Genomic DNA, 72089 nt, shown 5'->3' with positions numbered 1-72089 from the left:
GTGTTTATACTTGCGTACTATTGTTTGTACAGATGAATGTGGTACCTTCAGGCATTAGACAATTGCGGCCAAGGATGAACCAGACTTGTGGAGGTCCACAATCTTTTTTCTGAGGTCTTGGCTGATTTCTTTTGATTTTCCCATGATATCAAGCAAAGAGGCACTGAGTTTGAAGGTAGGCCTTGCAATACATCCAAATGTACATCTCCAATTGACTCAAATTATGTCAATTAGCCTATCAGAAGCTTTTAAAGCCTTGATATAATTTTCTTGGAATTTTCCAAGCTGTTTAAAGGCACAGTCAACTTAGTGTATGTAAACTTCTGACCCACTGGAATTGTGATACAGTGAATTATAAGTGAAATAATCTGTCTGTAAACAATTGTTGGAAAAATGACTTGTGTCATGCACAAAGTAGATGTCCTAACCGACTTGCCAAAACTATAGTTTGTTAACAAGAAATTTGTGGAGTGGTTGAAAAATTATTTTTAATGACTCCAACTTAAGTGTATGTAAACTTCTGACTTCAACAGTATATACTACACTGATTCTACTCGCTGTTTATTATCTATGCATAGTCACTTTACAAATGAACTTCACTAACCTGTATCCCCGCACATTGACTCGGAACCGGTACCCCCTGTATATAGCCTCCACATTGACTCGGTACCGGTACCCCCTGTATATAGCCTCGTTATTGTGTACATTTCTTGTGTTACTATTTTTTTACTTTAGTTTATTTAGCAAATATTTTATGAACTCCACTGTTGATTAAGGGCTTGTAAGTAAGCATTTCACGGTAAGGTCTACACCTGTTGTATTCGGCGCATGTAACACATAACATTTGATTTAGTCAGAGGCGCTGTGTAGGATAGCAGGAAATCAGCAAAGCGGCTTTACATGTGTCAAGCTGTCTGGTAGGAAGTGAGGAGGGAGGCGAAAAGCCAACGTCATTCTCTTGCAGGCTGCATACAAGGTATGGCAGATCCACAACAGATATGTGGTTATGTTATGCTGGTGAATGAGGACCCAAAAGCGACGTAATAGTAACAGAGTCTTTATTCCAGTAATAAACAAATAATGATTCTCCTGGATATTATCAATGGTCAATCCAAAACAGGAACTGAAATCCTCTCGTCAATAGAGAGGAACGACTGGAGACGCGACCACAGACTGCAGGTCGCTTCAGGAAGGCACTGGCCGTAGCTGACATAGACACCTGCTCACACGCAGCATCTGAAGAAGGCAAAGAACACGACAGGGCGGAACAAGGACACAGGAACAGCAAACATCAAACAAGAATCCGACAAGGACAGAAGCGGAAAACAGAGGGAGAAATAGGGACTCTAATCAGAGGGCAAAATAGGGGACAGGTGTGAAAGAGTAAATGAGGTCGTTAGGAGAATGAGAAACAGCTGGGAGCAGGAACGGAACGATAGAGAGAGAGAAAGAGGGAAAGAACCTAATAAGACCAGCAGAGGGAAGCACAGGGACAAGACATGATGAGACAAAACATGACAGTACCCCCCCACTCACCGAGCGCCTCCTGGCGCACTCGAGGAGGAACCCTGGCGGCAACGAAGGAAATCATCAATCAACGAACGGTCCAGCACGTCCCGAGATGGAACCCAACTCCTCTCCTCAGGACCGTAACCCTCCCAATCCACTAAGTACTGGTGACCACGTCCCCGAGAACGCATGTCCATGATCTTTCGTACCTTGTAAATAGGAGCGCCCTCGACAAGGACGGGGGGGGGGGGGGAAAGACGAACGGGGGCGCGAAGAAAAGGCTTGACACAAGAGACATGGAAGACAGGGTGGACGCGACGAAGATGTCGCGGAAGAAGCAGTCGCACAGCGACAGGATTGACGACCTGAGAGACACGGAACGGACCAATGAACCGCGGAGTCAACTTGCGAGAAGCTGTCGTAAGGGGAAGGTTACGAGTGGAAAGCCACACTCTCTGACCGCGACAATACCTAGGACTCCTAATCCTACGTCTATTGGCGGCTCTCACAGTCTGCGCCCTGTAACGGCAAAGTGCAGACCTGACCCTCCTCCAGGTGCGCTCACAACGTTGGACAAAAGCCTGAGCGGAGGGAACGCTGGACTCGGCGAGCTGGGACGAGAACAGAGGAGGCTGGTACCCAAGACTACTCTGAAACGGAGATAGCCCGGTAGCAGACGAAGGAAGCGAGTTGTGAGCGTACTCAGCCCAGGGGAGCTGTTCTGCCCAAGACGCAGGGTTTCGAAACGAAAGGCTGCGTAATATGCGACCAATCGACTGATTGGCCCTTTCTGCTTGACCGTTAGACTGGGGATGAAACCCGGAAGAGAGACTGACAGAAGCACCAATCAAACGACAGAACTCCCTCCAAAACTGTGACGTGAATTGCGGACCTCTGTCTGAAACGGCGTCTAACGGGAGGCCATGAATTCTGAACACATTCTCAATGATGATTTGTGCCGTCTCCTTAGCGGAAGGAAGCTTAGCGAGGGGAATGAAATGTGCCGCCTTAGAGAACCTATCGATAACCGTAAGAATCACAGTCTTCCCCGCAGACGAAGGCAGACCGGTAATAAAGTCTAAGGCGATGTGAGACCATGGTCGAGAAGGAATGGGAAGCGGTCTGAGACGACCGGCAGGAGGAGAGTTACCTGACTTAGTCTGCGCGCAGTCCGAACAAGCAGCCACGAAACGGCGCGTGTCCCGCTCCTGAGTAGGCCACCAAAACCGCTGGCGAATAGAAGCAAGCGTACCCCGAACGCCGGGATGGCCAGCTAACTTGGCAGAGTGAGCCCACTGAAGAACAGCCAGACGAGTAGAGACAGGAACGAACAGAAGGTTACTAGGACAAGCGCGCGGCGACGCAGTGTGAGTGAGTGCTTGCTTTACCTGTCTCTCAATTCCCCAGACAGTCAACCCGACAACACGCCCTTCAGGGAGAATCCCCTCGGGGTCGGTAGAAGCCACAGAAGAACTAAAGAGACGGGATAAGGCATCAGGCTTGGTGTTCTTATTTCCCGGACGATAGGAAATCACGAACTCGAAACGAGCGAAAAACAACGCCCAACGAGCCTGACGTGCATTAAGTCGTTTGGCAGAACGGATGTACTCAAGGTTCTTATGGTCAGTCCAAACGACAAAAGGAACGGTCGCCCCCTCCAACCACTGTCGCCATTCGCCTATGGCTAAGCGGATGGCGAGCAGTTCGCGGTTACCCACATCATAGTTGCGTTCCGATGGCGACAGGCGATGAGAAAAGTAAGCGCAAGGATGGACCTTATCGTCAGACTGGAAGCGCTGAGACAGAATGGCTCCCACGCCCACCTCTGAAGCGTCAACCTCGACAATGAATTGTTTAGTGACGTCAGGAGTAACAAGGATAGGGGCGGATGTAAAACGCTTCTTGAGGAGATCAAAAGCTCCCTGGGCGGAACCGGACCACTTAAAGCAAGTCTTGACAGAAGTCAGAGCTGTGAGAGGGGCAGCCACTTGACCGAAATTACGAATGAAACGCCGATAGAAATTAGCGAAACCGAGAAAGCGCTGCAACTCGACACGTGACTTAGGAACGGGCCAATCGCTGACAGCCTGGACCTTAGCGGGATCCATCTGAATGCCTTCAGCGGAAATAACAGAACCGAGAAATGTGACAGAGGAGACATGAAAGGCGCACTTCTCAGCCTTCACGTAGAGACAATTCTCTAAAAGGCGCTGGAGTACACGTCGAACGTGCTGAACATGAATCTCGAGTGACGGTGAAAAAATCAGGATATCGTCAAGGTAAACGAAAACAAAAATGTTCAGCATGTCTCTCAGTACATCATTAACTAATGCCTGAAAGACAGCTGGAGCATTAGCGAGACCGAACGGCAGAACCCGGTATTCAAAATGCCCTAACGGAGTATTAAACGCCGTTTTCCACTCGTCCCCCTCTCTGATGCGTACGAGATGGTAAGCGTTACGAAGGTCCAACTTAGTAAAGAACCTGGCTCCCTGCAAAATCTCGAAGGCCGACGACATAAGGGGAAGCGGATAACGATTCTTAACCGTTATGTCATTCAGCCCTCGATAATCCACGCAGGGGCGCAGAGTACCGTCCTTCTTCTTAACAAAGAAAAATCCCGCTCCGGCGGGAGAGGAAGAAGGCACCACGGTACCGGCGTTGAGAGAAACAGACAGATAATCCTCGAGAGCCTTACGTTCGGGAGCCGACAGAGAGTATAGTCTACCCCGAGGGGGAGTGGTCCCCGGAAGGAGATCAATACAACAATCATACGACCGGTGAGGAGGAAGGGAGCTGGCTCTGGACCGACTGAAGACCGTGCGCAGATCATGATATTCCTCCGGCACTCCTGTCAAATCACCAGGTTCCTCCTGAGTAGAGGGGACAGAAGACACAGGAGGGATAGCAGACATTAAACACTTCACATGACAAGAAACGTTCCAGGATAGGATAGAATTACTAGACCAATCAATAGAAGGATTATGACATACTAGCCAGGGATGACCCAAAACAACAGGTGTAAAAGGTGAACGAAAAATCAAAAAGGAAATGGTCTCACTGTGGTTACCATATACTGTGAGGGTTAAAGGTAGTGTCTCACATCTGATACTGGGGAGAAGACTACCATCTAAGGCGAACATGGGCGTGGGCTTCCCTAACTGTCTGAGAGGAATCTCATGTTTCCGAGCCCATGCTTCGTCCATAAAACAACCCTCAGCCCCAGAGTCTATCAAGGCACTGCAGGAAGCAGCTGAACCGGTCCAGCGTAGATGGACCGACAAGGTAGTACAGGATCTTGATGGAGAGACAGGAGTAGTAGCGCTCACCAGTAGCCCTCCGCTTACTGATGAGCTCTGGCTTTTACTGGACATGACATGACAAAATGTCCCGCAGAACCGCAATAGAGGCAAAGGCGGTTGGTGATTCTCCGTTCCCTCTCCTTAGTCGAGATGCGAATACCTCCCAGCTGCATGGGCTCAGTCTCTGAGCCGGTGGGAGGAGATGGTTGAGATGCGGAGAGGGGAAACACCGTTAACGCGAGCTCTCTTCCACGAGCTCGGTGACGAAGATCTACCCGTCGTTCTATGCGGATGGCGAGTGCAATCAAAGAGTCCACGCTGGAAGGAACCTCCCGGGAGAGAATCTCATCCTTAACCTCAGCGTGAAGTCCCTCCAGAAAACGAGCGAGCAACGCCGGCTCGTTCCAGTCACTGGAGGCAGCAAGAGTGCGAAACTCTATAGAGTAATCCGTTATGGATCGATCACCTTGACATAGGGAAGCCAGGGCCCTGGAAGCCTCCTTCCCAAAAACTGAACGATCAAAAACCCGTATCATCTCCTCTTTAAAGTTCTGATAATCGTTAGAACACTCAGCCCTTGCCTCCCAGATAGCTGTGCCCCACTCCCGAGCCCGACCAGTAAGGAGTGATATGACGTAAGCGATCCGAGCTCTCTCTCTTGAGTACGTGTTGGGCTGGAGAGAGAACACAATATCACACTGGGTGAGAAAGGAGCGACACTCAGTGGGCTGCCCAGAGTAACATGGTGGGTTATTAACCCTAGGTTCCGGAGACTCGGAAGACCAGGAAGTAGCTGGTGGCACGAGATGAAGACTCTGAAACTGTCCAGAGAGATCGGAAACCTGAGCGGCCAGGGTCTCAACGGCATGACGAGCAGCAAACAATTCCTGCTCGTGTCTGCCGAGCATTGCTCCCTGGAACTCGACGGCAGTGTTGAGAGAATCCATAGTCGCTGGGTCCATCTTGGTCGGATTCTTCTGTTATGCTGGTGAATGAGGACCCAAAAGCGACGTAATAGTAACAGAGTCTTTATTCCAGTAATAAACAAATAATGATTCTCCTGGATATTATCAATGGTCAATCCAAAACAGGAACTGAAATCCTCTCGTCAATAGAGAGGAACGACTGGAGACGCGACCACAGACTGCAGGTCGCTTCAGGAAGGCACTGGCCGTAGCTGACATAGACACCTGCTCACACGCAGCATCTGAAGAAGGCAAAGAACACGACAGGGCGGAACAAGGACACAGGAACAGCAAACATCAAACAAGAATCCGACAAGGACAGAAGCGGAAAACAGAGGGAGAAATAGGGACTCTAATCAGAGGGCAAAATAGGGGACAGGTGTGAAAGAGTAAATGAGGTCGTTAGGAGAATGAGAAACAGCTGGGAGCAGGAACGGAACGATAGAGAGAGAGAAAGAGGGAAAGAACCTAATAAGACCAGCAGAGGGAAGCACAGGGACAAGACATGATGAAAGACAAAACATGACAGGTTAAGAGTGTAACTGTTATTATAGAAACTTGTCAACCAGTGTAACCACAGCTGTTAATCTAATTTGGCGGATGTAGCAAGCAGTCTTTATATGCACCATAGAACCATCTAGAAATGAAGAGTGACACCACGGCTGTCTTTTAGGACTTTTATGTAGATCTGCAATGATATTATGAAAAGACAGGACAGGAACACAGTCTTCATTGTAACATCTGACAAGTTGTTATTTCTCTCTGTGTAATCACGAACTCCACAATCATTCATACAATTTATACATATAGCCACAATGTAAAGAATAAAATAATTAACCGTTTTCAATACAAAGATCATAAAGTGGTAATTTTTCGATAATAGAATCATACCTGCAATGATATTATGAGAAGACAGATCAGGAACACAGGGGGGGGGGGGGGGGGGGGGTCCGTCACCACGGATCTGGACAACCACCAGAAGGGAGCTCTCCACGGGTGGATCGTTAAGGCGGACCTGTGATTTATGTTATAGTTTAAAGACACTCTCCTTATGTTCCTTGTTATTGAAAAAAATAAGATTTGTGTTTTCCTTGGGAGATCAACCTTGATTGTGTTGGAGTGTTTAAGAAAGAAATTCCTCAATAGAGAACTTTGTTCAATTAAGAAAACCTGCTCCTGACTCGTTTATTCCACCTTTCTGCTTTAGAGTAACCTCAAAGTACTTGGTCTGCTCACAGTTATCTGAGACCAGATTGCTTGTTGTACCAAAACAACAAAGGAGAATTACAGGCAGAATTTACATATCAGGTTAGGTGAATTGGATTACATTTAGAATTATGGTTAGGTTAATAAGAAGGGTTAGCTAAAATGCTACAGTTGTCCCCAACGTGACGCGAACATGCAATCTTTGAATTGCAAGACTGTTGTGAATTACGTTCACCCAAAACAGCCACAACTGTCAGTAAGAGTGTCCATGATTGAGTCATTGAATGAAGAGATTGAGCTCAAACTGTCCAGTTTGAGTGTTTGTTGCAGCTAATTCCAGTCGCTAGCTGCAGCGAACTGAAAAGACGTGCGACCCAGGGATGTGTGCTCTGGGGACCTTTAACAGAATGTGACTGGCAGAACGGGCGTTGTATGTGGAGGATGAGGGCTGCAGTAGATATCTCAGATAGGGAGGAGTGAGGCCTAAGAGGGTTTTATAAATAAGCATCAACCAGTGGGTCTTGCGACGGGTATACAGAGAAGACCAGTTTACAGATGGTTATATAGTACAATGACGTGTCAAATAAGGAGCATTGGTGGCTCTAAACCCAGAGGTAGTAATCACACCTGTGGGGAGAGGTGCATTCTTCTTACCAAAGCACATGACCTTTGTTTTGGAGGTGTTCAGAACAAGGTTAAGGCAGAGAAATCTTGTTGGACACAAAGAAAACTTTGTAGAGTGTTTAACACAAAATTCAGGGAGAGGCCAGCTGAGTACAAGACTGCCAGTCAACCTCATCTGCATATAAATGGATGAGAGTTCTTCCTACTGCCTGAGCTATGTTGTTGATGCCTTGGGGTACTTTATTTCTCATTTGCCTGAATGAGAGCCAGTCAACCTAAGTATGCCGAGCCTTTCACCAAATGCAGTTCTTGAGGTGGAGTAATTCTGCAAGATCACACAAGCGTGTATGACAAATCAGAAAAGGTCATTTCACTGAGCAGCCATTATGAACACAGGCTGTAAAACAGTGATCACTATCACATTACAGAAAATACCAGCTTGATACCTATCAGGATTATTTGTGAGGATAACATCGAGGAGAGTAGCCTTTTCTGGGTGTTTGGAGTCATACTTTGTGGGATTGGTAATAATCTGAGAAAGATTTTGAGAGTTCCATTGCTTGAGGACTTGGTCAGGTGGTTTAAGCATTTCCCAGTTCAGGTCACCCAGCAGGACAAATTCAGACTTATTGTAAGGGGCCAGGCGAGAGGTAGGGTACAGGCCGGTGCTGATGGAGGACGATAACACCCAGCAACAGTCAACAAATAGCTACAGTATTTGACAGTTTAATTCTTAAAAGCAGCAAATCAAATTGTTTGGGGACAGACTTGGTGGAAACAACCGAGCACTGAAGGTGATCCTTGGTAATGACTGCCCCTCCCCCACCTTCGGAAGATCTGTCTTGCCGATAAAGGTTATAACCAGAAAGGTTAACATCAGTTTTCAAAACACTCTTTCTTAACCACGTCTCAGTAATGACCAACACATCTGGATTGGAGCTGTGAACCCACACTTTCAATTGATCCATTTTAGGTAATACGCTTCTAGTGTTAACGTGCAGAAAACCCAGGCTTTTACGAGAGCAGAAATCAGTGAAGCAGATATCAGAGCACAAGTCAGAATTGGGGCTAGCAACAGGAGATGGGCCAGGGTGTACATGCACATTTCCAGATATCATCAGTAATACAATCAAGGCACAGCAGAGGACAGGGAGAGCTCTGCAGTGCTGATTAGATGGCAACAAGATCATATTGTACAACAATTTCATCAGGTAACATGAATACAAAGCCGGCGAGAGGTGGTTAGAATAGGATGGGAGGCCAAGAGTCCATGTAACCAATAGAGAGTCAGAGTCCCAAGTGTGGGAACAAACAGTCTGTCCCATAAACAAGAAAGTTCATAGTCAAGGCATGCAGGACTCTTGAGGAAAATAGAAAAATGCACAAGAAAAAAAATAACTTTTTGGAGCTAGCCATTGTAAGTTCAGAGTCACTCGCCCCAACAGTGCGTGTGTGCTGAAGGCGAGTAAAAGCTTGGGAGAGAGGGGGAGTGTGGTGGGGGTACCTGTACCAGACAGGCCAGGGCAGACAGTGAACAGAGAGGGGGGAGTGTGGCGGGGGTACCTGTACCAGACAGGGGGAGACAGGCCAGGGAAGACAGTGAACAGAGAGGGGGAGTGTGGTGGGGGTACCTGTACCAGACAGGGGGAGACAGGCCAGGGAAGACAATGAACAGAGAGGGGGGAGTGTGGTGGGGGTACCTGTACCAGACAGGGGGAGACAGGCCAGGGCAGACAGTGAACAGAGAGGGGGGAGTGTGGCGGGGGTACCTGTACCAGACAGGGGGAGACAGGCCAGGGCAGACAGTGAACAGAGAGGGGGGAGTGTGGTGGGGGTACCTGTACCAGACAGGGGGAGACAGGCCAGGGCAGACAGTGAACAGAGAGGGGGGAGTGTGGTAGGGGTACCTGTACCAGACAGGGGGAGACAGGCCAGGGCAGACAGTGAACAGAGAGGAGGGAGTGTGGTGGGGGTACCTGTACCAGACAGGGGGAGACAGGCCAGGGCAGACAGTGAACAGATCCCCAGGTGAAATCTGTGCAGCAGGCAACGGGAGTAGGTGTGGGAGAAGCTTTTATTTCTGGAGGCATATTTCTTGTGGAGAGACTGTGAGAGACTCCTGCCATTTGTTTGGCTCAAAGGCTTCAACACCTCTCACTTCACACCGCAGTGTGAATTGAAGTTGTATCTGGTCTGTCTCAGTTCCAGGTTGGATGGTGTCCTCAGGTCTCTGCTGTTTGTTTGCTAGAGCACCCTCTGTATAGCTTGGAAAAGGAAATCCTTGGTAGTAGTAATCCTTCCAGGTAATTTAGTCTAAAATTTGGTTGTATGTTTGGAGTTTTGAATCTGCTGTGGAGGGTAGCATGCTGTATATATCCCTGCCGAAAAATCCACATATTTCTAACTCAATCTATCTTTTTGTAAAAAACATGTTGAAAAATGTGAGAGCTCACATGTAGCTGTGTCTCTCTCTCTCTCTCTCTCTCTCTCTAGGATGGGCATTCTAGTTTCTTTATTTCTATGTTTTCTATTTCTTTGTTTGGCTGGGTGTGGTTCTCAATCAGAGGCAGCTGTGTTTTGTGGGTAGTTGTTTTCTGTATAGTTTAGTATCCTTACAGAACTGTTCGTTTTTCTCTTTGTTAGTTTTGTTCTAGTGTTCTGATTTAATAAAATATCATGAACACGTACAACGCTGCGCTTTGGTCCAGTCATTTCCAGGAAGAGGATCGTGACATATCAGACACAGGGTTGCCAGGTCTAGCTAAAATTTTAACCCAAAGACCCCGAAAACCCGCCCGCAAGGGCTGAAAACTAGCCCCTAAAAAGAGAGAAACTAGCCCCTGAAAAGAGAGAAGTTACCACATTTATCCAATAACTTTTTTTACATAATGTTATCGAGGGAATTAAGCAGGAATATCGACTTCATTTTTAACAACGTCGACTAAAAAGCTACATTTGGTTTTCCATCAAAATAACAATTCTTGCGAGTTTAAGAATATGTCGGAAGAGAAAGAGAAAATGTCGGAAGAGAAAAGATAAATCGGCCTTATTAAATTTTACGTCAATTGATGTCGATTAATTTTTTTTTGACTGCTATGAGTAAGCAATAAGGCCCGAGGAGGTGTGGTATATGGCCAATATACCACAAACCCCTGAGTTGCCTTAATGCTATTATAAACTGGTTACCAACGTAAATAGAACAGTAAAAAGTAATGTTTTTGTCATTCCCTTGGTACATGTCGGATATACCATGGCTTTCAACCAATCAGCATTCATGGCTCAAACCACCCAGTTTGCCTCTTTTTTTCATTTTTATTTAACTAGGCAAGTCAGTTTAGAACAAATTGTTATTTACAATAACTGCTTACCCTGGCCAAACCCTAACCCGGACGACACTGGGCCAATTGTGCGCCGCCCTATGGGACTCCCAATCCCGACAGGTTGTGATACAGCCGCTGCGCCACTCGGGAGCCCAGCTCTTGCTGCAGCACTCTCTCAACCAGTGCTCTCAACGCACACACACCCCTCCGGTCCTCCCCCATTCATTGACTCACTCACTCAGTAACAGCCTGCTCACTGCCTGATAGCAGCAGGTCAAAGTGAAATATATATTTTTTCACTTTGAGAAATGCCATGGCGGCTGCAGTGCATTGCTAGGTGCTCTTAGTGTTGATCATATTAAAATTAGGGGCTCCCGAGTGGTGCAGCGGTCTAAGGCACTGCATCTCAGTGCTAGAGGCGTCACTACAGACCCTGGTTCGATTCCAGGCTGTATCACAATGGGCCGTGATTGGGAGTCCTATAGGGCGGCGCACAATTGGCCCAGTGTCGTCCAGGTTTTGCCGGGGTAGGCCGTCATTGTAAATAAGCATTTGTTCTTAACTGACTTGCCTAGTTAAATAAAGGTTAAATAAAAAATATATATAAAAAATACAACTCATGTACAAAAACCCTATTATAAACAAGCTACAATGTGAAGTGGCATTTATCCCATTCAGACCTAACGGGAGCTTTCTAAACCCAGATGCACAACCTCGTGAGACTTCTGGGAACGCTTTCGAAACAGACCAAGCAGACCAGGCCGGGAAGTCAATGAGAGAAGTAATTATTTGACTACATCTCTGATAATGACGCGCTAGCAAATGGCAACAGCCCAGCTAGCCATCAACAGCACGTAGACATGCTAGTTAGCAACAGCAATATTTTTTGGAACTCAGTAAACTAATCAATAAAAGCGATAAAACCCGGAAAGTTACATATTTCAATAGTTTTACAATACCTTAAAAACGATGCACATAGCATTAACCTTGGGATGCTTCATATAGGAACTTTTTGGACTTATACACAGGAGTGTTTTGCGACATACCTTTCTCTGGTAGGATACAAGTATCCTCGATGAAAGTTGGCAGTTGAGAAGGGGAGGACACTCTTCTGTTTGTCTATAACGAATTTACACACTCCTCGACCACTCAACTACTTCCCGGGTCACGGAGGAGAGAGGACGGGCTGTTGCCCAAATGAGAAAGCCCCAATGACCGTATATGTTGTGCTTGTGTACAGAGTTCTGACTAGGTGCTATACAGCTACTACTGGAAGTTACTTTTTCGTAGCAGGTTAGGAGAATTAGGTGAAGGTTAGGAAAATGATTATGGTTAGCTAAAATGCTCACCTAACCTGCTATCAAAAGTCACTACTGGTCGTAGCTGTACTCCTGGTCACAACCAGTGTACAGGGAAGGTGTTGTGGGAGATGCACCCTCCCACCCCCCCTTTTGTGAACTAACACTTGCACCCCCCCTTACTAGCTCTGACTTTGCTGATAGCTACTTTGAGGAAAATGTACTTACTATGACTGTGATATGGGGTTGTCCCACCTAGCTATTTACGATGAATGCACTAACTGTAAATCGCTCTGGATTAGAGCGTCTGCTGAATGACTAAAATGTGAAAAATGTCAAATGTAGATTAAGCTGATTAAACCAATGCCTGTGTGTCAGGATATTCTCCCGGCTCTCTGAATTGGCTAACTAAGGCCGCGTTTGACACATTGGTCCATCAGACTCTTCACGCATTTGGGAATAATGCATTACTTTGATGGGTGAAGTTAATTGAATTTAGCCACAGACAAATTCTTCTCTTCAAAAGAGAGAGCACTCTTTTAAATGAAACCTTCTCAAAAAACACTCTGTATCCAATGTGTTTGCTGGTGGTAAAGCAACCCCTTTATGCAGTGTTACTTATACTTTTGCATGTGGACAAGAAGTAGATTGAGATCTTCTCTGAGTGGCGTTTCTTCATGAGGGGCAGCGGGAGGCGTTTCTTCATGAGGGGCAGCGGGGGGTTCCAGTCGCTCATGTCCGCCACCTTCCTCTGTGAAATATGTAGTTAGAATTTCATCACACTCAAACTGAAACTGAAATTATTTTGTGTACCTGCACAAAAAAAGTACTTCTGGACAGGGGGATTGAGATGGATAACTGGTATAGATTTGATTTGCATGTTGCATAAAGACGTTTGGGGACTAAAGTCCTCCCTGGATAATGATTCAACCGCAGGTGTATTGGCCAGTATTCAGTGCCAAAATGTGACAGTTGAGTTATTGATATCATAAGGGAGTGTACAGTGGACAGTCACTAGTCTGGATGTGACCAAGCCATGTATACAGTAGTAAGTTCCTCTTAATAACATGACCTCTGCTAACTTCCTTATTCGTCACCAACAGCCTTATAATGGGGAAATTCTTCGACAGTTCAGCCTTACACTCTTTCATCATGCCTGGTTATTTGAAACCTTTAACCACTGTTCCAGGGCTGCTTTTGTTGTGTTGCAGAACATGGTTTAGGGTAAGTTCGGACTGATCATAAATTAGTTGTTAAAAAGTATGAGGTAACCTGAGCTCTACCACCTGACCACCATGTGATTGGCACATGGCCACCAAGCAACTAATACCCTCTGAGATGAAGGAGAGCTCTGGGAACAAGAGAGAAAGAGAGACCAAGAGAGATCAAAAGAAAGAAAGAGAGAGAGACAGAGAAAAGAGACTGAGAGAGAAACCGAAAGAGAGACAGAAAGAGCGAGCGACAGATAACGAGAGACAGAGAGAAAGAGGAAAAGACAGAAAGAGAGAGATACAGAGACAAAAAAAAGGGAAAGAGAGAGAGAGAGATAGCGACAGAAAGGAAAAGAGAGAAGCAGAAAGAAAGAGAGAAGCAGAAAGAGAGAAGCAGAAAGAGAGAAGCAGAAAGAGAGAGAGCGAGACAGAGAGAGAGACAGAGACACAGAGAGAGACAGAGACACAGAGAGAGACAAAGGGAAAGGGAGACAGAGAGAGAGAGACACAAAGGGAAAGAGACAGAAACAAAAGAGACAGCGACACAGAGCGAGAGACACAGAGGAGAAAGAGAGAGAGAGACGCAGAGCGAGCGATAGAGACAGAGAGCGATAGGGACAGAGAAAACGAGGGACAGAGAAAGCGAGGGACAGAGAGAGCGAGAGACAGAGAGCGAGAGACAGAAAAAGAGAGCGAGAGACAGAAACAGAGAGACAGCGACACACTCAAAGAAAGATACTGAAAGAGAGATACAGAAAGAGAGAGACAGAGGGTTGTAACTTTAATGGGTTACAGAGTTAATGTTTACAGTTAATTCAATGAGCTGTATCGAAAGATATTTTCTTTACAGTTATTTACATATTGTAACGGCTGTCGTCGGTGGAAGAAGGTGAGGACCAAGGTGCAGCGTGGTAAGTGTTCATGATATTTAATAATAATCAAAACTGAACACTGAATAACAAAACAACAAAGAAACAACCGAAAACAGTTCTGTCTGGTGCAGACACACAAAGACTGAAAATAACCACCCACAAAACCCAACAGAAAACAGGCTACCTAAATATGGTTCCCAATCAGGGACAACGATTGACAGCTGCCTCTGATTGAGAACCATATCAGGCAAAACACAGAAATAGAAAATCATAGAAAAACTAACATAGACAACCCACCCAACTCACGCCCTGACCATACTAAAACAAAAGACAAAACAAAGGAACTAAGGTCAGAACGTGACACGTGAAGAATTTGTGTGTTGGAGATTGAGAGAACTACATACGTATTGGTTAGTATTGGATTACACTTTTGACTGCAAGTTCCAGAATGCCTTGCGACAGGAAGGAGAGAGAGAACGCGTCAGTTATGTACAAGTGACAAGTGATTATCCTGACTTTCGCTAGCAACTTTCTTTTTTGTTTTGTAGAATCTAAAGTTGTTAAATGTAACGTGAACAAGTAGTATTACTAAAAGAAGCTTTCATTTCAAACCCGACGTCCCGAGTCATTACTTTGAAGATAGTTATTCTATATAGAGAGAAGCGGAGAGAGCGAGAGAGAGAGAAGCAGAGAGATAGAGATAGAGATAGAGAGAGAGACAGAGAGAGTGAGAGACAAAGAAAGCGAGAGACAGACAGAGAGCGAGACAGACCGACAGAGCGCCAGACAGACCGACAGAGCGCCAGACAGACCGACAGAGTGCCAGACAGGCCGACAGAGAGCCAGACAGACAGAGAGCGAGACAGACCGACAGAGCGCCAGACAGACCGACCGACAGACCGACAGACAGACCGACAGAGCGCCAGACAGACCGACAGAGTGCCAGACAGGCCGACAGAGAGCCAGACAGGCCGACAGAGAGCCAGACAGGCCGACAGAGAGCCAGACAGACCGACAGAGAGCCAGACAGACAGACCGACAGAGCGCCAGACAGACCGACAGAGCGCCAGACAGACCGACAGAGCGCCAGACAGACCGACAGAGCGCCAGACAGACCGACAGAGAGCCAGACAGACAGACCGACAGAGCGCCAGACAGACCGACAGAGCGCCAGACAGACCGACAGAGAGACAGACAGACCGACAGAGAGCCAGACAGACCGACAGAGAGCCAGACAGACCGACAGAGAGCCAGACAGGCCGACAGACAGGCCGACAGAGAGCCAGACAGGCCGACAGAGAGCCAGACAGACCGACAGAGAGCCAGACAGACAGACCGACAGAGAGAGAGAGAGAGATGAAGGGAAAGAGACACAGAGAGACAGAGAGAGAGCGAGAGACAGAGAAAGCAAGAGACAGACAGGCAGAGAAAGCGAGAGACAGACAGACAGAGAGCGAGACAGACAGACAGACAGAGTGGGACAGACAGACAGAGTGGGACAGACAGACAGACAGACAGAGTGGGACAGACATACAGCGAGACAGACCGACAGAGAGCCAGACAGAGAGCGAGACAGCGAGAGAGAGAGAGACAAAGGGAAAGAGACACAGATAGACAGCGAGACAGACAGCGAGACAGACAGACAGACAGCGAGACAGACAGCGAGACAGACAGCGAGACAGACAGACAGACAGACAGCGAGACAGACAGACAGACAGACAGCGAGACAGACAGCGAGACAGACAGACAGACAGACAGACAGACAGACAGACAGACAGACAGACAGACAGACAGACAGACAGACAGACAGACAGACAGACAGACAGACAGACAGACAGACAGACAGACAGACAGACAAGAGAAGAAAGAGAGAGAGGAGCAGAAAGAGAGAGAGACTAAGGGAAAGAGAGAGAGACAGAGAGACAGAGAGACAGACACACAGACAGAGAGAGAGAGAGAGACAAAGGCAAAGAGAGAGAGAGAGAGAGAGAGAGAGACAAAGGGAAAGAGGGAGACAGAGAGTGAGAGAGAGAGACACAGAGAGAGATAGAGAGAGAGGGAGAGAGATAGAGAGACACACACAGAGAAAGAGCGAGACAGGGAGAGAGACAAAGGCAAAGAGAGAGAGATAAAACAACAAATCCAGAATTGATTAAAAACATCAAGGGACAGGACATCATAATCCTCCTGGAAACATGGTGTCGTAGATACGCAGTGTCCCCTCAGGCTATAGAGAAAGTTTACTACCATCAATCAAACGGAAAAATGTTAAATGAGGCTGGGACTCAGGTGGAATCATCATTTGGCATAAGCAGGACTTAGCACTGAATGAAATGAAAAAAGGTACAAATCACATTTGGCTAAAACTTAACAAAGGTACAATCTATTGTGACAATGATGTGTACATATGTGCAGCTTATGCTCCTCTTTCAGATTCATCATATTATGATGATCAGTTTTTTGACAATCTCCATACAGAAATCATTCAGTTTCAGGCAGAAGGTAAAGTGTTTCTTTGTAGAGATTTCAATGCAAGAACAGGTTCTGAGCCTGACTACACTGATGCGGGAGGTAACCACCACATATTTGGTCACCCCTCCTTGTACAGTAGCCCTATTATAAATAATAGAAACAGTCCTGACCAAATACTGAACAAAAATGGGAAGGAGTTAGTGCATCTCTGTCGAGCCTTAGGCCTGTACATGCTTCATGGTAGAATCAGAGTGGACTCTTTAGGTCAGTTTACTTACTGCTCAGCTCTTGGGACAAGTGTAGTCGATTATGCCATCACTGACATTGACCCCTCCTCCATTAGTGCATTCACTGTCAGACCACAGACCCCATTGTCAGATCAACGTGTTTCTGAAGAAATTAACCGGTAATATTCATTAAAAAGCCCAATAAACAGCCCAATAAACTCTACAACATAAACCAATCGTGCAGATGGGCTCCAAACAGTGCAGAGATTCATTGAAACATTGAACTCAAATGAAATGATGAACTCTATACAGTTCTTCAATAACTCACAATACCAAAACAATAAAGGTGCCAATTCGGCTACTCAACATCAATTGCATATTCCAAAAAGCAGCATCAAAAGCAAATTTGAGAAATCCACAGAAATTGAACATCAGAAACAAAATGTTTCTGAAAAATGGTTTAACAACGAATGTAAAATAATTACAAAGCACCTAAGACAAATGTGAAATGAAAAACATAAGCAGTAAAACAACCCAGAGCTACGCTATGAATACTTAGAAACTCTGAAACAGTAGAAACAATACACTGAAATGCAAGAAATTGAATTATACCAATAAGACACTTGAGGAAATTGAAATCACAATTGACCAAAATCAGTTCTGGGACATGTGGAACAGTTTAAGCATGACAAAGCCACAAGAATTAGCCATACAAGATGAAGGAATTTGGAAAACTTCTTTTGATAATCTATACAAAAACATCCCAAAAAAAGACTTACAAAATAACCAATTAGAAATTCAATAAAAATGTAACATCCTTGAATCAGTCATTAAAAATAACCAAAATCCATTAGATTACCCAATAACCCAACAAGAACTAAATGAAAAGCTCAAAACTATAAAATCAAAGAAAGCTTGTGGTCTAGTTAACATCAGAAATGAAATGCTGAAAAACAACACACCTGAGTTGCAAAATGCTGTGCTTAAATTGTTCAACATGCTATTAACTTCTGGCTGCTTTCCTGATGTCTGGAACAAGGGGCTCATCTCCCCTATCCACAGAAGTGGAGACAAATCAGACCCCAATAATTACAGGGGAATTTGCGTAAACAGCAACTTGGGACAGGTTTTCTGTAGCATTTTGAATTCAAGAATTCAAACCTTTCTTCAAGAAAAAAAATGTAATATGTAATTGTCTTTCTCCCCAAACATCGCATTACTGACCATATACACCTTACACACACTAATTAATAAACACTTCCACCTAAAAAAAAGAGGGCAAAATCTTTGCTTGCTTTATTGACTTTAAAAAAGCATGTGATTCTATTTGGCACGAAGGGCTATTTTACAAAATTCTCCAAAGTGGGCATGGTGGTAAGGTGTATGATTTAATAGAATGTATGCATAAAGAAAATAAAGGTACAATAAAAATCAAAAACCAAAGAACATAATTATTTTCACAACGTCGAGGTGTGAGACAAGGCTGCAGTTTGAGTCCAAATCTTTTCAACATTTATATAAATTAATTAGCAGATATGTTGGACCATTCACCAGCCCCAGGACACTATTTGACACAGAGGTAAAATACCTGCTACAGTGGGGCAAAAAAGTATTTAGACAGCCACCAATTGTGCAAGTTCTCCCACTTAAAAAGATGAGAGAGGCCTGTAATTTTCTATGGGGTTGAGATCTGGAGACTGGCTAGGCCACTCCAGGACCTTGAAATGCTTCTTACGAAGCCACTCCTTCATTGCCCGGGCGGTGTCTTTGGGATCATTGTCATGCTGAAAGACCCAGCCACGTTTCATCTTCAATGCCCTTGCTGATGGAAGGAGGTTTTCACTCAAAATCTCACGATACATGGCCCCATTCATTCTTTCCTTTACACGGATCAGTCATCCTGGTCCCTTTGCAGAAAATGCATGCTGTTTCCACCCCCATGCTTCACAGTAGGTATGGTGTTCTTTGGATGCAACTCAGCATTCTTTGTCCTCCAAACACGACGAGTTGAGTTTTTACCAAAAAGTTAGATTTTGGTTTCATCTGACCATATGACATTCTCACAATCTTCTTCTGGATCATCCAAATGCTCTCTAGCAAACTTCAGACGGGCCTGGACATGTACTGGCTTAAGCAGGGGGACACGTCTGGCACTGCAGGATTTGAGTCCCTGGCGGCGTAGTGTGTTACTGATGGTAGGCTTTGTTACTTTGGTCCCAGCTCTCTGCAGGTCATTCACTAGGTCCCCCCGTGTGGTTCTGGGATTTTTGCTCACCGTTCTTGTGATCATTTTGACCCCACGGGGTGAGATCTTGCGTGGAGCCCCAGATCGAGGGAGATTATCAGTGGTCTTGTATGTCTTCCATTTCCTAATAATTGCTCCCACAGTTGATTTCTTCAAACCAAGCCGCTTACCTATTGCAGATTCAGTCTTCCCAGCCTGGTGCAGGTCTACAATTTTGTTTCTGGTGTCCTTTGACAGCTCTTTGGTCTTGGCCATAGTGGAGTTTGGAGTGTGACTGTTTGAGGTTGTGGACAGGTGTCTTTTATACTGATAACAAGTTCAAACAGGTGCCATTAATACAGGTAATGAGTGGAGGACAGAGGAGCCTCTTAAAGAATAAGTTACAGGTCTGTGAGAGCCAGAAATCTTGCTTGTTTGTAGGTGACCAAATACTTATTTTCCACCATAATTTGCAAATAAATTCATTAAAAATCCTACAATGTGATTTTCTGGATTTTTTTTTCTCATTTTGTCTGTCATAGTTGAAGTGTACCTATGATGAAAATTACAGGCCTCTCTCATCTTTTTAAGTGGGAGAACTTGCACAATTGGTGGCTGACTAAATACTTTTTTGCCCCACTGTATATGCTGATGATTTGGTACTTCTATCACCAACCAAAGAAGGTCTTCAACAGAACCTTAACATTCTAGAGAAATATTGCCATAATTGGGCCCTGGCAGTAAATAAAAAAAAAAAAAAGCAAAAATCTGGATTTTCCAATAAAAAAAAACATGTCAGAAACACAAATAAAAATTCACCCTGAACTACACCATAATTGAACACATTAAAAAAAACTCGTACCTTGGTCTGACCATATCTGCATCAGGAAACTTTAATATGGCAGTGAATGCGCTCAAAGAAAAAGCCTGCAGAGCATTGTATGCAATAAAAATGAAATTATTCAAAATCAATATTCCAATTAGAATTTGGACTAAAATATTTGACAGTGTAATCCTACCAATAGTTCTTTACGGAAGTGAGGTTTGGGGGCCACTCAATAAACTAGACTTTATAATGTGGGACAAATATCCAATTGAAGCCCTACATGCAGAATTCTGTCAGTAAATTCTACAGAGAAATACACCAGAGAAATACACCAACTAATGCATGTAGGGCAGAATTGGGCCGCTTTCCAGAGGCAATTAAAATACAGAAAAGATCATTAAAATGTTGGCTACATCTAAATTCAAGTCTGCAATTTAAAGCACTTCAAACTTGGTTGGTAACCAACCAAGCTGACACTAGCACTGCTTCAAAAGAAAGAATTCCAATAAACAAAATCATGAACCAATCTAAGGACTCATATTTACAACATTGGAAAAACGAAACAAAATCCCAAAGCCGAATACATTGCTATCTGTTCCTAAACAGAGAATATGAATTGGCTGATTATCTCTACTCTGTCAGAGATACGAAGCAGAGACAGATCCTTACCAAGTACAGGCTGAGTGACTACCAATTGGCAATAGAAACCGACAGACATAAAAAGACATGGCTACCCAAAGAGGAGCGTGTATGTGGTCATTGCACGACAGGGGAGGTAGAAACAGAGATGCACTTTCTCCTTTACTGTGAGAAATATTCCTCACCAAGAGATTCATTATTCACAGAAATGACTACATTTATTACAAACTTTAACTTATTAAACCCAGAGGAAAAACTAAAAATACTCATGGGCGAAGGAGCAATGGCTCCTCTTGCAGCCAAATATGTATTTGCCTGCCATAGCCTGAGGGACACTGAATAATAACATCTGCATAGTAAACAGTAACTTAGTTATTATTACTATTATTGTTATTACAATTATTATTGTTGTTGTGATTATCATTCCAAATAGTAGTGGTGAGACATTCCAAACAGAGTGAGAGACATAAAAGAGAGAGAGAGATAGGAAAGAGAGAGAGATAGGAAAGAGAGAGACAGTCAGAGCGAGACAGAGAGAGACAGACACAGACAGAAAGAGAGAGACAGAAAGAGAGACAGTCAGAGCGAGACAGAGAGAGACAGTCAGAGCGAGACAGAGAGAGACAGACAGAAAGAGAGAGACAGAAAGAGAGACAGTCAGAGCGAGACAGAGAGAGACAGACAGAGACACAGACAGACACAGACAGAAAGAGAGAGTGAGACAGAAAGAGAGGGAGACAAAGCGATACAGAGTGAGAGAAAAGAGAGAGAGAGAGAGAGAGACAGAAATAGAGCTGAGGCCAGAGTGAGAGAGACAGAGAGCGAAAGAGACAGAAAAAGACCGAGAGACCGAGACAGAGCGAGACAGAGCGTGAGCGAGACAGAGAGGGAAAGAGACAGAAAAAGACAGAGACCGAGACAGAGCGAAAAAGACAGAGAGACCGAGACAGAGAGACCGAGAGAGAGAGACCGAGAGAGAGAGACCGAGAGAGGGAGACCGAGAGAGGGAGACCGAAGAGACAGAAAGAGAGCGAGACAGAGACATGAGAGAGAGATAGAAAGAGAGAGATAGAAAAGAAAGAGAAAGAGACAGAAAAATACAAAGAGACCGAGACACTGAGACAGAGACACCGAGACAGAGAGACCGAGACAGAGAGACCGAGACCGAGACAGAGAGACCGAGAGAGAGACCGAGAGAGAGAGACAGAGAGAGAGACCGAGAGAGAGAGACCGAGAGAGAGAGACCGAGAGAGAGAGACCGAGAGAGAGAGACCGAGAGAGAGAGACCGAGAGAGAGAGACCGAGACAGAGATAGAAAAGAAAAAGAGACAGTTTTTAATATTTGTTATATCCTTTATTGGGTCTGGGAAGCCACAACACAAACACTCAAACAAAACCATGGTTACACATCAATTAAAAACACAACACCAAATCTTTCTCCACCGTAACTAAACAACAGCCTCTGAATACTCATAAACAGCCCAATATTGTTAACCAGTTTGTAATAGGCAAACTCAACCCCCAGTCTCGCTGCCAACATCCCCTCCCGCATTCCCACCATATCCACAGACCCCTGTTCCCGAATACCGTTCTTTTGTGTCTAACAAATTGCTAATTTAGCTGCGCCTGACAAAGTTAAACAAGATAACTAAACCTGTACTTTAGCCCAAATATAAACTGTGGGGAAGAGAAAACCTCTCCCAGAACTGAGAACCAGCTAGTGATCAGGTCAATCATCCCGACCAACCTGGGACACTGTAAGAACAGATGTGCCAGAGTTTCAGACTGGACACCCCTCCCCAACAGTAGGATCCAGGTGTACCAGATGCATGTTGGTGGCTATGGCTTCATGTATTATCCTCCATTGGAGGTCAGGTGTCCTCTTTTCAATAGGCAGTTTATATAAATACCACCAACAGCCTATTGTGGAGGCACCTGGACCAAACACACCCGCCCAACTCGTCCATTTGACCCCTCCAGGGTATGGAAGGAAAGCAGCATCCCCACGTCCTCCTCTAATGCCCCCGCCGCAGCACTAACATTCAGCACAGGGAACACATCATCCAGACCCTCCGTCCACCGATCAGAATTGAAAGTGTCCGTCACATACTGCTGATGAAGTACTGGCAAGGAATCGCAGACTTCAGTTACGATCCCCCTCAGTAGGCGAGATGATCGGATCCCTGCTCTTTCTCCCAGCTCCTCCAACGATCTGCTCCTACTCTGTATCAGATGACCCAGCTTAGTGCACCCCACACCTAACAGACATGAACGTAGGCTGGCTGAACCCAGAGCACGGGACTGGATGCCAGTGTTGTAAAAAAGAGGCTCTTCAAAAAGCCACATCCCTGATGGCGTGCCGGAATAACAGACTCATAAAATGGAGTCAAGCCAGACAGATCACTCCCTCCAGCTTTAAGAGGAACAGGTGCTTGTCTAAGCCCAAACAGCCGCTCTCCTCATCACTGTATAGGCTGTGTCGACCCAGCTAGAACCGTCACTGTACAACAGTCTCTGGGCTGCTAGAACCGTCACTGTACAACAGTCTCTGGGCTGCTAGAACCGTCACTGTACAACAGTCTCTGGGCTGCTTGAAGCCGGAAAGCCATGATCCTGGAAGAAATGTCCACCAGACCTTGCCCACCCTGGTGCAGTGGCAGGTACAGGGCTGCAGCTTTGATCCAACGTTGACCAGAATAATTTGACAAGGGTTCTCTGAAGCTCTTGTATCAGACCCCACGGTGGCTGTAAAATCATTAGTCTGTGCCACAGGGTAGAGGGAGCTAGATTATTGGCAACCAGCACCCATCCCCAATAAGACAGCTGGGGTAGCACCCATTTCCACCTTGACAATCTGGCACACACTTTCTCCACTACACCCTCCCAGTTCTTTTTCTGAAAGACATCAGATCCTAGAAAAAAACCCAGTCTTCATCCCATCTCTGCCCCACTGAAGCCCCCCTGGTAACCATGGAGCGGACCCCATCTGAAGCCCCCTGGTAACCGTGGAGCGGACCCCGTCTGAAACTGACCTGCCCACAGCGCTTCACTCTTTTCCCAATTGACTAGCTGAGAAGGCCCCCTCATACACCTTTAAAGCGTTTGAGAGAACCTTAACATCCTCACCTCCTGTAATAAAACAGTCACGTCATCTGCATACGCAGACAGTGCTATCGTGGGACCCTTCATTACTCCTGGCACAGAGAAACCAGTAAGACTCGCTCTTAAAAAAACAAAGCATTGGTTCAATTGCCAGACAATATAACTGTCCTGAAATTGGGGATCCCTGCCTGATACCCCTTTGGACAGGGATGGGGCAGCTCAAACCACCCCCCACCTTCACCATACATGAGGCCCCAGCATACAGTAAACTCATCCAAGACAAAAAACATCCCCAAACCCCAAGGCTTTCATTGTTTTGAACAAGTACTGTTGGTCCACACGGTCAAAGGCCTTCTCCTGATCCAAAGAAAGTAAACCCACATTCACATCAAACAGTTTACAAATGTCTAAAACATCTCTTATTAGAAACAAGTCATCAACAATAGAGCGGTCAGGTCCACAGTAAGACGGGTCCTTGTGGACCAACAGCCCCAGATATTATTTCAACCTGTTTGAGAGACATTTAGATACAGTTTTATATTCTGCACACAGCAATGCAATAGGTCACACTTTTTTTAGAAGAGCCAAATCTCCCTTTTTTGGCAACAATGAAAGCACAGCACATTGACAGGATACAGGAAGAGAACCCTCATGAAAAGATTCACACACCACTTCATAATCCCCCCCCTCCCAATAGACCCCCAAAAGTGCTTGTAGAACTCAGATGGTAAACCCTCGATGCCAGGGGCTCGGCCTGATGAGAGCTGCATAACTGCAGTGGACAGCTCCTGCAGAGTAAAGTCAACTCTCTGCTCAGGGCCCAATTGAGGAAGTACATGTAACAACTGTTCAGCACACAGAGGATCACAATCCTCTGCCTTGTAGAAGGCAGAGTAGAAATCCACAGCATGTTGATGCGTCTCACCGTCATCCGTGGTCACCTTCCCATCAGGGAGACGAAGGCAGACCATCTGTTTGCGTTGTAATGTTGACTGTCCTAGTGGTTAAAAAGAAATGCAAGGAGCATTCATTTCCTTGAGGGTAGCAAAGCGAGACCTAATCAAGGCCCTCTTCACTCTTTCATGTAGAAACAAACCTCAGTTCAAGTGAATATCAACAGTCACATTATGGTGATCAGAAAAACCCACAGGAGTAATGTCACACCTTCCAACCCTACTACAGTAGTGATCAGATACATACAACCTGTCACACCTTCCAACCCTACTACAGTAGTGATCAGATACATACAACCTGTCACACCTTCCAACCCTACTACAGTAGTGATCAGATACATACAACCTGTCTAACCTTCCAACCCTACTACAGTAGTGATCAGATACATACAACCTGTCTAACCTTCCAACCCTACTACAGTAGTGATCAGATACATACAACCTGTCTAACCTTCCTGCACTGACACCACCTTCATTAACTACTACAGTAGTGCTCAGATACATACAACCTGTCTATCATTGCTGCACTGACACCACCTTCATTAACTACTACAGTAGTGATCAGATACATACAACCTGTCTAACCTTCCTGCACTGACACCACCTTCATTAACTACTACAGTAGTGCTCAGATACATACAACCTGTCTATCATTGCTGCACTGACACCACCTTCATTAACTACTACAGTAGTGATCAGATACATACAACCTGTCTATCATTGCTGCACTGACACCACCTTCATTAACTACTACAGTAGTGCTCAGATACATACAACCTGTCTATCATTGCTGCACTGACACCACCTTCATTAACTTTTAGCCATGTGTACTGCCTAACCTTTGCATTCCTTATGAAAGAAAAAAGAAAGAGAGAGATGCAGAGAGAGAGATGGACAGAGAGAAAGAAAGATAGAGAAGGAGAGATGCGGAGAGAGAAAAAGAGACAGAGAGAGAGAGGGGGAAAGAGAGAGGCGGAAGGAGAGAAAATAGGGCATAAGGAGGAAAAATAGGGATTATGGAGTGGGAGCGAGAGAATGGGGGTTTGGGTGAAGAGAATAGGGGTTTGGGTGAGAGAATAGGGGTTTGGGTGAGAGAATGGGGGTTTGGGTGAGAGAATAGGGGTTTGGGTGAAGAGAATAGGGGTTTGGGTGAAGAGAATAGGGGTTTGGGTGAGAGAATAGGGGTTTGGGTGAAGAGAATAGGGGTTTGGGTGAAGAGAATAGGGGTTTGGGTGAAGAGAATAGGGGTTTGGGTGAAGAGAATAGGGGTTTGGGTGAAGAGAATAGGGGTTTGGGTGAGAGAATAGGGGTTTGGGTGAAGAGAATAGGGGTTTGGGTGAAGAGAATAGGGGTTTGGGTGAGAGAATAGGGGTTTGGGTGAAGAGAATAGGGGTTTGGGTGAGAGAATAGGGGTTTGGGTGAGAGAATAGGGGTTTGGGTGAAGAGAATAGGGGTTTGGGTGAAGAGAATAGGGGTTTGGGTGAAGAGAATAGGGGTTTGGGTGAAGAGAATAGGGGTTTGGGTGAAGAGAATAGGGGTTTGGGTGAGAGAATGGGGGTTTGGGTGAAGAGAATAGGGGTTTGGGTGAAGAGAATAGGGGTTTGGGTGAGAGAATAGGGGTTTGGGTGAAGAGAATAGGGGTTTGGGTGAAGAGAATAGGGGTTTGGGTGAGAGAATAGGGGTTTGGGTGAAGAGAATAGGGGTTTGGGTGAGAGAATAGGGGTTTGGGTGAAGAGAATAGGGGTTTGGGTGAAGAGAATAGGGGTTTGGGTGAAGAGAATAGGGGTTTGGGTGAAGAGAATAGGGGTTTGGGTGAAGAGAATAGGGGTTTGGGTGAAGAGAATAGGGGTTTGGGTGAAGAGAATAGGGGTTTGGGTGAAGAGAATAGGGGTTTGGGTGAAGAGAATGGTGGATGAAAATAAAGAGGCACAATTGATCTGATATTCTGCATTTCTGATGGTTTACTGTTAATGGCGAAATCCATCACATCCATGGTGGTATGAAAGGCGAGACCCTACAGATTACTGTTGATTTCTGTCACCTTTCATTTAGAAACTGTCACACCTCTAGAAATAACTCACACATTCCCCATTGCCTTACCCCTATTACCGATCTCCCACACTTCCACATTGGCTGTATTAAATCCAATTATTCTTAGTGACCCACTTCAGCGCTTCAGTCTTGGTTTGTCATTGGGTAATTCATAGCCTCAGTATGCCTCTCCTATTCATTGTGGGACCTGAGGACCTATCCAACACAGCAACATGCTTTCACACCAGGCAGCCAATCACAGTGGATCTACAGAACCAACAAAGCCAAATGAACCGCTTGGTTTTTCTCAGAACCTAATATAGCCGTTGAGGTTTCAACTGAAACGATTATATATTGTATGGCTCTGATTTCTGTTGTACTTTATGAGCAAAGGTCCTTTGATTCAAAATATTTACTTCAAATACAGGGTATTGCATTTATTGTAAATCATACAAATATTAACTGTGTGTGAAACACGAAACTGGGCATTAAAGGTAATCAGAAATGTTTTATTATGCATTTTTACATTTTAGTTATTTAACAGACGCTCTTATCCAGAGTGACTTATAGTCAGAGACTCCAGACTCCCCAGTCATAGACTGTTCTCTCTGCTACTGCACAGCAAGCGGTACCAGAGCGCCAAGTCTAGGTCCAAGAGGCTTCTAAACAGCTTCTACCCTCAAACCATAAGACTCCTGAACACCTAATCAGATGGCTACCCAGACTATTTGCACCCCCCCCCCCTCTTTTACACCACTGCTACTCTCTGTTGTTATCATCTATGCATAGTCACTTTAATAACTCTACCTACATGTACATATTACTTCAACTAACCGGTGCCCCCGTATATTGACTCTGTACCGGTACCCCCCCTGTATATAGTCTCGCTATTGTTATTTTACTGCTGCTCTTTAATTACTTGTTACTTTTATTTCTTATTCTTATCCGTAATTTTTTTACCTGCATTGTTGGTTAGGGGCTCATAAGTAAACATTTCACTGTAAGATCTACACCTGTTGTATTCGGCACATGTGACTAATAAAATTTGATTTGATTTATAATTAGTGCATTGATCTTAAGATGGCTAAGTGAGACAACAACACATCACAATCAAGTGCATTTTCCCTCAACAAAGCATTTATCAGCAAAGTCAGTGTCAGTGGAAAAGAGAAGGGCCTTTCTTCCCTTTGACAGATCACTTCATCAATGACTGGTTCATGTTTGTATTACTCAATGTAAGCGGTGTAATAAATAACTAATTCAGTGGGATTGAGCAACAAAAAAATAGTTATGAAGAAAACCACTAAAATAATAACTAAATAACATAGAAATGCATATAGCCTACAGTATAAGTAGAAAAACACACACTTAGCAACTTGCCCTAGTTAGTTTTCTCATTGCAACAATATATCATAATAAAATGTGTCACAGTTCAAAAAAGTTTTCCAATATAATATGTACATTTTGGGATGATGACAACTCCACTGGTGTTACGCAACCAGCACAATGGGGAGCAGTGAGTGACCTCCTCTCTTCCCAGAGTTCAACAAGCACTGCTCAGACAAAGGATATTATACACTACGCTTTTACAGACCTCCGGTTCTGAGTAACATTTCACACCACAATGGCATCACTATTAGAGATTAACTACATTGACAACCTGGGGAACAGAAACATGATATCTATTGAGGGTCTGTTTCCTCTAGTCTCCAAAAGGACTTTGCGACTTTAAGTAAATAAAACATTTGTTTGTTTGCGGTGTACTGTCAGCTCTGAATCCCCTAAAAAACCTTGTCTAAGGAAATATAGAAAAGTTACTATGAATATGTCACATATAAAACTTGCTCCCAGGCAAGTGTCGGCCCAAGTCACAACACATTTTCAAGTCATACAACACTTTTGGGGAGTTTTGATATTAATTCTACTGAAATATAATTAAATTCTAACATCATTTAGTTAGAAAAGTATTTTCATATGGATATACAGTAGTGTGGTTTGCCCAATTTTTTCATTCTCAGACACAGGTGATCTTACGATTTTTTTGTTGTTGTTGTCAGCGACCATTGATTTCTCCATCTGGCAGAGGCACATGGAAAAGGCAAACAAAGCTGCTCAGTTCAAGGCTCGGCATTTCTGCCTGTCCGTCAGCAGATGTTGATATGAACCTCTACCAGGGCCAGGGGAAGGGTGGGGTGCGAGGGCACGCAACCCAGCGGCAATGCTCATTAGCCAGTCATGTGGCTACAGGTGGCTCTCTAAGTCTCCCAGGCCCCCGGGGGAGGTAGAGCTGAACAGAGTCGATGAACCAACCCTGCCACCTGAACACAGGCACTCCCCTCACAGCAAGTCTCTCTCTGCCCTATAGGGACAGAAACCTGGCAGAACGCTCTCTGGAGTTGGTTTACGCAATGCTTGTACATGTCAATGCCTGTACATGTCAGAGCACAATGGCCTAGTATGGTGCATGAGCTCAAGGCATGACTACTATGGTTGAACTAGAACTAGTAGAACCCACATTACCTGGGAAACAGTCAGAGGTCGACCCAGGACATAAATCAGTAAGGGCATATGTTATTTCACTCTCTCAACACAATGTACATAATGACATGTAATGAATATGATTACTACATCTCTTAAAAAATTTAAAGGAGAGCCGCACACTCTAGGAGCTCAGATGCAATAATTTAATAACCTAATATCCAACGTTTCAACAGACAAGCTGTCTTCATCAGGATATAATGACAAACGCTGCGGGGTGACTAGTTTATATAGTGTCAAAGGACACACAGGTGTCTGTAATCATGGCTGGGTGTGGCCTGATCATTGGTTAATTGTCATATATTAAAATTGCATACAAAAAAACACAAATGGATAGCATACGATAGCATACGATTGATACAATTTTGCTTCAAGAATGCCCTCAGATCAAATTTTTGACCGAAGGGAGCAGGGGTCTTTAAATTAAAGATTTCGTCCCTTCGGTCTCAACGTAGACTTTGATCTGAAGCCATTCTTGTGATTTTGCTATTCATTGTAAATGTTTGTAGGCTTATGTTGCCAAATTGTATCTGTGATCGTATGCTATCCATTTGTGTTTTTGTATGCCATTTTAATATATGACAATTAACCAATGATCAGGCCACACCCAGCCATGATTACAGACAACCGTATGTTGCAAATGTATTGAAAATTAAATACAGCAATAACTCATTTACATAAGTATTCACACTCCTGAGTCAATACATGTTAAAATCACTATTGGCTACTTTTACAGCTGTGAGTCTTTCTGGGTAAGTCTAAGAGATTTCCACACCTGGATTGTGCAACATTTGCAAATTATTATTTAGAAAATTCTTCAAGCTCTGTCAGGTGTGTTATTGATCATTGCCAGACAGTCTTTTTCAAGTCTTGCTATAGATTTTCAAGACTATTCAAGTCAAACCCTGTAACAAGACCACTCAGGAACATTCAATGTCATCTTGGTAAGCAACTCCAGTGTATATTTGGCCTTGTGTTTTAGGTTATTGTCCAGCTGAAAGGTGAATTTGTCCCCCAGTGTCTGTTGGAAAGCAGACAACCAGGTTTTCCTCTAGGATTTCACCTGTGCTTAGCTTTCTTCTGTTTCTTTTTATCCCAAAAAACTCCCTAGCCCATGCCAATGACAAGCATACCCATAACTTGATGCAGCCACAATGCTTGAAAAAAATTAAGTGGTACTCAGTAATGTGTTGTGTTGGATTTGCCCCAAACATAACGCTTTGTATTCACGACATGAAGTTAATTTGTTTGCCAAATGTTTTGTAGTTTTACTTTAGTGCCATATTTCAAACAGGATGCATATTTGAAATATTTGTATTCTGTACAGACTTCCTTCTTTTACTATTGTGGAGTAACTACAATGTTGTTCATCCATCCTCTGTTTTCTCCTATCACAACCATTCAACTCTGTAACTGTTTTAAAGTCACCATTGGCCGCATGGTGAAATCCCTGAGCAGTTTCCTTCCTCTACGGCGAATGAGTTAGGAAGGACACCTGTATCTTTGTAGTGACTGGATGTGTTGATACACAATCCAAAGTGTAATTATTAACTACACTACGCTCAAAGGCATATATTTAATGCCTGCTTTTTTTATCTACCAATAGGTGCCCTTCTTTGCGAGGCATTGGAAAACCTACCTGGTCTTTGTGGTTTGAAATTCACTGCTCGACTTGACGGACCTCACAGATAATTGTATGTGTGAGGTACAGAGATGAGGTAGTCATTCAAAAATCATGTTAAATAATGTTGCGCACAGTGACTCCATGCAACATTATGTGACTTGTTAAGCAATTATTTAGGCATCCCATACCAAAGGAGTTGAAAACTTGACTCAAGACATTTCAGCTTTTCATTTTTACTTAATTTGTAAACATTTGTAAAACATATAATTCCACTTTGACATGATGGGGTATTGTGTTTAGGTCAGTGACAAAATCTCAATTATATCAATAAAAAATTCAGGCTGTAACACAACAAAATATGGAAAAAGTCAAGGGGTGTGAATACTTTCCGAAGGCACCTTGTGTACTGATCATTGAACATGATGAGAAACGTTGCAGAAAATAGAAACATTATGATCTTTGACCACCAGACTTCGTCATCTTGATTTCCACTAAAGACAAGAACCTAAGAACTCATCTTCAGTTACAGAGAAAAAACATTATTCTGTTTAATTTCCTTAATTCCTTGTTGCTTGAAAATCTTCCTTACAGTTTAAGTGTGCTGATATGCCATAGTAACATAGCCAATCACAGTCCTTGTAGTAACACTACCCACTGGGCACAGACATCAGTTCAATGTCTAGTTTTGATTTACATTTGGTTGAGTTGAATGCTATGTGAAATCAACAAGAAATGTCACCATGTCATTGGATTTAGGTTAAAAGTTTGGTGAAAGAGACAAAATTCCCTTAGGTTGAAGACTTTAAAAAATCCAATCAGTTTTCCACGTTGATTCAACATCATCACATTGAATACTTTGGTTGAAATGACGTGGAAACAACGTTGATTCAACCAGTTTCTGACCAATGGGTAGCAACTATGAAACCTCAGCCTTCCCCAAAGCTGTTTCAGTACCAGCTGCAATCCATAATCCTTGCAACCAAGATGATAACTCATGTATCAAATTCTTTGGGTTATGAAACGTAGTTATTAGCCAAATTCTGTGGCCTTCTCTGAGTGACGGTGGCATCGGAAGGGCATCTCTGCCCTTGACCAGAGTGAATGACATGGAGGGAGGAGTCAGTGAGGTAATGATTGAAGGTACAGTTTGTTGTTTCTATTGTCATTACGCTCTCTTGTAATTATCTCACGCGACCTAATTGGCAGGGCTTTGTTAGCAGCTTCTCTGTCTCTTTAGTCGCGGGCCGGGTGAACAGCCATGCACAAGGCAAGACATCTTTGGAGGAACACTGGTCTTGTACAATGATACTATCATCCAAGTCTAATTATCTGCTGTATCGCCTCATCCATACTGAACCTACTACCCTAATCTAGGGTTAGGCTATCAACAACAACAACAACAAAACAGTCTTTAAGAGCCCAGTGCAGTCAAAAACATGATGTTCCGTGTTTTATACACATTTCCACACTATGAGGTTGGAATAATACAATGAAAACAATTTAATTGAAAACAATCACAGTAAGGTACTTAATTGTTACTCAGAAATGATTTTATATGGAGATTGGCTGCATTGGACCTTACCATTTTGGTCACTTATTGCCGTTCAGTATAGTGAATGTGTTGTCTCCATGTACAGTAGGCCTATTGTGTGTTAATGATTGCCATCATCTAATTTCTAACTATTCTGTTATGGTAGGAAAGACAACTACATTGTCTCTGTGCAAGTTTCCCATAGTCCTGTAAAAAATGTCCTATAGACTATTGATTTTCAGGCTCCATCATTGAAACCAATGTCAAATACTTTCGATCAAAACAACAGTGTTAAATAACCGCATGAATGTAACTGGTGTTCTCCTCTGACAACCTCAGTGAACTGATAAACCCATATATCCAATGGTGCCCAGTCATAACTCTCTCTCACATGAGAGACCTGTCTCCCACATTCATCTTCTCTTTGTGCCAGACTGTATTTCTGTATTTATAATTATTGTTTGGATAACCTTATTTACTATTCATGTATTTTTATTTGATTATTATAAAAATATTTTTTTATATATTACATATATTTTTGGGGGGGTTGTTGACTCTTTATGCGATACGCACTGCAGAAAACACCAGAAGAAGAATTACCACAGTGAATTATTGTAATGTTTGTTTGTGTTAATTAATCCCATAAGGAGTAGAAGTGCACAGTGCCAGGGGCCAACACTCACCAAATTGCAGTGGAGCTCTCCACACCTCACAGGTCTCCCACTCCACAAGCCATTCTGTGCACCCTTAAGGCGGGGGAGGATGCAATCTGATGCCAACAGCAGAAACCAGGGGAAAATAGCAGATCCCCCTGGGGTGTAAACAGCAGTAGGATGCAATGCTCTTCATGTGGTAGAAATACCATATGAAGACCAGATCGTGCACTATGTGCCACAATCATGCCTGTAATGGTATGTTCTATGGTTATATTTACAGTGCATTCTGAAAGTATTCAGACCCCTTCACTTTTTCCACATTTTGTTGCGCTACAGCCTTATTCTAAAATTGATGAAATAGTTTTTTCCCCTCAATCTACACACAATACCCAATAATGACAAAGCAAAACATTTATAACATTTATAAAAAATGAAAAACATAAATACCTTATTTACATAAGTACTCAGACCCTTTGCTATGCGACTCGAAATTGAGCTAAGGTGCATCCTGTTTCCATTGATCATCCTTGAGATGTTTCTACAACTTGATTGGTAAATCACCTGTGGTAAATTAAATTGATTGGACATGATTTGGACCGGCACACACCTGTCTATTTAAGGTCCCACAGTTGACAGTGCATGTCAGAGCAAAAACCAAGCCATGAGGTCAAAGGAATTGTCCGTAGATTGTGTCAAGGCACAGCTCTTGGGACGGGTACCAAAACAATTCTGCCGCATTGAAGGTCCAAGAACACAGTGGCCTCCATCATTCTTTAATGGAAGAAGTTTGGAACCACCAAGACTCTTCCTAGAGCTGGCCGCCTGGCCAAACTGAGCAATCGGGGGAGAAGGGCCTTGGTCAGGGAGGTGACCAAGAACCCGATGGTCACTCTGACAGAGCTCCAGAGTTCCTCTGTGGAGATGGGAGAACCTTCTAGAAGGACAACCATCTCTGCAGCACTCCACCAATCAGGCCTTTATGGTAGAGTGGCAAGACGGAAGCCACTCAGTAAAAGGCACGTCAGCCCGCTTGGAGTTTGCCAAAAGGCACCTAAAGGACTCTGACCATAAGAAACAAGATTCTCTGGTCTGATGAAACCGAGATTGAACTCTTTGGCCTGAATGCCAAGCGTCACATCTGGAGGGAACCTGGCACCATCTCTACGGTGAAGCATGGTGGTGTTTGCATCATGCTGTGGGGATGTTTTTCAGCGGCAGGGACTGGGAGACTAGTCAGGATCGAGAGAAAGATGAACTGAGCAAAGTACAGAGAGATCTTTGATCTTGATGAAGTCCTGAGCGCTCTGGAGCAGGTTCTCAGACTGGGGCGAATGTTCACCCTTCAACAGGACAATGACCCTGACCCTAAGCACACAGTCAAGACAACGCAGGAGTGACTTCGGGACAAGTCTCTGAATGTCCTTGAGTGGCCCAGCCAGAGCCCGGACTTGAACCTGATCGAACATCTCAAATCAAATGTTATTGGTGACATACACATGGTTAGCAGATGTTATTGTGAGTGTAGTGCGCGCCTCCAAAGTCTCACTAGAAGGCTGCTCCGGCTCCCTCTCCTCCGGCCGTATTGTTGCAGGTCGGTCTCTGGAATCAGTTCAAATGCCCTCGGTCGTGGGGACAAAGGATCCGCTTCGGGAAAGTCATATTCCTGGTCGCAGTGCTGGTAAGTTGACATCCAACATCTCTGATATCCAATAGTTCTTCCTGGCTGTATGTAATAACACTTAAGATTCTGGGCTAACACAATGTAAGAAATAATACATAAAAAAACAAAATACATCTCTGGAGAGACCTGAAAATAGCTTGCAGCAACGCTCCCCATCCAACCTGACAGAGCTTGAGAGGATCTGCAGAGAAGAATGGTAGAAACTCCCCAAATACAGGTGTGCCAAGCTTGTAGCGTCATACCCAAGACTCAAGGCTCTAATTGCTGCCAAAGGTGCTTCAACAAAGTACTGAGTAAAGGGTCTGAATACTTAAGTACATTTGATATCATTTTTAATACATTTGCAGACTTTTCTAAAAACCTAGTTTTCCTTTGTCACTATGGGTTATTGTGTGTAGATTGATGAAGGGAAAAACGATTTAATCCATTTTAGAATAAGGCTGTAATGTAACAAAATGTGGAAAAAGTCAAAGGGTCTTAATACATTCCGAATGCACTGTATGTTACAATAGGAACGTTCCCTCTCATTGAATATAGGCTATAGCCTACGTTTTACGTTCCCCAGTTTCTGTGTTGTTGTGTGAGTATTTCAGGAAATGGCTTCCTGGATTCTAAGCAGCTGATTGGTCGGCCCCATCGCAGATTAGAGTTCTGATCCCTCCCTCTTGTCAGAGGATACAGCTGTCTCTGCAATTACCAACTCCTTCTCCAGCTTGATAAAAGCCAGTGTTCCTTCCCTGAGGAAGAGAGCTTCTTTTTATGTCCTGTGTTGATTGTTGTGGCGGTCATGAAAAGTTTTGTGGATATTATTTTGTAGCCACTCCTTCCGAGGTATGTGTATGCCTATAGGACTTTGTGTTTTTGGTTATTGAAATTTTTCTGTTCATTTGTTCCCAGGGGGGGGGGAAGCGGAACACACCTTGGGAGTGTTTAGGCCAGCGGGCATACATAACCCGTAGTATTTAATCTGTCTATGCACACTAGGTAAGACCTGGGCGGACCACCACCCGTATTTTGGTTAGCGTGTCTGGTGGTGCTAAAGGTTAGGTAAGTAGTGGGAAGGCAGGTAAGGTAGGAGATGGGACTCTTAACTTTTACTTTCTTTGCTTTGGTTCCGTCCAGCCCCTTTTCCCCACTTTACAGAAGTTAAGGAATAATAAATTCCCTGTAAACGGTATTGTTCTCTGCCTCTGTCGTCCTTTCCCGTACCTATGATCACATACTTTTTCACTCCACGGGGAGTTGAGATGTCGTGGGGTGTCACGTTCCCTCCTCCAAGAGGCGTACGTAACACTCTCCTATCCAACCAGATACAGTATTTGTGTGAAGATGGTACAGAGAACCAGACTAGAGGACTTTAGTTTCTGATGCCATTTGTTTTTCTTTGCCTGACCAGGAACTACAGACAAGTCTGGCACTGTGAAATTGATGTTCATCAACACTGCTGATGTTTTCATTATTCATGTTATGAACTTAATTGGCAACTCCACTGCTTTTCAACCTCATTTTCATAATCTCCAGCACAATACCAGTGTCAACATGTGAAAACGGAACATCTCTACATTTTGTCGTCAGGCAGAACACATCATCTAAAGTTAAAACGTTTGAAAAACTGATTTTCAAACAGATTTGCGGTGATCGGTAGCAAGAAAAATAAACTTGATGCAGGTTTTAAAAATCACTTTTACTCCTACCCTGTGTCACAGAAGCATTCTTTTTTAAATTAAAGAAACGCGCTGTTTTCACATGTAGACGCTGGTTTGGTGCTGGAGATGAAGTGACAGAATTGCCCCTTTAAAAAGGAGAAGTTCACTATTTCACAATTTGACAGATGGTTCCATACCCTGAAAATAGTCTATGGACCAGGATAAACTGTAATCCATGGTTTAGTTCTTTAAAACAGCCATTGCAAACTTCAGCTACCGCAAGCAAAGAAATATATGGAAGTGATGGCTTGTGAGCATGTTTAAAAAAAGATGTCCAAATCACCTTAAATCAGCTCCATTTTTGTTAGGACCTTATCTGTGCATAAAAAAAATTAAACATGCTCCATCACTTCCATAGATTTTGGGCTAGCAGTGGCTAGTTTAATGGCTGTTTAAAAGAGAACTCAACCATGGATTAGTGACACAGACTAAATTCAGGGTGAGAAGCAATCTAACATCAAATTGTAACAGTTAACTTCTCCTAAAAGTTATGACAAAACAGATTGATGCCCCTTCCTGAATTGCTATAAAATGGAACAAGTCGGACATAAGAACCTAATTTTGTGACAGACTGACCAGGTGAATGCTATGATCCCTTATTGATGTCAGTGTAGATGAAGGGGAGGAGGCTGGTTAAAGAAGGATTTTTAAGCCTTGAGACATGGATGGGCAAGACAAAAAAAATGTAAGTGCCTTTGAACGGGGTATTGTAGTAAGTGCCAGGCACACCGGTTTGTGTCAAGAACTGCAATACTACTGGGTTTTTCCACGCTCAACAGTTTCCCGTGTGTATCAATAATAGTCCACCACCCAATGGACATCAACTTGACAACTGTTCTTAAATTTTTGTACACAGTGTATCAATCTATTACAGGGTTCTCCAACTGGTAGCCCGTGGGTCGAATTTGGCCCACGGGTGACTTTATTTGGCACCCACGTTTTATTGGTGGATGACGACTAAAAACATCCGCAAATCAACTCCAATTTAATTTAGGACATGTTCCAAAGAATTCCCATGCATAGTAGTCCATCCTATCATCTCTTCCCTCTGCTCAAACCTTCTCCAACCTATCTCCTGATTCTGCCTCCTCAACCCTCCTCTCCTCCCTCTCTGCATCCTTTGACTTTCTATGTCCCCTATCCTCCAGGCCGGCTCGGTCCTCCCCTCCTGCTCCGTGGCTCGACGACTCACTGCGAGCTCACAGAACAGGGCTCCGGGCAGCCGAGCGGAAATGGAGGAAAACTCGCCTCCCTGCGGACCTGGCATCCTTTCACTCCCTCCTCTCTACATTCTCCTCTTCTGTCTCTGCTGCTAAAGCCACTTTCTACCACTCTAAATTCCAAGCATCTGCCTCTAACCCTAGGAAGCTCTTTGCCACCTTCTCCTCCCTCCTGAATCCTCCTCCCCCTCCTCCCCCCTCCTCCCTCTCTGCGGATGACTTCGTCAACCATTTTGAAAAGAAGGTCGACGACATCCGATCCTCGTTTGCTAAGTCAAACGACACCGCTGGTTCTGCTCACACTGCCCTACCCTGTGCTTTGACCTCTTTCTCCCCTCTCTCTCCAGATGAAATCTCGCGTCTTGTGACGGCCGGCCGCCCAACAACCTGCCCGCTTGACCCTATCCCCTCCTCTCTTCTCCAGACCATTTCCGGAGACCTTCTCCCTTACCTCACCTCGCTCATCAACTCATCCTTGACCGCTGGCTACGTCCCTTCCGTCTTCAAGAGAGCGAGAGTTGCACCCCTTCTGAAAAAACCTACACTCGATCCCTCCGATGTCAACAACTACAGACCAGTATCCCTTCTTTCTTTTCTCTCCAAAACTCTTGAACGTGCCGTCCTTGGCCAGCTCTCCTGCTATCTCTTCCAGAATGACCTTCTTGATCCAAATCAGTCAGGTTTCAAGACTAGTCATTCAACTGAGACTGCTCTTCTCTGTGTCACGGAGGCGCTCCGCACTGCTAAAGCTAACTCTCTCTCCTCTGCTCTCATCCTTCTAGACTTATCGGCTGCCTTTGATACTGTGAACCATCAGATCCTCCTCTCCACCCTCTCCGAGCTGGGCATCTCCGGCGCGGCCCACGCTTGGATTGCGTCCTACCTGACAGGTCGCTCCTACCAGGTGGCGTGGCGAGAATCTGTCTCCGCACCACGTGCTCTCACCACTGGTGTCCCCCAGGGCTCTGTTCTAGGCCCTCTCCTATTCTCGCTATACACCAAGTCACTTGGCTCTGTCATATCCTCACATGGTCTCTCCTATCATTGCTATGCAGACGACACACAATTAATCTTCTCCTTTCCCCCCTCTGATAACCAGGTGGCGAATCGCATCTCTGCATGTCTGGCAGACATATCAGTGTGGATGACGGATCACCACCTCAAGCTGAACCTCGGCAAGACGGAGCTGCTCTTCCTCCCGGGGAAGGACTGCCCGTTCCATGATCTCGCTATCACGGTTGACAACTCCATTGTGTCCTCCTCCCAGAGTGCTAAGAACCTTGGCGTGATCCTGGACAACACCCTGTCGTTCTCAACTCACATCAAGGCGGTGACCCGTTCCTGTAGGTTCATGCTCTACAACATTCGCAGAGTACGACCCTGCCTCACACAGGAAGCAGCGCAGGTCCTAATCCAGGCACTTGTCATCTCCCGTCTGGACTACTGCAACTCGCTGTTGGCTGGGCTCCCTGCCTGTGCTATTAAACCCCTACAACTCATCCAGAACGCCGCAGCCCGTCTGGTGTTCAACCTTCCCAAGTTCTCTCACGTCACCCCGCTCCTCCGCTCTCTCCACTGGCTTCCAGTTGAAGCTCGCATCCGCTACAAGACCATGGTGCTTGCCTACGGAGCTGTGAGGGGAACGGCACCTCCGTACCTTCAGGCTCTGATCAGGCCCTACACCCAAACAAGGGCACTGCGTTCATCCACCTCTGGCCTGCTCGCCTCCCTACCTCTGAGGAAGTACAGTTCCCGCTCAGCCCAGTCAAAACTGTTCGCTGCTCTGGCACCCTAATGGTGGAACAAACTCCCTCACGACGCCAGGTCAGCGGAGTCAATCACCACCTTCCGGAGACACCTGAAACCCCACCTCTTTAAGGAATACCTAGGATAGGATAAAGTAATCCTTCTAACCCCCCCCTCCCCCTTAAAAGAGTTAGATGCACTATTGTAAAGTGGCTGTTCCACTGGATATCATAAGGTGAATGCACCAATTTGTAAGTCGCTCTGGATAACAGCGTCTGCTAAATGACTTAAATGTAAATGTAAATGTAGTGACCTGATTGTAAGCAAGGTTTGAAATGATTGTTTTAGGCAGATAATATATCCGTTTGGGCTTCTTGTGATCAATTTGCAGTCTACAAGTTATTTGTAAATATATTCCGGCCCCCTGAACATCCTCAGGGACATTAGCTTTTTTTTTCTTGAGCGATCGGACCTTATTCAAGTGAAGTATGTCTGACAGGATGTTTGAGATCAGTGTATAGCAGGGGACAGCAAACGAGAGACATGAAAAGCTTTTCTCCTCAGTCCGGTCTTTACTGCAACAGTTGAAGTTCACAAATGTAATGCACATCACTTCAGACAGTAGCCATGGCAACAAAACTTGAGTGAGGTGGTAAGGGTGTGAGTCCTCCTGAGATACTTTAAATGAGCTACATATACACAACACTACCCAAATATCAACGATTCAGGTCAACAAGGAACGTCGACAAAGCATGAGAAGGATAAACATTCTTCAAATGATTTGAAAATATGTTTTCCCCTGTCCAAACAAACCATTCTGGCACTGTGGCATTATTGGTTGTGATAAGACCACACACCAACTAGTCTACACCTAGGCTGTAATTGACCAGGTGCGCATTCAGCAGGACACGTTTTAGAACCTTCAGATAGTAATAATGGGGGGGGGTTAATAAGTGCTTTTTAGCAGAACGAGTAACTTGACTAACCTTGGCATATACACATATACACACTACCAATTCAACATGGGATGGCAATAAAATAAAAAAACAACTTAACAATTCAAGAAACAAGAACAAATGTGCACCCAAACACCTATCCACATAAATATCAATACATCCTGGGGATTTTTGGAGATTGTAAGTGCAGTGAGCTGTGGTAAAATAGTTGTTCTCAAACTTGCACAACTGACAAATGCAATAAATTCAAAGCTTTAAAGTTGTATAGCTAAACTGAACCCAACAAGAAAACACTGCCCTCTTGGCCTGCTAACGTCAATCATCCTCCTAATGTCACAGTAGACACAATCAAACCTGCACATTCCTATTGGAGATAATATGAAGTCCATAAAATGTATTGCAAAGCATATAAAGCACTTCAGTTTTTTGTAATCAGTTAATAGCATGTTATTGAATTATGACCTGCACTATGAAATACCATCTTTCAAGTAAAAATGTAAAATGAATGCTTTTGGATGGGTAATGCTAGAGGTTAGAAAGCTGACTCAGCAAGTTGTCAGATGATATACTGAAATGCCCAGCATGTTCCTATTCCACCTTAATTCATTGATGGTTCCTATCGTCATTAACGGACAGTGAAGGAGGAAGAAGAAACAATTCACAGAAATAGGGGAGTTTCATAAAGAACCGAAACTCCCCTAAAATCCCAGCCGTGGTTTAAAAAAATGCCCCAGGGGCATGGAAGCCTTACACACCCAGGATGGGGAGTTTGTTCCTAATAGTACCCAGGTTTGGAGCCACTTGTCCAGGCTGTGGGTGCCCCAAAGATGCCCCCCTCTCTGGGTGTGTGGTGAGTTCATAAAGTAGGAGGGTTACTCCATCATAACGCTGTATAGGAGAGGCTCGATGTAGTCCTCTCTGTAACGGGAGTTGATGACTCGCTGTCTCTTGGAGCCCTGCTTGACCTCCTTCTCTGTGAATATCCCGTCGAAGCGCATGTCTGACGCCTTAGACTGAGTGAGAGTGAGAGTGAGAGTGAGAGAGAGAGAGAGAGGCCATGAGTAAATTATCATCCAGTTATCTAAGAGTTAAGAGCCATTAACATAGTAAACTCAGCAAAAAATAAACTTCCCTTTTTCAGGACCCTGTCTTTCAAAGAATTGGCCAGGGCAATAAATTGCAATGTCCGTACTGTGAGAGGCCTAAGACAGCGCTACAGGGAGACAGGACGGACAGCTTATCGTCCTCACAGTGGCAGACCACGTGTAACAACACCTGCACAGGATCGGTACATCTGAACATCACACCTGCGGGACAGGTACAGGATGGCAACAACAACTGCCCGAGTTACGCCAGGAACGCACAATCGCTCCATCAGTGCTCAGACTGTCCACAATAGGATGAGAGAGGCTGGACTGAGGGCTCGTAGGCCTGTTGTAAGGCAGGTCCTCACCAGACATCACCGGCTACAGCGTCGCCTATGGGCACAAACCCACTGTCGCTGGACCAGACAGGACTGGCAAAAAGTGCTCTTCACTGACGAGTCGCGGTTTTGTCTCACCGTGGGTGATGGTCGGATTATCGTCGAAGGAATGAGCGTTACACCGAGTCCTGTACTCTGGAGCGGGATCGAGGTGGAGGGTCCGTCATGGTCTGGGGCTGTGTGTCACAGCATCATCGGACTGAGCTTGTTGTCATTGCAGGCAATCTCAACGCTGTGCGTTACAGGGAAGACATCCTCCTCCCTCATGTGGATACCCTTCCTGCAGGCTCATCCTGACATGACCCTCCAGCATGACAATGCCACCAGCCATACTGCTCGTTCTGTGCGTGATTTCCTGCAAGACAGGAATGTCAGTGTTCTGCCATGGCCAGCGAAGAGCCCGGATCTCAATCCTATTGAGCCCGTCTGGGACCTGTTGGATCGGAGGATGAGGGCTATGGCCATTCCCCCCAGAAATGTTTGGGAACTTGCAGGTGCCTTGGTGGAAGAGTGGGGTAACATCTCACAGCAAGAACTGGCAAATCTGGTGCAGTTCATGAGGAGGAGATGCACTGCAGTACTTAATGCAGCTGGTGGCCATGCTGACTGTTACTTCCGATTTTGACCCCCCCTTTGTTCAGGGACACATTATTAAATTTCTGTTAGTCACATGTCTGTGGAACTTGTTCAGTTTGTCTCAGTTGTTGAATCTTGCTAAGTTTGCTGAAAATAAATGCAGTTGACAGTGAGAGGATGTTTCTTTTTTTTGCTGAGTTTATTATGAATAGAATCAAAGAAATACATTTACATAGATTGGCATTATAAACATGGACTGAATCCAATATTCATCAAAAATATCATAAAAATGCGTGATTTCATATCACCTAATGTGATATAAATCAGTTTGGATTAAGGAACATTGGGAGAGACGCATCTCACCATTCGGGACTTGACTCGTTTGGGCAGCTCCTCGTCTAGACTGTAGACATCATCCCTCTTGGCAGACAACGACGACCCGTCCTCAAACTCCATCTGAGTCAGCACAAAAAAACAATCACAAGTCACGCAAAAACAGGCTTCCATCCAACGTTACTTAAGAAGGTACATCAGTCACCGTATATCAAAAACACCAGTAAACTATCCATTTAACAGCACCCAAATTAGGGCCTGGAATTTGTCCTGGTCACAAGGAACAAAGTGTATGCAGCAGTATGAAGTGGAAAATATGTTAACTACAGTGGCTTGTGAAAGTATTCAACCCCCTTGGCATTTTTCCTATATTGTTGCCTTACAACCTGGATTTAAAATTTATGTTTTTGTATCATTTGATTTACACATCATGCCTTCCACTTTGAAGATGGAAAATATGTTTTATTGTGAAAAACAAGAAATAAGACAAAAAACTGAAAACTTGAGCGTGCATAACCATTCACCCCCCCAAAGTCAATACTTTGTAAAGCCACCTTTTGCAGCAACTACAGCTGCAAGTCTCTTAGGGTGTCTCTATAAGCTTGGCACATCTAGCCACTGGGATTTTGCCCACTCTTCAAGGCAAAACTTCGCCAGCTCCTTCAAGTTGGATGGGTTCCGCTGATGTACAACAATCATTAAAGTCATACCACAGATTCTCAATTGGATTGAGGTCTGGGCTTTGACTAGGCCATTCCAAGACATTTAAATGTTTCCCCTTAAACCACTCAAGTGTTGCTTTAGTAGTATGCTTAGGGCCATTGTCCTGCTGGAAGGTGAACCTCCGTCCCAGTCTCAAATCTCTGGAAGACAAACAGGTTTCCCTCAAGAATTTCCCTGTATTTAGCGCCATCCGTCATTCCTTCAATTCTGACCAGTTTTCCCAGTCCCTGCCGATGAAAAACATACCCGGAACATGATGCTGCCACCATGCTTCAATGTGGGGATGGTGTTCTCGGGGTGATGAGATGTGTTGGGTTTGCACCAGACGTAGCGTTTTCCTTGATGGCCCAAAAGCTCAATTTTAGTCTCATCTAACCAGAGTACCTTCTTCCATATGTTTGGGGAGTCACCCACATGCCTTTTGGCAAACACCAAACCTGTTTGATTATTGGTTTATTTAAGCAATGTCTTTTTTCGAGCCACTGTTCTGTAAAGCCCAGCTCTGTTTGGTTAGCTCCTTGGTCTTCATGGTGCCGCTTGCTAGGTGGCGCCCCTTGCTTAGTGGTGTTGAAGACTCTGGGGCCTTTCAGAACAGGTGTATGTATATATACTGAGATCATGTGACACTTAAATAAAGTCCACCTGTGTGCAATCTAACTAATTATGTGACTTCTGAAGGTAACGGATTGCACTAGATCTTATTTGGGGGCTTCATAGCAAAGATGGTGAAAACATACACTTAGGTTGTAGTCATTAAAACTTGTTTTTCAACCACTCCACAAATGTCTTGCTAACAAACTATAGTTTAGACACTAGTCATTTTTCCAACAATTGTTTACAGACAGATTATTTCACTTACTATTCACTGTATCACAATTCAAGTGGGTCAGAAGTTTACATACACTAAGTTGACTGTACCTTTAAACAGTTTGGGAAATTATGGAATGGCTTTCAAAGCTTCTGATAGGCTAATTGACATAATTTGAGTCAATTGGAGGTGTACCTGTGGATGTATTTCAAGGCCTACCTTCAAACTCAATGCCTATTTGCTTGAAAATCAAAAGGGAAAATCAAAAGAAATTAGCCAAGACCTCAGAAAATTAGCCAAGACCTCATCCTTGGGAGCAATTTCCTAACGTCTGAAGGTACCACGTTCATCTGTACAAACAATTGTACGCAAGTATAAACACCATGGGACCACACAGCCGTCATACCGCTTAGGAAGAAGACCATTTCTGTCTCCTAGAGATGAACGTACTTTGGTGCGAAAAGTGCACATCAATCCCAGAACAACAGCAAAGGCCCTTGTGAAGATGCTGAAGGAAACAGGTAAAAGTATCTATATCCACAGTTAAACCAGTCCTATATCGACATAACCTGAAAGGCCACTGCTCCAAAACCACCATACAAAAGCCAGACTACGGGTTGCAACTGCACATGGGGACAAAGATCGTACTTTTTGGAAAATGTCCTCTGGTCTGATGAAACAAATATAGAACTGTTTGGCCATAATGACCATCGTTATGTTTGGAGGAAAAAGGGGGAGGCTTGCAAGCCGAAAAACACCATCCCAACCGTGAAGCACGTGGGTGGCAGCATGTTGTGGGGGTGTTTTGATGCAGGAGGGACTGGTGCACTTCACAAAATAGATGGCATCATGAGGTAAGAAAATTAAGTGGATATATTGAAGCAACATCTCAAGACATCAGTCAGGAAGTTAAAGGTTGGTTGTAAATGGACAATGACCCCAAGCATACTTCCAAAGTTGTGGCAAAATGGCTCAAGGACAACGAAGTTAAGGTATTGGAGTGGCCATCACAAAGCCCTGACCTCAATCCCATAGAAAAGTTGTGGGCAGAACTGAAAAAGCGTGTGCGAGCAAGGAGGCCTACAAACCTGACTCCGTTAAACCAGCTCTGTCAGGAGGAATGGGCCAAAATTCACCCAACTTATTGTGGGAAGCTTGTGGAAGGCTACCCGAAACATTTTACTCAATTTAAAGGCAATGCTACCAAATACTAATTGAGTGTATGTAAACTTCTGACCCACTGGGAATGTGATGAAATAAATAAAAGCTGAAATAAAATCACTATTCTGACATTTCACATTCTTAAAATAAAGTGGTGATCCTACTGAAAAACTGAGTTTAAATGTATTTGGCTAAGGTGTATGTAAACTTCCAACTTCAACTGTATGCACGCACCACTTTTCCGATTTGTAGTAATAATTAAGTCATTATTTTCATTTCACTCCACCAATTTGGACTATTTTGTTTATGTCCATTACAGGTTGTAATGCAACAAAATAGGAAAAATGCCAAGGGGGTGAATACTTTTGCAAGGCACTGTAGTATGTGAAAAGAGTAGCAAGAAGAAAAAATGTTTTACATTAAAGAAAAAAAACTACATTTAAGCAAATCCGTACAGAGGACCACATGATTATTATGTGTTTTCAGAACCGTTGTACTTGCCAAACCAATTACGCAAACCCACTCACAATTTCTTTATAAACGTCAGCCCCCTGAATCTGTTGGTATGGGCTGAACGTGGTAGGAGCGCAGCCTGAACCTGGTTGGAGCCCTAGTTGTGCGCAGGCCAGCTGTTTGTTCGGCCACCTGCAATTGCTCATAAACTGTCCGCAACCGCAGACTAAAATTGATGCCTATACCAGACTCCAACCCACAAATATAAAAAATGCTTTGTACAGTTCCCTTTTCTTAAATGTATTACACAATTATGTTTTCTTCAACGTTTTGGCTATTTTGTTTATTTATTGGATATGATGGCCTATTGATCAGTATGTGACGATGCAAGCTCTACTGCTCTCATCACGTCGAACCATCATTCTACATTCCCCATGTGCGCCAAGTAGTCTACAAACATTTCCATTTCTATAAACTGCATTACTGCAGTTGCATTAAACTTGTGAGTGCACCACTCGTTTGTGCCATTAGAGCTAACACATTTCATTTGTTTATCAATTTATTTTTTGAGTTTCACTCATTGTAACATGCCACATATTGGTTTGAGAGCTCCATCGGTGTCAGGAGTGCAGTGTTACTAGTGCGCGTACGCCACACCTCTCTGTATTTCACGCAATCTGTCATTGCATTGGTTAGTCCCGTTTGGGATTCATACTATATTAGGACAATTATGCATTGTATTGCTTAACCACTAACTGTAGCAAGTAATCCTCAAAAGGTGCACTATGCAGAAATCGCAGCGACATTTCCTGGTTGCTAAAATTCTAATAGTTCGCCCCATTTCAGTTTGTGACAAAACAAGCAGTCAATGTGTAGAGAATCATTGTACCATCTAAACCATTGTGAAATATATTTTCCATAACCACTTCTACATTTTTTAAAAAACTTTCAGCTATTTGAAGCAGGTGTACAAAACCGAAAGTAAAAGATAGAAACGAAACGTCAGAATGGGAAGCATAGAAATAGCACACATAGAACAGATCTACCGCTTCTTAGACTTGCTTTCTATGGGAATTAAATATCTATAAGTCACATTTCTATGTGAATTTGGTCAGGTCACCCAAAAAGTTACATATTGTAGCTTTAAGTTTATTGTGGCGACATCTGTTGGTGTTAAGGTACGTAGCCTAGCGGCTAAGAGCGTTGGGCCAGTAACCGAAAGGTCGCTGGTTGGAATCTGAGCCGACTAGGTGAAAAAAATGTGACCTTAAAGAAGTCCCTTAATAACCCTAACTCCTCCTGTAAGTCGCTCTGGATAAGCTGCTAAATTACTAAAATGTCTGTTTCCTTTTAGTGTCTATAATGACGATCTATCAATGGATCCCCTTAAAGTGCGCATTGGTATGGTTTCTCTTCAATTGGGTGTGCTGGGTTACTGTGGGTATATAAGCTGCTGTTAAGGCAATATGTGTTGCTAAGTTCTCCAAACAAATACTTAGTTGCGTGAGTTTTGGCCTGCTTAAATGCATTTTGCCTTTCATAGCCGTTTGGTTGCTACTGAGTGCTATTGTTCTTTATTTTGACATTTTGTCCTTTTTGTCTACTGCAACAGGCTACCAGAAAGTTATTTTTGGAACAATTCTAAGCCACTTCTGTAAATATTCACCAGCACTATTTTCACTGGAGTAAACTTGTAAATAAAACCTTAATTTTGCACAGTATTTTTAATCTCTGGTTCTCTTGTGCTCAAACCCTCCTAAATTAGACTGACAGATCCCGTGATATCTTAAGAGTAGCTGAAACAAAAACATTTGTGTAGCCTATTTGGCGCGCGTACAGCTACGCCCTAAAACGTAAGCACTAATGCCAGATACAAATAATTAAAGAAAAACCTCGATGTAGTTCATCTAGATATGAATTGCACAAGAATTATATACAATTACGGATTTTTGTACAATTTCTTATTTATATTCACCCTGCCCGCCACCCATCCATCAGCCATTCATCCACACAATATTTCATGACCCTAAACTCGCCCCCGCCCCGCGGATATAACCTCAGGTTACGAGTCAACCTGCGCATCACTATGGAGCACAGCCTGAATGTGGTTGAAGTGAGGAAGTTAATTTGGCCGGGGTAGGCCGTCATTGTAAATAAGAATTTGTGCTTTCCTGACTTGCCTAGTTAAAATAAAGGTAAAAAAATAAAAGTTAATGTGGTCCCTATTACCTGGTACATAAGGATGGAGTGCGATGCGACAAACTTGGCCCCGTACAGCAGATTGTCCGTCCAGCGCACCTGCACCACGTCGCCCACTGCTGGCGGGCCCAGCTTGACGCAGTCCCGGTTCTGAAACCAAACCGTAGACAAGAGCCATCGTATTAGTTCAGTGAGCCACAGTTAAATACGCCGGGACCATTAAATCAAGTCAATATAGCCCACAACACAACTGGATTGATTTGTTTCCACTTTTTAGGATTGGTTCAATTCTATGACCAATACTACCACTGTGTTTGCCATACCACTGAATGCCACGGCTTGCACTGATAAAAGCAGACTGATCTATTGACACTGCTGCATTAGGGCTCCTCATTGTAATACAACATTTAGAAAGGAAATGTTTCAGGCAAAACTTAGTTTCATTTGTTGCCACAGTGATTAGTTTGTTTAGAATATATATGTATATGTCAATACAACTGCATTGTCTATTTGTTACAGCAAACAACATATGTGTCTTCTGATGTTTCTCAACACCCCCAGATAGAGCTTCAGAACTTGTGGCTGTCGCATGCATCCAACGATAAAGGTATAGTTTCCTCACCTCGATGTCCTCAGGGAAGAGGTTGTCGCTGTAGGAGCCGTCGTCAAAGACGACCTCGTAGAAGGTGGCGGTGGTCAGCTCCAGCACCTCACACTGGTAGTAGCGCCCATTTTTATGCTTACAGATAACCTGCTGGCCGACCTCAAGCTCTTGCATGGCCGCCTTATTACGCTAGGAGGACGAGGTCAAAGATCAGACACTCCATATAGCACCATGAACAAATGACCATAAAGACCAGACACCGTTAAACAAATATGACATTTGGTAAGTGGAAACAAATGTGAAGGAATGTGGACCCGTAAAAGCTACTCCTTTGTTAACATCTAACAATTTCTTCTTTTAAGAGCCATACATATAGATAAATAAAATATAATATTTAGTATGTGGACACTTGCTCGTCGAACATCTCACTCCAAAATCCTGGGCATTAATATGGACTTGGTCCCCCCTTTGCTGCTATAACAGCCTCCGCTCTTCTGGGAAGGCTTTGCACTAGGTGTGTGAACATTGCTGCAGGGACTTGCTTTCATTCAGCCACGAGCATTAGTGAGGTCGGTTACAGATGTTGGGCGATTAGACCTGGCTCGCAATCAGTGTTCCAATTCATCCCAAAGGTTTTCGAAGGGGTTGAGGTCAGGGCTCAGGTCATTCAAGTTCTTTCACACCAATCTTGACAAAACATTTCTGTATGGAAGTCACTTTGTGCATGGGAGGTATTGTCATGCTGAAACAGGAAACAGCCTTCCCCAAACTGTTGCCCCAAAGTTGAAAGCACAGAATCATCTAGAATGTCACTATGCTGTAGCATTAAGATTTCCCTTCACTGGAACTAAGGGGTCTAGCCCGAACTATGAAACACAGCCACAGACCATTATTTACAGGTAGCGTTCTTTTGGCATCCGCCAAACCCAGATTCGTCCGTCGGACTGCCAGATGGAGAAGCGTGATTCATCACTCCAGAGAACTCGTTTCCCCTGCTACAGAGTCCAATGGCGGCGAGCTTTACACCACTCCAGCCAACGCTTGGCATTGCGCATGGTGATCTTAGGCTTGGGTGCGGCTGCTCGGCCATGGAAACCCATTTCATGAACAGTTCTTGTGCCAACATTGCTTCCAGAGGCAGGTTGGAGCTCACTAGTGAGTGTTGCAACCAAGGACAGACGATTTGTACGCACTTCAGCACTCGGCGGTCCCGTTCTGTGAGCTTGTGTGGCCTAGTACTTCGCAGCTTAGCCGTTGTTGCTCCAAGAAATTTCCACTTCACAATAACAGCACTTATAGTGGACCGGGGCAGCTCTAGCAGGGCAGACATTTGATGAACTGACTTGTTGCAAAGGTGGCATCCTATGACGGTGCCATGTTGAAAGTCACTCAACTCTTCAGTAAGGCCATTCAACTCCCAATGTTTGTCTATGGAGATTGCATGGCTGTGTGCTGGATTTTATACCCGTCAGCAAATCACTTGGATATTGTGGGTTACTGTGTGTTAATAAAGTCTGATTTGATGCGTTTTCATTTCAGGCTGTAAGGCAACAAAAGGTGAACAATTTTAAAAGGGTTGGTGACTTTCTATACCCACTGTATGCTTTTGAACTCAGCTAAAGTATTAACAACCAGACAATGCATGAGCCCTCGGTTAACTCAGTTTAGAAATAAAATCCTGCATGGCTGCCTTATTACGCTGGGAGATTAGCCTACAATTATTATACCACCATTAACAGATGACCATAAAGATAACACACAGCATATATTTCCAATTGATGAATATATTACATTTGGTAAGAGGAAATAAATGCAAACTAAAGAGGATTCATAAAAGCTATTTCAGTAGTGGTGAATTGTTCTGGTCACGTGAGACATCTAACAACTTATTTTAAAGTTCATTCAGCAGAGGTATTTAAATCTAGACAATGCATACGCCATCGGTGAAGAAAAAAAAGTTCAGAGAAGATTCATTTGCATTTCACTGAACATTAGTTCGGTCTCCGCATGTCTTCGGTTCAACTATAACATAACTTCCCCTCCCCAACTAGCTATTTAAAGCACTGAGCTTCGACAAAAGCCAGAGCGAGCCTGCAGCACGTTAGAGGAAATATTGTGCAGCCTGCGGCACTGACTGACTACATCAGAGACAACCAGCAGAGCTGAAGCATTGATCTTCCCTCTGTTCCAACCGTTGCCAATTACAGGAGTATTGGAACATGCAATCGTTTATAGATACAGCTTTTTATATAGTACTCATACACACATTGTGATGTCTGTGTAATGTTTGGGAATCAGAATGTGTTGTCTGTATACTATGTTATGTGGAGGATTGAAATTTGGAACCTGACTTGCCTTTCGTATTGCCCCAGAGGAGAACAATCCAGTTGAATACAGTGTAGAGCAGCAGGGCCATAGATCATAGGGTGTCAAACTCATTCCACAAAGAGCCACGTATCTGCGGGTTTTTGATTTTTCCTTTCAATTAAGACCAAGACAACCAGGTAATTAATCAAGTGCAAGGGTGAAGCGAAAACCCGCAGACACTCGGCTCTCTGTGGAATGAGTTGGACACGTGCTGTAGATGATTCAACCAATGGCCTACACCAGTGTCTCCAGCTCCAGTCCCTCAACAGCACACATTGTGTTGTAGCCCCAGACAAACTCACCTGATTCAACTTATTGAGGGCCTGATAATTAGTTGACAAGTTGAATAATAATATATGCCTTTTAGCAGAGTTTTACAAAAAGCGACTTAAAGTCATGTGCCAGACGCCCACACGCTGCCAGAAAAATGTCTGCTGTTGGGGGTACTCGAGGACTGGAGTTGGGAAACACTGGCCTAGGCTACATAGCTGTATACAAAGACAAGAAATCTCAAATCAGAGCCGAGAATGATTGACAGGCTAACCCACAACAGTAACTCTACACCAGGGGAGTGTATGTCATTGAATCTGCAACGTGTTCTGACACAATGCTCACAACAGGAATCAGGACAAAGAGTAAACGTGATCTTTCATCATGTCGCATGACAAATTATCTGTACGTGCTTGGGCTTGCCAGTTCTCACTCTAGGGGAATGGAAGCAATGTTCCTATGGCCACATGGTCCCTGGTTTTATGGTCTCTGGTTTCTGTTGTTGCTGCTCAACATTTTATTAGGGAAGCATGATTTGACCTGTTTCAACTAGTCTGGCGTCAAACTGGTTTCCAACCTGACAACTAAGATACATGTAATGTCTGCTATACAAATAATATCTATTAACCAATTGATGGTGGCGGCAATAACAAAAGCCAAGAAATTAAATATGCAGAGGTAAACCTATGTGCAGGAGTGATTTCTATGAAAATAGTTACTTTTTGGGACAAAAAAGTCAGAAGACACTTCTGACCATTTACAAACGTGATGCAATGCTTCCCTGAACCAAAGGTTTACCCCCACCCCCGTAGAAGCTACCTCTGGTAGGACGGGTGACTTGTGCCTGTAGCAGGTGACGTGGACGATGAAGGGCCAGTCATCAGGCTGCATGAGCTGGCCAGCCGCCTGGGCGCAGGTGGGGTGGAAGGCAGTGGTGCAGCGGCCATGGGAACACTGAACACAGCAGCCAACATCCCTCTTCACCCGCAGCTTACAGTAGAAACACTTCTGCAGGGGGGTGAGGAAAGTAGAGGAGGAAAGAGGGGGAGAAGTGCAGTGGGAGTTCAAAAGGTTGTAGGGACGAGGCAGTGACAAGAAAGAGGGGGAGATGAGAATAAGGAGGGAGGGAGTAGAGGAGGATCACCAGTAGGAGGAGTAGGAGGAGAGGGCCAGATGGAAGGTGGGATAAAGGGAAAGAAACAGGGGAGGGGGAAGGAGACGAGGGCATATAGGAAATTACAACGTTTCCTTTCTCACGTTTCAAGCTCCCAGATGACCCATTGTCTGTTGTTCCCAGTTTAGAATATGACTCCAATAAATACATACAGTCCACTTCCTCACTGTAGACCAAACTGGACAAACAAAGCAATCACACTGAAGTGGTCTGGGTCAGAGTAAGAAGTGACAGCCATGAAAACAGACTGGCCCACCAACATGAACCCCTGGTGAAGCTCCATATGAGGTACTGTTCATGGTTGCTGAGGGGAAGCCTTAGCTGGAGGAAACTCCTTTTGATAGGCCTATTTGGCTCATTTCATATGAGCAGGGGGTGAAGAACTCCGGTGAAGGCCCATATGACTAATTATTATGTTCATTTCGTGAACTGAATGGGAGTGAAGGACCCTTGGTGAAGCTCCATATAGCCTATCACTTTTGTTTGTTTCATATTCAGGGACGGCAGGTAGCATAGTGGTTACAGCGTTGGGCCAGTAACCGAAAGGTTGCTGGATCGAATCCCCGAGCTGACAAGGTAAAAATCTGTCGTTCTGCCCCTGAACAAGGTAGTCAACCCACTGTTCCCCGGTAGGCCGTTATTTGTAAATAAGAATTTGTTCTTAACTGACTTACCTTGTTAAATAAAGGTTACATATTAGCAGGATAGTGAAACTGTATGCATGAGCAGGCTATGTCTGATTGCATGATGTTTGGCTTTGTTCACATCAGGGGAACTGAGCAGGAGTCAACGACCTTGGTGGAACGCCACATGATCAATACATGAGTATTGATGTCAGACTGAAAGACCAAGGACACGGACCTTGTTAAACAGGTTTGATTCCCTCTGGTGTTTACAGAACACTGGTGGCTGTGGGATCAGGATATCAGGGCCGGCTTAGAGGAAGCAGTAGAGAATGTATGAGAAAACATGAATGGCTGCAGTATAGCCATTAACATTGATGATGATGATTAGGAGCATGGAATGTGAAGGAGCATAAAGGAGCATTAGGAGCATGGAATGTGAAGGAGCATGAAGGAGCATTAGGAGCATGAATGTGTGTAGTTCTGTCCACAACTGTTCAAAAGTTTGGGGTCACTTAGAAAAGCAAATTTTTTTGTCCATTAAAATAACATCAAATTGATCAGAAATACAGTGATAATGTTGTAAATGACTATTGTAGCTGGAAACGGCTGATTTTTAATGGAACAAGAATATACTGACGAGTTTCAGAAGACATTTCTTTGTTTCTGGCCATTTTGAGCCTGTAATCGAACTCACAAATGCTGATGCTCCAGATACTCAACAAGTTCAAGTTTTGTTGCTTCTTTAAAAACCCTTGCAAAAGGGTTTTCTAATGATCAATTAGTCTTATAAAATGGTAAACTTGGATTAGCTAACACAACGTGCCACTGGAACACAGGAATGATGGTTGCTGATAATGGGCCTCTGTACACCTATGTAGATATTCAATAAAAAAAAAAATCTTCAGTTTCCAGCTACAATAGTCATTTACAACATTAACAATGTCTACACTGTATTTCTGATCAATTTGATGTTCCTTGAATGGACAAAAAAAAAAGTGGTTTTCTTTCAAAAACAAGGACATTTCTTTTTTTTCTTTAATATTTTTTTTTATCCCATTTCTCCCCAATTTTCGTGGTATCCAATCGCTAGTAATTACTATCTTGTCTCATCGCTACAACTCCCCTACGGGCTCGGGAGAGACGAAGGTCGAAAGCCATGCGTCCTCCGAAGCACAACCCAACCAAGCCGCACTGCTTCTTAACACAGCGCGCCTCCAACCCGGAAGCCAGCCGCACCAATGTGTCGGAGGAAACACCGTGTACCTGGCCCCCTTGGTTAGCGCGCACTGCGCCCGGCCCGCCACAGGAGTCGCTGGAGCGCGATGAGACAAGGATATCCCTACCGGCCAAACCCTCCCTAACCCGGACGACGCTATGCCAATTGTGCATCGCCCCACGGACCTCCTGGTCGCGGCCGGCTGCGACAGAGCCTGGGCGCGAACCCAGATACTCTGGTGGCACAGCTAGCACTGCGATGCAGTGCCCTAGACCACTGCGCCACCCGGGAGGCCCCGAAAAACAAGGACATTTCTAAGTGACCCCAAACTTTTGAACAGGTGTGTACTTGTCTATTTATGTTCTGTATTATGTCATGTTTTGTGTGAACCCCAGGAAGAATAACTGCTGCTTCAGCTGTAGGTAAATGGAGGTCCTAATAAAATAAAAAAATTACCAAATGGCACCAGCATAGGCAAATATTTATATGGAAAATGGAACAATACCCATCATATTGAAAACAGTTAGTCCTAAACTCACATGAGAAAAGTCTATAGGGAACTTGAATTCTGTATCTCTAAGCAGTTGAGAAAACCACAACCATGAAAATTAAATGACATGAAGTCGATACACAGAAACAGGGCCTAAAATAACTTCTCCCCACCAGCCACTGTGGAAGGTAGATTTAAAAAAATCTCCCATGACTCAGTGTTTACCAACCAAAATATAGTTTTTTAGCTAAATTTAAACCAACATAACACAAAAACAGATGAGCATGCTTCGTAATGTTTCTAAAACAATAAATGTATTACTAGTAAGTAGTAATGTAGTATATTGTTTAATAAAACATTTTGTGACCCGTCTTTTAACCAAAATATCATAGATGAGACAAAAATGTTCACCTGCCCCTTTAAGGGCCAGATGTTACATTACTTCAGTCATGTCTGTGCCTGAGATTGAATCTGACTAGTAAAAGCGTCGTCTTCCCAGTCTGTTATTATCACTGACCTGATACACAGTCTGTTATAGCAAATGAAACTCAAACAGAAAAACAACCTCGCGTGAACAAAAAAATTGTAAATAGCCAAGAAACACAAAGACAAATTCTCACATTTGTTATACCCCCAGCCAGGCAGTATCGCAGCGCAAGGTGGAATAGGCTATATAGGATTCGTAGTTCTTTGACTTTGTGCGATAAAATTGACCAGCTATGAAACAAAACAGCAGAAATACACTGCTCAAAAAAATAAAAGGGAACACTTAAACAACACAATGTAACTCCAAGTCAATCACACTTCTGTGAAATCAAACTGTCCACTTAGGAAGCAACACTGATTGACAATAAATTTCACATGCTGTTGTGCAAATGGAATAGACAAAAGGTGGAAATTATAGGCAATTAGCAAGACACCCCCAATAAAGGAGTGGTTCTGCAGGTGGTGACCACAGACCACTTCTCAGTTCCTATGCTTCCTGGCTGATGTTTTGGTCACTTTTGAATGCTGGCGGTGCTTTCACTCTAGTGGTAGCATGAGACGGAGTCTACAACCCACACAAGTGGCTCAGGTAGTGCAGCTCATCCAGGATGGCACATCAATGCGAGCTGTGGCAAGAAGGTTTGCTGTGTCTGTCAGCGTAGTGTCCAGAGCATGGAGGCGCTACCAGGAGACAGGCCAGTACATCAGGAGACGTGGAGGAGGCCGTAGGAGGGCAACAACCCAGCAGCAGGACCGCTACCTCCGCCTTTGTGCAAGGAGGAGCAGGAGGAGCACTGCCAGAGCCCTGCAAAATGACCTCCAGCAGGCCACAAATGTGCATGTGTCTGCTCAAACGGTCAGAAACAGACTCCATGAGGGTGGTATGAGGGCCCGACGTCCACAGGTGGGGGTTGACAGCCCAACACCGTGCAGGACGTTTGGCATTTGCCAGAGAACACCAAGATTGGCAAATTCGCCACTGGCGCCCTGTGCTCTTCACAGATGAAAGCAGGTTCACACTGAGCACATGTGACAGACGTGACAGACTCTGGAGACGCCGTGGAGAACGTTCTGCTGCCTGCAACATCCTCCAGCATGACCGGTTTGGCGGTGGGTCAGTCATGGTGTGGGGTGGCATTTCTTTGGGGGGCCGCACAGCCCTCCATGTGCTCGCCAGAGGTAGCCTGACTGCCATTAGGTACCGAGATGAGATCCTCAGACCCCTTGTGAGACCATATGCTGGTGCGGTTGGCCCTGGGTTCCTCCTAATGCAAGACAATGCTAGACCTCATGTGGCTGGAGTGTGTCAGCAGTTCCTGCAAGAGGAAGGCATTGATGCTATGGACTGGCCCGCCCGTTCTCCAGACCTGAATCCAATTGAGCACATCTGGGACATCATGTCTCGCTCCATCCACCAATGCCACGTTGCACCACAGACTGTCCAGGAGTTGGCGGATGCTTTAGTCCAGGTCTGGGAGGAGATCCCTCAGGAGACCATCCGCCACCTCATCAGGAGCATGCCCAGGCGTTGTAGGGAGGTCATACAGGCACGTGGAGGCCACACACACTACTGAGCCTCATTTTGACTTGTTTTAAGGACATTACATCAAAGTTGGATCAGCCTGTAGTGTGGTTTTCCACTTTAATTTTGTAGTGACTCCAAATCCAGACCTCCATGGGTTGATAAATTTGATTTCCATTGATCATTTTTGTGTGATTTTGTTGTCAACACATTCAACTATGTAAAGAAAAAAGTATTTAATAAGAATATTTCATTCATTCAGATCTAGGATGTGTTATTTTAGTGTTCCCTTTATTTTTTTGAGCAGTGTACTTTGAAACCCCCCCAGCTAATACAGCATTTATTTTACTATAAATGTGATCATCCTTGACTATTTTTACTCACAAATACGAGTGAAATGCTCGCACTGTGGAGCCCATACCACCCACCAACGTGGCTGTTGAAATAGAGATCTTAACCACAACCAATGCCAAAATCTAAACACATTTTAGGCCCTGCACAGAAGTAGTGTTGTGGTGCTGTTGTGGTCCTGACTGTGACCATTGAGGAACAGTAGCTCACCAGCTGGAACCTGGCCAGAGGGATGTAACTGAGGTCCACGGGGCTGCGGTCGGCGATGTTCACGAAGCGCGCCTCCAGGACCACGAGCGAACACAGCACGTGCACCCACCTGTGTGGGTGTCACAGGAAACAGATCAGCACAATAAACAGACTATAGGTGTGTGACACATCATGGGAAAGTTTCCACTGGCCCTTCATTCCCAATCCAAGGAAATTACAACATGATGTTATTTTTAACTAACAACATGGACAAAAACAATATTTTTTTAAGGGTGGGCTATATTACACATTTATTTTGTTAATATACAAAAATGTTAGGATCACATGTAGCCTAGACAAAAACAGGTTTCTATTATATATCATTATGCTATAGAGAACATCATCCTTCAATATATAATACAATCTTACTGTAGACTAGCACAGGCTCCTCACTGTCACAAGCCATTACAGAGACTTGACAGAGAAGGCTAGCTTGGTCTACAGGCATTCCCTGCCTTTTTCATTGACTGAAGTGTCCTAGATTCAGCGGGGAGGGTAAAGTGTGACCACTAGCTACAGACTGGGGATCCTAATAAAATACCAGACTAGAGTGGTTGTAGCATCGGTGTAACAAAATGTATTTAGCCTAGAGCTTGAGTCCTCCATTAAATGGGTAGCTCCTCAAATTGCTATACTATACTCACTTGTTGTTGTTGGCTCTCTGTAGAGCTCCCCCTCGCAGTGAACACAGGCAGCAGTCCTGAGGGAGCGAAAGACGCACACAGATGACCTCTGACCTAGTGTTTAACATCACATTTTGGATACACTTAATGTTATAGACCTTTATGTGGTATGTACAGTTGAAGTCAGAAGTTTACAGACACCTTAGCCAAATACATTTAAACTCCGTTTTTCACAATTCCTGACATTTAATCCTAGTACAAATTCCTGTCTTTGGTCAGTTAGGATCACCACTTTATTTTAAGAATGTGAAATGTCATAATAATAGTAGAGAGAATAATTTAGTTCAGCTTTTATTTCTTTCATCACATTCCCAGTGGGTCAGAAGTTTACATACAATCAATTAGTATTTGGTAGCATTACCTTTAAATTGTTTAACTTGGGTCAAATATTTCAGGTAGCCTTCCACAAGCTTCCCACAATAAGTTGGGTGAATTTTGGCCCATTCCTCCTGACAGAGCTGGTGTAACTGAGTCAGGTTTGTAAGCCTCCTTGCTGACCAGTGAGTTAATACATTATGTAGTTCCATCCATGAGCTGTTCTTGTTTATTAATGTTCTGTATTATGTCATGTTTCATGCTTTGTGTGGACCCCAGGAAGAGTAGCTGCTGCTTTCGCAACAGCTAATGGAGATCCTAATAAAATACCAAATACTAACCGACTTAAATTCATTACCTGAATGTTCTATTTATTCATGTGAAACTTTCCTCCACGTTGTCTGTGGCAATGCCCTTGACAAAGAAAGCTGGCCAGAGTACTGCGATTTACATTACTCGCTGGGCTGCCTGGCAGTGGGTTTTCCAGTATCTTGTAATGGGTAACTCTTGTGGACGTAGGACGTTAAGCTAACTCTAGTCAATCAGTAACTTTACAGTTAGTGGCGGGGGTAAGCCAGACATGTGCATGTCGACAAGTAAGAGCTATGGCAATTTATTATACCTTTATTTCAACAAGGAACACAGACTGAGACCAAGGTCTCTTTTACAGCTGGGCCCTGCGTATACATGTTTACACATACAGTTTAGGTACAATGATTAACTTAGTTGGACTGCACAGAATCACTGATCTACAAATCACCGTGCATTCCAAATAATTACTGAAGTGATAAAGATCAGCAATTCTGCTCCTGGCTTTGCTCAAACACACTGGGTACCACAGAGAGTTAAAATCAGAAATGTTCATGACCATTCCCTTAGACAACACTGTCAACTGGTGGATAAACTTGGTTATATCAAGTTGGGAGGTCATCAAAAAGAGACATATTTCACGGCTTGACAGGTAGGCGTATTCGGAGGGAGAAATTAATTTCACTAAATAGTCCATTAATAATCAAGAATCACACATCCACAATATGATTCATGACTTGGCGTGTGAGACTCGGTACAGGACAGGACTTGAACTATCCTCTGTTGTGGTGCTCAGCAGAGGAATTATGTAACGGTTTGTTATTTTGTATTTTGCAATTAAAAACTCTGGCTTCTGTTCAAGTCATCCCAGAGGGAAAACAGAGTCATTGAGAAATAACTGGAGAAGGTTCTAGCTACAGTCATTCTAACCCTTTTTATTTTCAGACAATATTGGTTCTACATCTACAGAAGTGTATTGTTAATTGAACATGAATCCTCCACTTTCCAGGATTAACATCCACATATGTATACGTATGGCTCTGCTATTATCTACAGTGCCTTCAGAAAGTATTCACACCCTTCAACTTTCCTCATTTTGTTGGGTTATAAACTGGGATTAAAATGGATTTGATTGTCATTTTTTGTCAACGATTGACAAAATACTCTAATGTCGAAGTGGAAGATTTTTTTTTACATTTGTAAAAAATAAAATCATGAGATAAAACACTAATATCTGTTGATTAGATAAGTATTCATCACCGAGTCAATACATGTTAGAATCACCTTTGGCAGTGATTACAGCTGTTAGAGACTTAGAGACCCAGAAGGACTAAGAGCAAGTCTCTAGGCTACTCTAGGCCTAGTGGTTAGAGCGTTGGACTAGTAACCGAAAGGTTGCAAGTTCATATCCCCGAGCTGACAAAGTACAAATCTGTCGTTCTGCCCCTGAACAGGCAGTTAACCCACTGTTCCTAGGCCGTCATTGAAAATAAGAATTTGTTTTTAACTGACTTGCCTAGTTAAATAAAGGTCAAATAAATTTAAACAATTCCACACCTGGATTGTGCAACATTTGCCCATGAATCTTTTCAAAATTCTTAAACTCTGTCAAATTGGTTGCTGACTATTACTAGACAACCCGATTTAAGTCAAAAGTAACTCGACCACTCAGGAAAATCACTGTGTTCTTGGTAAGCAACTCCAGTGTAGATCTGGCCTTGTGTTTTAGGTTATTGTTCTGCTGAAAGGTGAATTCATCTCCCAGTGTCTGGTGCAAAGCAGACTAAAGGAGATTTTCCTCTAGGATTTTGCCTGTGCTTAGCTCCATTTTGTTTATTTTTATCCTGAAAAACTCCCCAGTCCTTAATGATTACAAGCATACCCATAACATGATGCAGCCACCAGTATGCTTGAAAAAATAGAGAGTGGTACTCAGTAATGTGTTATATTGGATTTGCTCCAAATTTAACACTTTGTATTCAGAGCAAAAAGTGAATTGCTTTGCCATTTCCCATTTAATGGAGGCCCCAGTATTACTTCAGTGCCTTGTTGCAAACAGGATGCATGTTTTGGAATAAAAATACAAAAAACGGCAACTGCGTTAGGAAGGACGCCTGTATCTTTGTAGAGACTGGGTGTATTGATACACCAGCCAAAGTGTAATTAATAACTTCACCATGCTCAAAGGGATATTCAATGTCTGCTTTTTATATTTTTTTACACATCTACCAATAGGTGCCGTTATTTCCGAGGCATTGGAAAACCTCCCTGGTCTTTGTGGTTGAATCTATGTTGGAAATTCACTGCTCGACTGCGGGACCTTACAGATAATTATATGTGTAGGGTACAGAGATGAGGTAGTCATTCAAAAAGCATGTTAAACACTATTGCACACAGTGAGTTTATGCAACTTATGTGAATTGTTAAGCACATTTTTACTCCTGAGCTTATTTAGGGTTGCCATAACAAAAAGGTTAAATACTTAGACGCAACACATTTTTCAGCTTTTGATTTTTCATTTGTAAACATTTCTAAAAAAAACATCATTCCACTTTAACATTAAGGGAGAAATTAAATTGTGTGTAAACCAGTGACCAAAAAAAATCTCTCAATTTAATCCCTTTTATACTCAGGCTGTAACAAAACGTGTAAAAATGTAAGTGGTGTGAATACTTTCTGAAAGCACTGTATCCTATCCTTTCTTGTTGTCAGCCTTCAATATTCTTAGTTCTAGAATCTCTGAAGAGTTAGAGTGCACATGAGTTACAACATTATCCTATCCCACTCCATTGTCAGTATGGTGCTAGTATGTGTGTGAAGTGGAACTAAGATCATGTAGTGTTGATAAGCTTGTGTAGTGATCTGGTTTCAGTTGTACTTCATTGCAGTACTGACCTCAGTCAAAGCGTTGGCTTCACAGCGAGCACACATCCAATCGTCTGACACTTGGTCAACAGACACTCCATAGCAACCTGAGGGACACGAGGAAAACAAGGCCACGGAAAACATTAGAAGACATTTTCTATTGACAGAGGTGACAAAGGCACTGATGTGAATGAGAAGTTCCACAGGCACATAGCATTTATGTGTCTTGCAAATCAATTGATTAAAGTGCACGTCATTGCAGTAAATCATTGTTAATAAATGAGAATGGACATTCTGGATTGATTACTGAACTCTGACATGAACTGGTATTCCTTGAGAGCATATCATTGATTAGATTAAACATATGGAACACATTAAACACAGGGGTTTCAAACTCATTTTGCCCCGCGGGCCACATTCAGTCTTCACCGCACTTAAAATTGATTACATTTCCTCACCGTCATAATTTGCAGAGAATAGTCCTCTATCAAACGCTTTGGAATTTCCAATGCTCCCAGACTGTCTAGCTTTAGTTTTGATGACTGTTAGCAAGAGCGACAGAGTCAAGAGACTAAATGTAATAATAAACAACATTAATTGGGGGGGTGCTTATATTTGTTCTGTTACACAGGTCCATTATTTCTACACTAGTTTCAATTTGTTGTTAGTCATTTCAATGACTGAGAAAATAATTCTAAAATAAATTACATGCTCTAAACATTGGTGTTAGAATGTTGATGTGAATTAAATGGAATTCAGCAAGAGCATATTAGTGCTTATCAATGGAAAAGTGCTGTCTAACAACGGGTGTGAATGAACTAATATTCATTGAAATCTGGAGTACTATAGTCAATTAGAAATGAAACATATGGGACAGGCTTCAAACTTGGGGATTGTGAATGAGACTGTAGCTACTGACTGGCATGGATGCGGACGCAGCACTGGGAACAGCTGACCAGCAGGCTGGTGCCGTCCTCCTCCAGGTGAGGGGTGTAGAGTTGGCCCTCGCCGCTGCTGCTGTTGGTCTTGTCATTGGTGGTGCTGAAACACATCTCTGGTATCAGGGGTTTGGACCTCTGTCTGCCCCCACGCCGGCCTTTTACAGTGTAGCTGGGGTTGCTGTCAGACTGCGACTGGAGAGGGATGCGTATTATTAAAGGTCAAATTGTAATTTCTACGACTACTATTGTGCACAGCTGGCTGAATTGCTTTTCTGTTGCCTAAATGTCTTTAGAAGGTACATAAAAACAAAGTTCAAAGTTCATTTTTTTGTTGAAAAATAAAATAAAACTCATTAACAGCTGGATTGAGGGCCCATTAACAACAGCTACAGTATAAGGCAAAGACCAAGGACCTCTCCACTCTACCTGGTCGTATGTGTGGAAGAGCAGGCAGATAGAGCAGTAGGGGGCCTGCAGGCCCATGCGCTGGTTGTACGATCTCTCCGCCTGGGGGTTGTAAGGTTGGCTCTGCCACAGCTGAGCCAGGGGCTTGGCCCACTCCTCCCTCTCCTCTGGTTCATCCTTCATATCAACATACCGCTCATCTACAAGATAGAGGTGGGAGAGAGTAACGGAGGAGGTTAAGAGAGAGGAGAAAGAGAGACTAGGGCCCTATCACTGTGAATATGTACTTGTGTTGAAAAGGTTGCTTGTTATAGAAATATATGTTGGGATACTGTTCTAACCCACCAGAAGCAGGTGCTCACCATCATCACTGTGGCTTTCACTGGAGCTGAGGAGTGGGTGCTGTTTGGGCAGCTGGCGGAGGAGAGGATATTGTTTGATCTTCACGCTCTTGCAGTCCGTCTGCTTATTTTGACTTAAGTTAGTCAGTTTACTTGGATGTAAAATCATCGGCTTACTTAAGTTTAAGTTTGTCTGCTTGATTAAAGTTAACTCCGCCTGCACTGGGGAAAGACATTGCTGGGGAAAGAGACAGGAAGAGGATGAGTGACCATCAGCTGGCTCATGTGTTGTTTCCACATCTAATGCCGTTTTCTATTGTATGGCAAGTGTGAAAACATGTCACATATTAATCTTTAACATATTCGCCTCTAATATCAGTCTCTACTATCATCACAAACCCATAACCAAAAATGAATAACTTCTAAAGATAGAATCATGAAAGAGGGTAAACTAACCTTCCACCTGTCCCTCCTGACCTCTGCCCTCTTGATTGGCCTGGTATGTGCGTGGGTCTGGACAGGCTCCGGGCTGCTAGGGGCCTTAGCTTCAGACTTCTCCTCCTGAGCCTGGTCCTCGCCGGGCTGCTGCCACTTACTGAGGCCTTGGGCCTTTGTTTCAACCTGTTCTCCCTTCCTGGGACTCTGTGCTTCGGCCTGGATATGCTCATCTTTGGTGAATGGGACCTGGGACTCCTGCTGCCCGGCTTTGACTTGGGACTGGAGCTGGGCCTTGAGTTGAAGGTGCCGTGGCAGGTGCTCCCTGGCATAACTGTGCACGTGGAGCTGAGTGTGGTGAATCGGCTGCTGGTTCTCACGGGCGTAGCTGAGGACCTGCATGGTCTCCTTGGGGCTCTGGGTCTTGTGGAAGAGGAGGCTGGCCACCCCCAGCTTTCGGACAGGCTGAGCGGAAGGACCGGTCCTGGCTGGGGGAGCCACTACTGGGAGGTGGCCGTTTCTGTGCGACTGGGGTTGAGCCAAAATGGTCGCTGCGTGATTGCTGGTGGAGGGGATGGTGACTTTTTGTAGAGCCGGGCTTGTGCTGCTGTTGCCCGTCGTAGGGTCCGTCTTTAAATTAGGCAGTTCCCTCGAGGTGAGCTTCACTGGTGTGTCTGAAATACAAACATTTGTATCAGGAGAAGCAACAGGGATAGCATTTCCAAATATCCACTGAGTCCCATAGTGGATTAGTGACGCAGATCGATTATCATGACGACTTCCGCTGCTCTGTCACTACATACTTCAGTCTGAGACTGCCATCGTTGAAGTTGTTTGTGGTGACGAGGGCTATTGTACAAAAGTCATCAGCGATTGGATAGTCTCTAACCAATCAGAGTATCAAAGCCAATGACAAATTTTCAAACCACTACTTTATTTTTTTTACTTATCTAGACAAGTTAGTTAAGAATAAATTCTTATTTTCAATGACGGCCCAGGAACAGTGGGTTAACTGCCTTGTTCAGGGGCAGAATGACAGATTTTTACCTTGTCAGCTCGGGGATTCGATCATGCAACCTTTCGGTTACTAGTCCAACGCTCTAACCACTAGGCTTTAACCATGTGTGTTCTGGCTATGGCCCAACCAATCGGTTTATGGACTAATCAGACAGCCTTGAATGTGTTCGCAGATCCAAAGTCAATGTGGAGAAGAAACTAACCAGTGGAGGCTGTGAGGGGCTATGGGGGGGAGGGCGGTCTCATTGTAATGGCTGGAATGGAATAAATGGAACGGTATCAAAAATATGAAAACCACATGGCCGATCCCGTTTCATGTTTTTCCATTCCAGCCATTACAATGAGACGGTCCTCCTATAGCTCCTCCCACCAGCCTCCACTGAAACTAACATCCGGGGGCATGACGTAGTGTTTGCTTGGAGCAAGGAGTCTGGGCAGCCAGGCAGAATATCGATACCCATTTACTACAATACTACACAAGTTGTTTGTAGTTTACTGAATTGTTAGCAGCTAGTAACATAAGCATTTCAAAGCAACCACTACAACACCTACTTACCGGTGTACGCAACCAATAAACTGATTTGACAAGTGGCCTGTATTCAAACCATTTGACATTTGGTGGCGGGACACTGGAGCTTATTAAAGCTGGAATCCACCATGGCAGTTTGCGATATTACAACAACAAAGAAATAACTTCAAAACAAAGAACACTTTTCCCCCCGCAGACATCATTGCACGTGCGATAGAACAGCAGAGGATTTACTACGATGCTGAACGCTCCTCTCTTTCCTTTCAGAAACAAAACAATAACAAGTGTGCTGGGACACAAACACTGACGCTGTTTCCCCTAATGCAGATTCCAGGTTCAAATCCAGTCAAGTGTCAGTCTGATATTTTGTGTTACCCCCTAATTTTACAAATGTATCATACTGTGCTGATTTTGCGTGTAATTTTCTAGGTTTTAAATAGTGAAAATAAGGCTGGTAGTCACAGCCTTACTGTCAGTGAGGGTACCTGTATCTGTGCAGTCCTCTGCTCCCGTGCACAGAGCGGTGAGGCCTAGTCTGGCCTTCTTTTCATACTCCTCTTCTTCCTCTTTCGGGACCACCTTGTCAGGTACATCCAGACACACCCAGTGCCTCTTGGTCCCTATCCTCGGTGTTGGGCTGGTGAGCCATAAAACATTCAAGTTGAATTATTTTTATGTCAAGCATTTTTTTTTTTTAAAGGAAATTTCCATCCATATACTGTTAAATCTGCTCTATAGCACCCTCTACCAACATAAAAATTAACATCTCTTCTGACCTCTTTCTCTCCACCTCTGGCTCCTGGGAAATGCAGTCCTTCCCCTGCTCCTCCCCCAGGAACTCCTTGGCCTCTGGGGTGGACCGTGAGTGGTTGATGGGGCCTGTGTCCCGCCCCGCGAGCCACTGCTCATAGCGGTCTGGCTGGTACTTCTTCACAAACAGATCCATGGAGATCTTCACCATGTCCTTCCTGCACGTACACTGGAGGCAAGAGGAGAATACGTTCTAGGGATGTACTAATGCTCCCAGAGGTAAATAAACCAAGGTCAGTCTAATAGTATTAATAACAATCTCGTATGACTCTAAGTATAGTCTTTTCCCACTTTCCCTCTTTCTGCAGACTAACCGACCCCCATTAACTGGTCAACAATGGTTATATTTTTCCCCAAACAGTAAAGTGACCAACAGAAAATATTACACATGCATACAAGGAAGACATTTTTCAATAAGATCTTAAAATGGACACATGCAACAATAGCAAGCCCATCATTTTACAGCTAATAGCCTTTATATTGAACATGCAACTGCTGTAATGAAGCAGCTAATAAAACATTTGCTCAAATGAAATTTGCAGGAAAACACTGTTCTAAACACCTAATGGGATCTGTTCCATATGTGACAGATGAAAATCTGTTAGAAAGAACATTAACAGCAACAACTAGAATGGGTTACCAATGACTATGGCTTCTGGACAACGAAAGAATGTAAATATGAAAACCAATAGAACAGGAGAGAAACGATGGTTATTGGCATGAGGAAGTCTGTATCAAATAATTGCCTCTACGTTTCTATGGTTGGATTTGGCTAGGCTACTTTGGAGCAAGGTAAGACATTTGAGATTCTTCAAATAGCCACCCTTTGCCTTGACAGATTTGCACACTCTCAACCAGCTTCATGAGGTAGTCACCTGGAATGCATTTCAATTAACAGGTGTTCATTAACAGGTGTTACATTTGTGGAATTTATTGTGTTGTGACAAGGTAGTGGGGCTATACAGAAGATAGCCCTATTTGGTAAAAGACAAAGTCCATATTATGGCAAGAACAGCTCAAATAAGCAAAGAGAAACAACAGGCCATCATTACTTTAAGACATGAAGGTCAGTCAATATGGAACATTTCAAGAACATTGAAAGTTTCTTCAAGTGCAGTCACAAAAACCATCAAGCGCTATGATGAAACTGGCTCTCATGAGGACCGCCACAGGAAAGGAAGACCCAGAGTTACCTCTGCTGCAGAGGATAAGTTCATTAGTGTTCCCAGCCTCAGAAATTGCTGCCCAAATAAATGCTTCAGAGTTCAAGTAACAGACACATCTCAGCATCAACTGTTCAGAGGAGACTGTGTGAATCAAGCCTTCATGGTCGAATTCCTCCAAAGAAACCACTGCTAAAGGACACCAATAAGAAGAAGAGACTTGCTTGGGACAATAAACACAAACAATGGACATTAGACTGGTGGAAATTTCTCCTTTGGTCTGGAGTCCAAATTTGAGATTTTTGGTTCCAACCGCCGTGTCTTTGTGAGACGCGGTGTGGCTGAACGGATGATCTCTGCATGTGTATTTCCCACCGTGAAGCATGGAGGAGGAGGTGTTATGGTGTGGGGGTGCTTTGCTGGTGACACTGTCTGTGATTTATTTACAATTCAAGGCACACTTAACCAGCATGGCTACCAAAGCATTCTGCAGCGATACGCCATCCCATCTGGTTTGCGCTTAGTGGGACTATCATTTGTTTTTCAACAGGAGAATGACCCAACACACCTCCAGGCTGTGTAAGGGCTATTTGACCAAGAAGGAGAGTGATGGAGTGCTGCATCAGATGACCTGGCCTCCACAATCACCCGACCTCAACCAAATTGAGATGGTTTGGGACGAGTTGGACCGCAGAGTGAAGTAACAGCAACCAACAAGTGCTCAGCATTCCATTCATCAAGGCAAAGGGTGGATATTTGAAGAATAAAATAAATATATTTGGATTTGTTTAACACTTGTTTGGTTACTACATGATTCCATGTGTGTTATTTCATAGTTTTGATGTCTTCACTATTATTCTACAATGTAGAAAATAGTAAAAATAAAGAAAAACCCTTGAATGAGTAGGTGTTCTAAAACTTTTGACCGGTAGTGTAGCTCTTTTTAATTGTGTTCATCAAAACAGTTTTTAACATGTGATTGCATTTAAAAATGGTTATTTGTTGCGGAATGAGTGGCCTTATAAAAGCCTGTTTCACTCAAGTAGCAGCTTTTTCAGGAGCTGCTCTCATTCTGTCTGACAGGTGACAGGATATTCCTATCCTCAAACTAGGCTCTGTATGCTGTGCATGTGATAAGATACATGGAGACTAATGAAAAATACACACTCGCCAATTTAATTCGACAAAATTATGCAAATTAACCTATAGACCAATAAATACATTTGACCTGTCATGCTTTCGGCGGCTAACCGATTAACATCCCTAATGTACATGGTTTAAACGAGGAGCACTTAAAGAAATTGCAACTCTTCCTTACCAGCATGGCTTGCTTTCCATACTCAATCCACCTTTCGGTGGCAAAGTTGGTGGACTCGGCACAGTTGAAGCCATGGTTGAATCCGGCGTGGTAGCTATAGGGAAATGTCACCATGAACTCACCGGGCTCCTGAGTGATCTGAAACACGGACAGGAAAAAACTATCATATACTGTACAAGGCTTTATATAAGTGATCAACATAAGTTGATAAAATCCCACCGGGTCTTAGGTTGGTATACAATAAATACAGCTAAAAAAAGTAGAAAATCATTACTATTCATGAGGGCTTACCTTCTCAAATGGAATGCCATATTTCCTTAATATGGAGGGCGAGATGAGGGTCATCTTGTGCCTCAGGAAGGCTTCGCAATTTTGGTGGCTACCAGGAAAAAACCCTGAAAGGAAATAGTGTGTTGGATTAAAACTAGTTAAAAAGCAGTTGTTTTCTAATTAGGTAAAACATGTGTCAGTCCCTCTCACCTTGAGCCAAGCGCTCCATTTTCTTCCCCTGCTCTGGAGGAACACAGTACCTGTGGGCGTATCAGAACGTCAATCAGTTATCTTCTGTTATAACACTGACGTTCAAATTGTTGACATTTCTTTCACTTGGCGAGTGTTGTTTTCAATCTTGACAACGAGTCCTCAAACTACACTTACATAACCATCATCAGCATGTTGATGCTTAAAAACCTGGCTCTTATACACACACAACTACCAATACATCTACGACCGGTATGTGAGTAATAGTGTAACTACTTACCAGGACTTTGGCGCCCCAAAGTGAAGGTAGTTGATACTGTAGAGATCCATGTCTTCAGTGTGCCAGGCAAAAGTGGTCTTCCACATGCCAAAGTACAGGTAGGGCGTGTTCACCCCATCGATGGTGATGCCATTCGCATGCTCCACCGTGTCCAGGATGGTATTCAGTTTGCCGATGTTCCAATCAGTCACATCCTGGAGAGAACGACAGAAAAATTGAACTATTGTTGCTGGATATCATTATCTTATTCAGCGCTGTAGTGAAACAAAACCACTGCAGGCTTCTAGATTGGTTGTGAATTTAAATTGTGGGTGTAACACATGATTCTGAGAGAAACACGTACAAGTAATTTACAAAACCTTTGTCTACACAACCACAAAACACATCACTCTCACCAGCCAGCATCTTTATAACCAGGAACAATAACAACATGTTAACATTGTAAACACCATAGAATAATAAAAAACACCCCTGGGGGGGATTCGTAATGACTCACAGGGTCGTAAAGTGTTCCGTTCACATCTGCACCGTAGATGGGCGAGTTAAAGGTCACTTTCTTCCAGTATTTCCTCTCCAGCTCCTCATAGTCGGCGTTGCGAGGACTGCAGAACCTATGATCGGGGGGGGGGGGGGGGGGGGGAACAGGGTCGATCAGTACGGCTGATTAGAAACTATACATTTTTCAAATCCGTGCCTGTGAGCCAGAGCCTTTCAAAATCCCAAGAGATCTTGAGAAACACATGAATTACTAACAAAGCTAATCATACAAACCCTCTGTTTTAAATCATGTTATTAACTTTGTTCACTGTATCATTTCCTTAGACAAATAGCATGTACACAGAGTGACTTTTCCCAATCACAGACCAAGTCAACAAATTCTTCATACAAGAGGAAACATACAGTATAGCTCATTCATAGATAGACTGTGTGTAATATGTTATGAAACTTTGTTAAAGCTGTTCCAGTTTTGGTGCAGTCAGACTCACTTGTCACTGTTGGCCGTCTTACGGAACTCTCGGACGGTCATGGGCTTCTTCTGGATATTGTACTGGGTGAACAGGCCTGACTGGCCCGTCACTACCTGCTGGATGGGAGCCGGGATCACCAGATCATCTATATCGTCATAGGACTTCCTGGGCTTCCAATCCTTTGGTGGCACGACCTGTAAAAACAGTCCGTTTTAGTATCAGTTACAGTGAAGTATTTCACTCGCAAAAACTTGGGTCATTTGTATTTAAAAAAATATTCACAATGTGTGTATTTCTGTGCATAGCTGCTTTGCATAACTGGAGGCCTGGTAATACAAATCAGAAAAGAATCTTCACAAGGCAGAAGGGTTTGTGTCAGTGCTCACTTTAGCCAGGCCGGCTTGGTGTGCTCCCTGGTACTCCATGTAGGCAATGTAGTGGCTGAAGTTCTGGAACTCCTCAGCAGTGGGGTGAAAGGTCATGATCCCCTTGGAGCCAGGAGTCTGGGACCCCAAATCAGACGACATACTAAATAGAAAGCCCTGCAGATCAGAATTAAACAGGTTTCAACATCATAAGAATTGTGACATTTTAACAACAGACAGTGATGTGTTAGGAAGCTAATACAACGGACATCTGTGCAAAGGGGGGGCTGTTCAGTCATGTTGGTTCATGACTGGACAGCGTGACAGGTTTGTTTGGACACACCCAGTGACACCTCACCATTAGGCTACAGCGTGTTTACAAACTGTTGGTCGATTGTAAATAAGATAAGAGTAGCTTTGTAAACAAGAGGATGAAACAGTTCGGGTCGAAGTTGACTTAACGTGTGACACACCTTCGACAAAAAGAAAAGCAGCAACCTGATTGGTCAAGAGCAGCGTCTATTTGAAGTTTGTCCGGCCTATCCTGAAGTGTAACGTTAGCTAGTTAGCTAACTAACGTTACCTCAGATAAGTACTGCAACGATCAACTTGTAATTAGCAAATGTTGTAGCCGAATGTTATGCATGCCATAACATAAGCAAGCTGAATAATAACACGTCCAATAAGGAATGAGAATGTATGATAAAAAATAACTAGGTATTTAGTTTAATGAATGGCTAGCTTTGTTACATGACAGCTAGCTAGCAAGCCATCTTATTATTGCTACTAGCTAGCCATTGTCAACGACGTATTCATGATAAACAATTCAAATATGGTGTCAAATTACACGTTTAAAACAAGATACCTTACCAACACTGATAAATCTTGCGCAGTTGGTGACTTGATATCGATGGCACTTAATTCCGATTTTACCCCGAAGAGGATTTGTTCACCATTACTACTAGTACACAAGCACAGGATCAGACGTAGCCAATCAATGAATGATTTTGACGACGTGCACTTTCTTCTTTGGAATCATGGCGTTCGCACGTTTGTTTTGTGCATGCCGCCACCTACTGTGCGGGAGTGTGTAGTCGAGCACGTGATATTTTGTATTTTGAAAATTAAAGTGGGAAAGGGAAAAAATGGCCTCACCACCTAACCCTACACCTATATACCTCTATTTATTAAAAAATAATACAAATGTATGTAAAAAAAAAAAAATATATATATATATATATATATACACTGAGTTTACAAAACATTAGGAACACCTACTCTTTCCATGAAATGGTAAATCCAGGTGAAAGGTATGATCCCTTATTGATGTCACTT

The 72089-nt window shown here is 43.8% G+C and overlaps 1 protein-coding gene across 1 annotated transcript; it reads right to left on the bottom strand.

Annotated features, from left to right (window-relative positions):
• Nucleotides 1-40037: 40037 nt before the first annotated feature.
• LOC120020496 (lysine-specific demethylase 4A-like) lies at nucleotides 40038-71736 on the bottom strand. Its single transcript, XM_038964199.1, has 22 exons — nucleotides 71625-71736; nucleotides 70776-70931; nucleotides 70408-70583; nucleotides 69918-70032; nucleotides 69422-69615; nucleotides 69142-69191; nucleotides 68953-69056; nucleotides 68662-68799; nucleotides 66147-66349; nucleotides 65856-66007; nucleotides 63846-64498; nucleotides 63411-63627; nucleotides 63070-63248; nucleotides 62622-62835; nucleotides 61733-61809; nucleotides 58175-58230; nucleotides 57492-57600; nucleotides 52236-52424; nucleotides 48798-48968; nucleotides 48206-48325; nucleotides 42862-42954; nucleotides 40038-41452 (listed from the first exon to the last, which is right to left on the bottom strand). Exons 2-22 carry the CDS (start codon nucleotides 70914-70916, stop codon nucleotides 41312-41314), a joined length of 3492 nt encoding a protein of 1163 aa, XP_038820127.1. The 5' UTR covers nucleotides 70917-70931; nucleotides 71625-71736; the 3' UTR covers nucleotides 40038-41311.
• Between the last annotated feature and the right edge of the window lie 353 nt (nucleotides 71737-72089).

This window comes from Salvelinus namaycush, chromosome 25 (assembly GCF_016432855.1).
Source record: "Salvelinus namaycush isolate Seneca chromosome 25, SaNama_1.0, whole genome shotgun sequence".
Classification (NCBI taxonomy): Eukaryota; Metazoa; Chordata; class Actinopteri; order Salmoniformes; family Salmonidae; genus Salvelinus; species Salvelinus namaycush.
This window is presented reverse-complemented; position numbering and strand designations above follow the sequence as displayed.

Excerpts from the sequence above, each read along its gene's own strand:
- LOC120020496 (XM_038964199.1), bottom strand. The coding sequence starts at position 70,916 with ATGTCGTCTGATTTGGGGTCCCAGACTCCTGGCTCCAAGGGGATCATG. Across the intron at positions 63,628-63,845 it reads TCAGGAGGGACAGGTGGAAG|CAATGTCTTTCCCCAGTGCA; the intron begins GTTAGTTTACCC and ends CTCTTTCCCCAG. Across the intron at positions 42,955-48,205 it reads ACTCCATCCTTATGTACCAG|ATGGAGTTTGAGGACGGGTC; the intron begins GTAATAGGGACC and ends GTGCTGACTCAG.